Source organism: Bufo bufo, chromosome 6, assembly GCF_905171765.1.
Source record: "Bufo bufo chromosome 6, aBufBuf1.1, whole genome shotgun sequence".
In the NCBI taxonomy this organism is placed as follows: Eukaryota; Metazoa; Chordata; class Amphibia; order Anura; family Bufonidae; genus Bufo; species Bufo bufo.
In genome coordinates this window covers 309,928,546-310,000,634 of record NC_053394.1, presented here as the reverse complement: position 1 = coordinate 310,000,634, position 72,089 = coordinate 309,928,546, and the positions used below count along the sequence as shown (strand labels likewise).

The following is a 72,089-nucleotide window of genomic DNA, read 5'->3' as shown; positions in this document are numbered from 1 at the left end:
TCGGTAGCACCTGTGCCATCCCAAGGTACAACTCGCTCCCGGCCTCCACAACATTCACCCAGTGTGCCATCAGGGAAATGTAGCATCCCTGGCCACAAGCACTTGTCCATGTGTCAGTCGTTAAGTGGATCTTCCCAATAACTGGGCAAGGCATGGGTAATGTTACGAGATACATTCTGGTGTAAAGCGGGGATGACACACCAGAAAACATAGTGGTTCTGGGAACTGAGTATCGAGGGATCTCTGCTGCCATCAGGCTGCGGAAAGCATCAGTGTCCCAGTGTCCACAAGCCTAAATGGCAACATTTCCAGGGCCAGCAATTTGGAAAGGTGCGCATTTAGTGCTATGGCCTGTGGGTGGGTGGCTGGGTATTTGCGCTTTCGTTCAAAGGCCTGGGGTATGGACATCTGTACCCTGCGCTGGGACACAGAAGTGGATGTGCTAGCTGATGGTGCTTGCGAAGGTCCAGGTGCAGGACGGGAGGCATCTGGGCCTGTGTCTTGGACAGGGGATTGGCCAGCACATAACACAGGGATAGAGGAGGCAGTGGTGTGACCCTCAGACATTGATTGTGGACCCAGGCGGTCGGTTCACCTATTAGGGTGCTCTGATGCCATGTGGCGAATCATGCTGGTGATGGTGAGGTTGCCAGTGTTCACGCCCCTGCTCATTTTGGTACGGCACAGGTTGCAAATGATAATTCATTAATCGTCCGCACTTTCCTCAAAAAAGCACCAGACTGCGGAAAACCTAGCCCTTGGCAAGGGAGATTTCCGCAAGGGGGTGCTCCGGGGAACAGTTTCGGGCCTGTTTGGTTTGGCCCACCTTCTTCCTTTTGCCACCCCACTGCTTCTTGCAGCCTGTTGCGATGCTGCGGATCCCTCCCCCTGTGTACTGCTGTCCTCGCCCGGCTTGCCATCTTCCCAGGTTGGGTCAGGGATTTCATCGTCCACCACCTCCTCTTCCACTTCCTCAATCTGGTCATCCTCCTGACTCGTTGACCTAACAACAACCTCACTTATTGACAACTGTGTCTCATCCTCATCATCAACCTCTTGAGACACTAATTGCCGTTCCCCACCGTCATCTTCTTGTGACTGTGGATGCTCAAGAGTTTTTTAGCATCAGTGCACACGATCTCCTAATTTCCCTTCAAGTGGGCTTGGCGAGAGGCCCAAATCAAGGAATGGCGATGAAAAGAGCTCCTCGGAATATCCGAGTGTGGCATCACTTGTTTGCCAAGACTCTCCATGGTGGGAGGAAGGAGGATCAGGGTGAGGATTCTGTTGACCAGACTCTTGGCTACTGAGACTGGACTTTGTGGAAGACAGTCTGGTGCTTAACCGACTGAAAGCATTATCTGCTGCAATCCAACCGACCACCTGGTAGCACTGGTGTGGTTACCTGTGCCGCCCTGCAAACTGGGACATTAAGCTAGGTATCGTGGATGAATGTGTTTCTTGTGCTCTGGCAGCAGGCACAGTTTCACCGCGCCCAGGGCCACGGCCTCTGCGTGCTCCATCAGCAGCACGGCCACTTCCCTGTCCCTTACTGCTCGCCTTCTGCGTATTAAATGGTATATATGCTTGCAAGTATGTCACACGTACAGTAGCGCAGGTTTTGTAAGTGTATGCGCAAATAAATTAAACTGAAGGTCACTGATATTTAGGATGTGCAGACGTTATACAGGAGATGTAGCGCAGGTAATGTCGCTGTCACCAGGGGCTAATAAAAAATTACAAGGAATATTACTGATATTTATGATGCACAAACGTTAAATAGGAGATGTAGCGCAGGTAATGTCGCTGCCACCAGCAGCAAAAAAATTTGACTGAATGTCACTGATATTTAGGATGCGCAAACTTTGTACAGCAGATGTAGCGCAGGTAATGTCGCTGCTGTCACCAGCAGCTAATAAAAAATTACAGGGAATGTCACAGCTATTTGGGATGCGCAAACGTTATACAGGAGATGTAGCGCAGGTAATGTCGCTGACATCAGCAGAGAAAAAATTTGACTGAATGTCACAGATATTTATGATGCGCAAATGTTATACAGGAGATGTATCACGGTCGGCGTGGCTATCACATACGTGACACAGAGGGAGGGAACGAGGAAAGCCCTGCCCAAGTGAGAGGGAAGATGGTGACCCCTGACTCACCTGGCGGCTGGCACCTGGCTGCCCTGACGTCCCTAGACGGGTTCCTCACCCGTACGCCGATCACGTGCCTAAAGCCCTGGCTTTCCCTGAGCTGAGCCCTAGGTAGTGAACAGGGCAATGGGAACACTAGTCCGCACCACTAACTCTAAGGGAAAACACCAAGGGGAGGACAGACAACACAGACTCAACAAATATTCCCAGGTGGGCGACAACAGGGGACAACAATAAGCCCAACAGGGATCCGGAGGGTAGCACTCAGGAACGACAAGCAGGATTCACCACTCCAGTGGGTCAGTATAGATGTCCAGGCAGGAAGCTCTATAACTGGCAACTAGAGAAGTGTGAGGGGAGAATATAAGGAGGTAGGGAGTGGCAGACAAGAAACAGCTGAGGAGGAGAAGCTACGGATCCCTGAGAGAGACAAAAAGGATAGCAAGGCAAACACAGAAAACAATCACTAAAAAACAACGTGATCTTTAGATATAGAGCGCGCAGCCACCCGCTGCGACTTCCTGACCCCGGGTATAACGGAGTCAGACGTGGCTCTTGATACCCTCGTGACAAGATGTAGCACAGGTAATGTCGCTGTCACCAGCAGCTAATAAAAAATTACAGGGAATATCGCTGATATTTATGATGCGCAAATGTTATACAGGAGATGTAGCGCAGGTAATGTCACTGCCACCAGCAGTGAAAAAATTAGACTGAATGTCATTGATATTTAGGATGCGCAAACGTTATACAGGAGATGTAGTGCAGGTAATGAAACTGTCCGCCACAGACACCGTCTACGTAAAAAGTACACTGGATGTCACAGATATCTTTAGGCTGTGCACACGTTATACAGGAGATGTAGCGCAGGTAATGTCACTGTCTGCAGTGTCTATGGAAAAAGTACACTGGATGTCAGATATTTTTAGGATGCGCACACGTTACACAGGAGATGTAGCGCAGATAATGTCGCTGTCTGCAGCGGCCAAACAATTGCAAGCTATTTAGCGCAGGTTGTGCTAAAAATATATATTGCTGCCAGATACAACAATAGTCCTTAAAAGGACTTTTGGGTCTCTAATCGCACGCAATTTAGTGCAGGTTGCGCTAAAAATATATATTGCTGCCAGACACAACAATAGTCCTTGAAAGGACTTTTGGGTCTCTAACACCAACCCTGCCTAACCAAAAAATAAATAAATTTAATTCCCTACACTATCTGTCCCTTCTACAGCACAGCTTTCCCTGACTAAGACTGGCCGAACCACGTGTCATCGGGTGCTTTTTAGCACCCGATGATGCGTTCCGGCCAGCCAATCACTGTAATGCCAGTAACCAACATGGCTACGGAATTACATTGAGTGACAGTACTTACCTGCACATTTATTGGCTGTGTAGCAGCCAACAAATGAGCGGGGAGGAGACTCGAGCATCGCCCTCGAGCACTCTCGGTATTCGGCCGAACACCGTAATGTGCCCAGCATCGCGATGCTCGAGCCGAACTGGTATTCGGCCGAGCTTGCTTGATCATCACTATTTATAATGCTGTGTGTCCCTGCCATACCTGTATCTACTGAGTTACACTGATGAGATGACATAATGTCAGAATAATTCTCTAGAGTCAATGTCTGGCCCTTCTACAGCACAGCTTTCCCTGACTAAGACTGGCCGAACCACGTGTCATCGGGTGCTTTTTAGCACCCGATGATGCATTCCGGCCAGCCAATCACTGTAATGCCAGTAACCAACATGGCTACGGAATTACATTGAGTGGCAGTACTTACCTGCACGTTTATTGGCTGCATAGCAGCCAACAAATGTGCAGGGAGGAGACTCGAGCATGGCGCTCGAGCACTCTCGGTATTCGGCCGAACACCGTGATGTGCCCAGCGTCGCGATGCTCGAGCCGAACTGGTATTCGGCCGAGCTTGCTTGATCATCACTATTTATAATGCTGTGTGTCCCTGCCAGACCTGTATCTACTGAGTTACACTGATTACATAATGTCAGAATAATTCTCTAGAGTCAATGTCTGGCAGGGACACACAGCATTATAAATCATTATACTGCTATATGATGCTGTCAGAAGGTCAGAACAGAACTCACGCCTACACATGCATTGTGCTTCCCGATATGAACTCACTCGTCTGAAACTAGACTTATACTTTCTGTCCTTTTATGATTCACTCCCTATTTTGACTTCCAAAACTGCATGCAGAACCCTGACAGTGTGGCCGTACCCTCAGTGTTTCCTGCATTTATTGAGTAAGCCACTAGTTATATTTAAAGGGGTTTTTCCATCTCAGACAATCTCAGACAATATCGCTAGGATATGCCCCCATTGTCTGATAGGTGCGGGTCCCACCTCTGAGACCCACACCTACAATGAGAACGGAGTGGGGAAATGAATGGAGGGCGCACTGCGCATGCGCAGCCACCCTCCATTTATTTCTATGGGGCCGCCGAAAATAGCTGAGCGCTATTTCCGTCTGCCCCATAGAAATGAATGAGAGCAGGGGCCGCATGTCCGCGGTTCACTCCCATTCACTTCTATGGGAGCAGCACTTGGTATTGGACGGCCCCTGGGAAATCCGGGATCCTGCAGCCACAGTAATCCCCGCTCCTTTCTTATTGTAGGTGCGGGTCCCAGAGGTGGAACCCGCAACTATCAGACAATGGGGGCATATCCTAGCGATATGCCCCCATTGTCGGAGATGGGAATACCCCTTTAATGATCTTTTTGTTTTTTTCCATTTAGCATCTGATGTTTATTACAAAGCTTCTTGACTCGCTATACACACAAAGTTTGTTCACATTTTTTTCACCACTGAAGAAAAAACATTTTTTTTAGGCGTTTTTGACAGACTGTGTTTGACCATTAGCGTTTTCTCCATGTTTTTTTTCCCCTTTAGGGTACTTTCACACTAGCGGCAAGGAACTCCGGCAGGCTATCCTGGCGGGTGAACAGCCTGTCGGATCTGTGCTGCCGCTAGTGCACGCGTGCCCCCGGACTACCGCTCCGGCCCCATTGACTCTAACTTATATTATTATAGTCAATGGGGCCGGAGCGGTAGTCCGGGGGCACGCGTGCACTAGCGGCAGCACAGATCCGACAGGCTGTTCACCCGCCAGAACAGCCTGCTGGAGTTCCTTGCCGCTAGTGAGAAACTAGCCTTACTAAGACAATGTGAAAACACCTAAAAAATGCCAATTACTACAGCATGCTGCATTTTTGACAAGAAACCAGCAATACAAAAAAAGACATAAAGAAAAATGTCAGTGATAAAAAAAACTCGTGTGTCATAAGTTTCATATTTCCCATAGACCTTCAGCTAACATCTGGAGTTGGTATTTTTAGTGCAAAAAACACAGCAAAAAAGATGACTAGAAACTCTGAAGTGCAGAAAAACACCAGCAAGAAGTTATGTGTGAATGAAACATTGACTACAAAAATGAGGTTTGGCCATCTTGGTATCTCATATTTATGGCTCGATGACTTGAAATCCTCTGAAAGAAAATACTTATATCTTCTCTGATCAAAGCGACGGTCCCGCGTCTGCTGTGGTGAGAGTTGTTAGCGGTTACAGCACCTTCAATCTTTTTTTTCAATTACCAGTTACTGGTCAAAGTTTTATATATAGCGCACATATGAACAGGAAAATATGTCTGAGGATCACTTTTATCCACTGAATCCCCAGATTCTTTCCAGCAGAAAGTTCCGAATTCACACTGCCGATCTGTTTATTGCACAAATAATGAGTTAGGCAGGGACATATTTAACAAGTGGTAATCACATCTCATTGCTCAGGCACTTATAAAGGCTCCTGGTTTGCCTTGTGGGCCATGATGATGTCACACAAACCACTGTGTTGGATCAACGCCATCCTCTCAATGAGACACTACTTATTCATCCTGGGCAATTCAGCACACAGAGGAGTTATTGATTACAGTCGCCAGTGTCATACAAAATGTGCCATTTTCAAATATACTATTAGGGACTTCCAACTTAAAGAGAATATAGTATCAGAAAAATAACTATTGTTTAAACCAAGTTTTTAGGTTAAATATTCTATTTTGATGATTTTTTTATTTTCTGTGTCACTGTCTATACTTTAAGGAATACTAAAATTGCTGCAGTTTTTGCGTCGATCACTAAGCCAAATAAGAAGCTGACACTTCCTGTAAAGTACAGATCACTTTTTACCACTCATCGTATTATCATCAAAGGCAGGATTACAATGACAGATCATCTTTATACAGATATCACAGCATTTTGCGAAACGGAATTGCGGACCCATTCATTTCTATGGGGCAGCACGATGTGCTGCCTGGATCCGGAATTGCGCATCCGCACTTCCGGGTCCGCAATTCCTTTCCCGAGAAAAATAGAACATGTCCTATTCTTGTCCGTAATTGCGAACAAGAATAGGCATTTTCTATTAAGTGCCGGAGATGTCTGTGTTTTGCGGATCCACGGAGCACGCGGATCTGCAATGTTGCAGCAGGGGTATTAAACGCTTACTGCTAGTTTCATTTATCAAACTGGTGTAAAGTAGAAGTGGCTTAGTTGCCCCTAGCAACCAATCAGATTCCTCCCTTCATTTTGGACTGCTCCTTTTGAAAATGAAAGGAGGAATCTGATTGGTTACTATGGGCAACTAAGCCAGTTCTACTTTATACCAGTTTTATAAATATGCCCCAAAGATTTCAATAAACTGCAAAACCTTTCATGAAAACATAATGATGTAATATGTATACGCACAGCACTGTAATATGAGGCTGACTACACTTAGAAAGGGAACAATCACCACTGACCGTTCTTGTGCTTATAGGCCGCCAATCACTTTCGGACAAGTCTAGGACATTTGAGGCAGAGCTATATAGTATCTTGGGGTTGGGCAAAAAACACATCCGTCACTTGAGTGCTCCCCAACCCATGTAATGCTGCACTATGACCACTACTGATACCCCTTATGTAGGATTAATGCCCCCTATTTGCCCTCTAGACAGTAATAATGACCCTTTTGTATCCCCCTAGATAATGACTCCTGTGAATGCCCTAAAAAGTAATAGTGCCATCTTTTTCTTCATAGACACTAATAATGCCCAATGTATGTGCATTTGAAGGTAATAATGTACCATGAGTGTCCCCTAAAAAGTAATAATGCCCCCCTTAATGGCCACTTTAAAGTAATAATGCCCCCTTGAAGAGCTTAGGATTTTTTTCCCAGGAACCCCAGGCCTGCCACTATAAACATAAGATTCATACTTACCCGATCCTCAGTGCTGTCTCCCACATGTCCATATTCCAGTCTCCATGTGGTATTTACATCCACCACAGCATGGACATGGTCAGATGCTCCGTTGCAGCCAATGACAGATTTCAGTAGTGACATGGCCACAAGCAGCAGCTATTAGCTATGGTATCTCCATCAGTCCTATAAACTGGGATTGGCTGCAGTTGTGTAGTGAGGAGCAATGGAGGCTCAGGACCCTTGGTTTCATGATTGGTAATGGTTCAAGTGATGGTTAGGTAATAAATGTCAGTTATGGGGAAACTCCTTTTGAAAATATAAAAGAAAAAATATATGATATAGGGCTGGCTCAATTTGAGTAAGTGAACCAGAGTTTTCCTCAGGAATCTGTTGACTGTTTATGCTTCGCTCAGATAGGGCAGCATAAAACTGAGACATCCCAGAAGGCTGATAAGTTGGTAGCATCTGTATAAACAATTTCCATATTCTCTGTATTAGTATCACATATTGTCAGACAGGCCCTTTCTGGTCACACATGCTGTCTAAATTATTAATGGGCACTTTCCGGTTTCCCTGTTTGATATCACTGCTTTTCCAGAGGAGAAAGGGTTCAGATGGTTCACCATTAACCATGTCTTGGCTTCCTCTCTCCGTGGCTCTCACAGCAGCCACGTGGTTGGCTCTATCATTCATACATGCTAATGAGAAGTTCAGAACCACTGATAAAGCTAAACATGGTTCCCGCATGGTTAGGGAATATTATCTGATATTCTGACCCTATAAATTCAGATGTGATACCTAAGGAAAAACTCAAGCAGAGTGTGGTAATAGTGCAAGCAGAGTGTGGAATGCCTTTCATCAGCTCGACTTCTCTATATGATCCTCTTAAGACTGTGAGACCATGGGTTGAGAAGCTCGTCAGTTACGTTCACATATGCATTGTGAACTCCAAGTGTGTGTTTCAACAGAGGAACCGTATCTAGCATAGTTGAACGCTGCAGCGCACCACTGGATCCCCGTTGACTACAATGGGATCCAATGGGGACCCAACTGGTTTCCAGCATAAATGCGGTCTTTTAACTGGTCACAAAATACTGCATGCCGTATTTTTGTTTAGCCAAAAGCCAGTTAGTACAACGGCCTGTACCTGACACTGTCCTACCTTCTGGGGGGGGAGGGGAGTTCACAGCCGCTTTCTTACTCCTTGCAGGTGACTGCAAGGATAACACCCCAGGACTAGCCCAAAGTCAAAGCAATTGGTTGGCATCCACTGTCTGTACCACCAGCATTTATACCGAAAACCTGCAAGATCCTCGTCAGATTTCATTATAGACAATTTGGATCTGGTGGTGCATGGCAGCACCTGCTGGAACAGACTGCCAGAGTTCACATTGAATATGTTAACCTAGCCCAGTGGTGGGCAAACTTTTTTGTCAACTGAGCCAAATGTCGCCAAAACCACGATTTGAAATTTCTTTCGAGAGCCACATTTTTAAAACCTAAAATATTGCGTCAACAGTACCAGTGAGGACTATTAGGGCTCATGCATACGACCGTGTGCCCGCCGTTGCCATATTGCAGACCGCATACGGCGGGTCCGCAATACACAGGCACTGGCCGTGTGCAGCCCGCATCAAGGACCCATTCATTTAAATGGGTCCAGGATCCAGGATATGAGTGCTACAGAGTGCTTCCGTGGTGCTTCTGGCTGTGCCTCCGCACCGCTAAAAAGTAGCGCATGCACTACTTTTTTGCGGTGCGGAGGCACAGCGAGAAGCACCACGGAAGCACACTGTAGCACTCATATCCCGGATCCTGGACCCATTGAAGTGAATGGGTCCATGATGCGGGCTGCACACGGCCGTGTGCAGCCCGCATCATGGACCCATTCACTTCAGCATGCGCTACTTTTTTGCGGTGCGGGCAGTCGGATGCGGATCGCGAACCCCATTCAAGTGAATGCGTCCACGATCCTCATGCAGCTGCCCCATGGTCTGTGTCCGTGCATTGCGGACCGCTATTTGCAGTACGCAGCACAGGCACGGCGCCCTTACATTCGTGGGCATGAGCCCAGAATGTGTTTTTACATACTTTTATATGTACTTTCTTTTATTTGGATCTTGATTATTATTTCATTTTATCTTTATCATTTTTTACTTTTATTAAACTTGTCTGCAGATGTGGATGTAATGTGGATGAGGCACTTATGGGGGATATCTGTGGATGACGCACTTATGGGGGATATCTGTGGATGAGGCACTTATGGGGGATATCTGTGGATGAGGCACTTATGGGGGATATCTGTGGATGATGCACTTATGGGGGATATCTGTGGAAGACGCACTTATGGGGGATATCTGTGGATGACGCACTTATGGGGGATATCTGTGGATGACGCACTTATGGGGGTAATCTGTGGATGACACATATATAGCATAAGATGCTATATAAGTGCCCTCCACAGATATCCCCCATAAGTGCCCTCCACAGATATCCCCCATAAGTGCCCTCCACAGATATCCCCCATTAGTGCCCTCCACAGATATCCCCCATAAGTGCCTTCCAGTAAGTAAAGTAAGGTATTAGTGGGGGGAAGGGAGGAGGCAGGGACACTTGCGGCGGGGCCGGTGCAGTGCCCGGCGCTGTGCACACACCGGGGGCAGCTCCTACCTTTCTGCTGCAGGACATTTCGCTCCTCCTGGACCTGAGCGGCGGCCTCTTCACCACTCCTCACATGGCCGGTGTTCTGCTGAAAGTCCGCCGCTGCCCGCCCTTCTGCTGCTGTGCGCAGCGTGACATCTCACGCGCCTCCTGCCCCGCCTGCCTGCTTCATTCATAAAGTGGACGGAGCAGACAGACGGGGCAGGAGGTGCATGACGGACATTTTGCAAGCTTGAGCGGCGCAATATGGCTGCGTGGCCGCCAGCCCGCACCAAAGAGCCGCATTTAAGGATAAAAAGAGCCGCTTGTTGCTCGCGAGCCGCACTTTGCCGACCACTGACCTAGCCTTAGGGTACGGCCAAAAAGTCAAGTTTTCTGATGCACGTTTGGAAACCAAATAAGAGGAGAAGTCATATCTGTGCTCTATTCTTTCTCTCCTTTTATGATCCACTCCTCACTTTGGCTTCTAAAACTGCATCAGGAAACCTGAACATGTGGCCGTACCCTTAGATAAAATGTTTGCATGCTTCTGCAGCAGTTCAATAGATGAAAATTGCAAAGTACATATTTCTGAACATTTATGTTACAGTGTAGCTGACTATGAAATAACTTCTCTGTAACCCACAGTACGGGTGCTTTCCTTTTATTCCAAATTATATCTTATAGAATTTCCTACCTTGCATGAACAAGTTTCATCATTTGCTGCTAGGACAATCGATATATATACAGTACTTCTGCATTAAACAAGTGTCAGAATAATTTATATTCTATGGGCCATATGAAAAGGTATGTTGATGGAGTATGGAACTATAAATAAATGATATGACAAATTGTAGAAGAAGACATCTTTTGAAGAATCACAGTAAAACCTTAATCTGACAAGTTATGAGAAGCAGATGGCAGAGTGGAAACTGGACTGCGCACGCTCCAAGAGTGGTTCATTCGCCTGACAAGGAAGCAGAGGAATAAGGTAAAGAATCCTAAGTCATACTCGCAGGTCTCCAATCTCTATGCGTTTACACAATATGAGAAGATCTGGCCACATAAGCGTAAAGTTGGTCATTATAGCATCATCATGGCAACATTATATGAATTATTACAAGGAGGAGGGTTTCCATGGTTTGTTTACATGTAAGATTTTTCCCTCTTTTTAAATTGGATGTTCATGTGGGGGGCAGAAATACCATTGGTGAAGCCTGTGCAGCTGCACAAGTGTCCTTTAGTCATGGGGGGCTCATACCACAATTAATAATGGACACTGCGGTTCCCTTGCCTCAAAATACTGAAGAATTCTGATCCGTCAAATGATTGACCTGAGTCACAAGAGAAAGTAAGTAGCATTATGATGAGCCTAGTTGATAATCAATGGCAAAGGGCCCACATTGTATTCTTGCACGTGAGCCCACTACTGTCTATGTCCTTCCCTGAATAGATCCAGTGGAAGAAACTTTCTAATGTTAGCGGTATACATTAGATAGCTGTTGACTTCTACCTTTCAGAACATTCCCCTGAACATACACTCTCGGTTGGGCTAGGCATGCATGTTTCAATGGGAAGAGAAGAAAGCAATAGCTTACATCCCATGGGGACAAGGTGTTCATTGTGTTGAAATCCAACGTGTCTGGTTCTTCGTTCTTCCAAGACTAGAGATAAGCAAATTCGCCGATTCAGTCATCTGATTCGATTCGGGTTCAAATAAATTCAACTCAAGTTGCAAGTGCCCAAGTTGCCTGGACAAGTTTATCTCTGTCCCTCCCTCTCTGACAAAAAATTTGAATTCTATCGAACCCAAACTTTAAAAAAAAAAAAGAATCCAGGTCAATTCCCAAATTTTTGAATCGATTAACCCATCTCTATCCAACACCTGCAGATACATGCTACTTTGCCAGATTTGGCAGACCTTAATCTAATATGTATGACCAGAGGCTTTTAGCAATGCTTGGAATCACACCGTTAGGGCAAAAGCACATGGTGCAGCTGAACTTACACAACCAAGCCCCACCTACCTGTAATGGCCAACATCTGCCCAATAATATCTCTAAATCGTGTGGCCATTGTAGTCTTACTGGCCTAACAGTAGCACAACAGGTAGTTGTCCTCCTGTGTTGTCAGAGTAACAGCACAAGGGTTCTTTCGAGTTGTCCCACCACACTACATTTTCAAGCACTGCTACATGTAGTGGAGAAGCATGTGGTCCATAAGATTACTGCATCTCCAGAAATATATCTACATGTGGTGACCATTTTAGATCTGCAGCATGTCACTTCTTTCTGTGGATTTTCATACTTTGCAATGCATATGGTGAAATCCATTGCACATATTGTGGATTCTTCAAAATCCACAATGTTTTATTTTCCATCCTGAGTGGACATAGCAATAGTGTTGCCTAAGGGCACAGTCGCACAAACGTGGCTTGGTTCCGCATCAGAGCCACATTTTTTGTGTCTCGGATGCAGACCCATTCAGTTCAATGGGGCAGCTTGTCTGCATCCGTTGCTCCGTTCCGTGGCCCCGCAAAAATTATAGATCATGTCCTATTCTTGTCCGTTTTTGCATTTCTATAATGGGCCGGCCGTTCCGCAAATTGTGGAAGGCACACAGACGGCACCCGTGTTTTGGGAATCTGCAATTTGCGGACCGTTCATGTGAATGAGCCCTAAGGATAATGTGTGCAGCATTATGAGCTACTAATGGTCTGTTGCTGCATGAAAAGTCCAATTTCCACTAAATAAGAACTGCAAGTAAACATGCAACTATCAGTCCAATAGCACAACATGGGATGCAACCGATTCAGTCAAGACCACCATCAGTAGCAGTAAGTTCAGTAAGCATTGTGACAATAAGTAGCAGTAGTAAATTCAGATAATAGACACTTGGCTGTTAAAGACCAGCTGTTAGCAGGACCAACTCTATTAAAACCAGGCATACTGTATGGTAGGGTTGATCCTGCCAATTAAAATATAACCTGTCTTGTGAAAATTGGTTGCAGTGTTCCTGAGAAAAAATTGTAAAGATAGAAAAAATGCACCACGGCACTCAACGATCTTATAAATCTCATTTATTAGTCCAAAAGTGCACTGTACAGAATAGCAGATGGCGCTGGCCAGGATAGCAGATGCCACGGGCCAGCACCATCTGCTATCCTGTCCCAGATATACAGTGCACTTTTGGACTAATAAATGGGAAGATCGTGAGTACTGTGGTGCGTTTATTTTCTATTTATTTTCTCCATTGAGCACCACTGATTTTCCTCACTCATTTAGTCTGCATGTCCAAGAAACTTACTATGTAGTAGTGCGAGTAGCGCTCATGCACCCAGCCATAAGTGTTTTGCAATTCGCCGAATACGTGAAACTTTTTATTTTCACTTCTGTAGGAAAATCTTATCCTTGTTCGCAAAACAGACAAGAATAGAACATGTTCTATTTAATTTTTGCAGGACCACGGAATGGACATGCGGATGCGGACAGCACTTAGTGTGCTACCCGCATCTGTTGCGGCCTCATTGAAATGAATGGGTCGGCATCTGATCCGCAAAAATTGCCGATCAAATGCAGACCGAAACTACGGCCATGTGCATGAGCCCTTATTGTCTCTGAGTGATTGAAAAAAAAGGCTTTTGTTCTTTATGCAAATGAAGGGTTCAGTGCCCCAGGGGTGCCCTCAGCTCCTTCGCTTTCCAGTGCTGACCATGCCCCTTGGTGCACTGAAGTGGTCATTTGAATAAACAATAACCGTCTTTTTTTGGGGGGAACACAAAATTTCACAAGACAGATATCATTTTAATTAGCAGGATCGACCCCACCAGACAGTATGCCAGGGTTGATCCTGCTGATGGGCGTAGTAGCCAGCAGCTGTTACCTCTGTTACACCGACTGCATCAGGTACTGTTGGTGTATACAATCAATCAGCCCACAGATGTTGGTTATAGTTCAAAAATCTGTCAAACCTGACAATGATCATATAAATCTTAGCCACTTATGAAGTAATTTTTGTGTATGGTAAGGAACATTTAAGCCGACAGAAAAGTTTTTGAGCAAGTTTCCCAGAAAGTTTAGCATTCTCTTTGGTACCTGGAATGCAGAGTCCAGTGCACAAATGTCAGAAAGTTAGCACTGGCACTTAGTCCGAGATCACGGTGGAATTTTCCATTATCATTACCATTACTCACTGATGTCATCTTTTTCTGTACCAAGCACTGTAGCTTCTCACTACGTAGTTGTAGGCAAACCAGCAAATGACGGTGGTTTCTGGTGCCCAGATTCCACTTATGACTAAGATGATACAATGACGCCTAGATCCATTAAATTAGCAGTACAGACAGTGCACTGAAGGCTTTTAATAGGCTTCATTTATTTCATGTACTTTTACTTACAAGGCGTAATTCATCCTCAATAGTAACGGGACTATTTGGCAAATAAACGTACTACCAAGAGGTCATCACCGGGAGTAAAATAAGGATAATTGCTAATAATAGCTTGACAGATTTTTTTTTTTCATGGAATCTTGAAGGGTTTCTCCGGGAATTAAGAAAATAAAAATACTTAAATATTACTTTATTATAAATATATTCTAAAATACCTTTCATTATTTATAATGGCTCGTTTTGTCAGTGGAGCAATCATCAGGGGAAATAAAATGGCCGCTGTCCCATTAGTTCACACAAAACCTGTCCTGATCACACATGAGGACAAGTTACTTTACAACACTGAGGTAAATACAGGTGATAACTTTAGCGGAATCTCTGGGGAATTTAGTTCATGAGGAGACCTGAAGTACAGAGAGGACGGACAGAACAGACTGTGGTAATGTGGAGCTGTGGTAATAGAAGCTGCATACAAGTGCTGCTGCTCATTAGCCACACCTGACCCTCCTCTCATGTCCCCTCATCATCTCCATTCCCACATAGATTCACATGTATTCAGGATCATGATTCCTGACAAACAGAGCAGAGAGGAGGAGGAGGCAGCACCATGGCTCATTGTGGTGAAGTAACTTGTCCTCCTGTGTGATTAGGACAGGTTTTGTGTGTACTGATAGGACAGCGGCCATTTTATTTCTCCTAATGATTGCTCCCCAGACAAAACAAGCTATTCTAAGTAATGAAAGGTATTTGTGAATATATTTATTATAAAATAATATTTAAGTATTTTAATTTTTTTATTCCTGGAGAACCCCTTTAAGGCTACTTTCACACCTGCGTTCGGGTGTCCGCTCGTGAGCTCCGTTTGAAGGGGCTCACAAGCGGCCCGAACGCATCCGTCTGGCCCTAATGCATTCTCAGTGGACGCGGATCCGCTCAGAATGCATCAGTCTGCCAGCGTTCAGCCTCCGCTCCGCTCAGCGAGCGGACACCTGAACGCTGCTTGCAGCGTTCGGGTGTCCGCCTGGCCGTGCGGAGGCAAGCGGATCCGTCCCCATTGACTTCCATTGTAAGTCTGGACGGATCCGCTTGCCTCCGCACGGCCAGGCGGACACCCGAATGCTGCAAGCTTCAAACGGATCCGTCCCCCATTGACTTTCAATGTAAAGTCTGGACGGATCCGTTCAGGCTACTTTCACACTTAGTTTTTTTTCAAACTATAATGCAGACTGATCCGTTCTGAACGGATACAAACGTCTGCATTATAGGAGCGGATCCGTCTGAGCAGACATCAGACGGACCCGCTCTGAACGCTAGTGTGAAAGTAGCCTAACTTACCCAACATATCGTCATTTCTTCTAGCTTAGGCTTTTCCACAATCTAATCAGATTTCTTTATTTCCTTAATCTAAAGACCTGGAAATGTTGGCTTCAGAGTAGACAGTCTGTGCTGTTAACTGATGTACTCCTAATATTACACCATAGGAAACCTTCTCATAGCTTTCTACTGGGGTTGACCAGATTTAAAAAACAAATTTCATACACCCTATTACGGGGGTCCTCTGTTCAGCAGCCTCATCTCTTGGGCAGAATGTCTTGCCCTGGAGGACCAGTTCTAGCCTGCTTTATATAACTCAATGATTTTAATACACACTGTGCAATGCTTTATGAAACCTGTGGTGGCACTGCAGGGAAATTGAACACAATCCTAATGCCGATCAGGAGTATACAAAGAGATGGGAGAACCCATAGAAAATCATAAAACGAAAAAAGTACCATTAGGGCACTGCACGTTCTCCCCCATCAGCTTCATTCCCCATATTCTTGCTTCTTACATTACAGTATTTGATGTGTGGTCTTAGGATCTTTGCACAGGTTTATCAATTCCCATTGTTCCTTGGTCACACTGTATATTCTGGGTGACGACTTCCACCTATGTCCTGAAATTCAAGCAAGGTCAGGAACTATTGTCTTCCTTGCCTGCAACTAATAAGATCTGTCTTACTTTGATATAGATAGGAAAATGCAGAGGACATCATAAGTTACTTGTTGATGCTTAGTATCCGGTTCCTTGGACTCCTCAGAAGAAATTATATAATAGAACATATCTTAGTAAGGTCTATTAAGTTATTTGTGAATCAGCCTATAGCATATAGGCCCAGGTTAAAAGTGGTTGTCTTCTGCAGGACCTTCTGGCTTCATTATTGTGTCAGAGCCATTACTGTGTAACTCTGATGGTGGGCTTCCCTCGTAACCTGCAGCATTAGGGTATGGCCCTGCAGATACTGCAGACCCTGTATAGAGTAGCAGCAGAATCTGCACATAAATTCATGTACATTTTTGCTGCAGATTTTTCCCATGGACTTTACCATTAGCAATGCATGGATTTTGCCTTGCATCATTGGTTAAACTTGCTGCGTATTTTCCAATGGAAAATAAGCCCCTTGCGGCCATACCCTTATGTTGGTCATCAGAATAGGTAACACGAGGGCAGCATGTTATAGTGACAGGTCAGCTGAAATAATATACAAAATGGTACAAAAATATTTAAAAATATTAATAAAAGGAATATATATTAAGAAAAAATGCAGTAGATTCATCGTATTCCCCTGCCTCCTCAGGCAATGATATACAGCTGTGATTTACACAGACAGCTCCACCATGGTTAGATGCTGAGAAACTCTGTACTCATAAATACAAAAAACTCCTTTCTCCGTTGGGGCCTCCTGCCTGGTTGTAGGTGGGGGTGCCCTTGATGTCAGTGAGTTTTGAGGTGCAAGGCAGGGGTCCCTTGAGGTACTCTGAAGGAGCAATGTGGTGGTGCAGTTAGGCAATGCAAGGCAATGATGAAGCCAGTTTTGGGGTAACAAGTACCACTGTACCTTACTGAAGCAACCTGCTGATATGGCAGACGCAAGCAGTTCCAAAAGTAGGCTCGCTGTTTACAGGTTGCATGCACCATTTTCCCAAGGCCAATATGCAGTATAATGGAGCTCTCTGAGTCATTTTCCAGTAAATCTTACAATCTTCCTAAATCGGCTAAGGGGGTCAAATTCTCTCTCACAGTGATGCCCAACTGTGGGATGTAGTCTTTTAACAGATGGTCAGTCTGTCCCTTTAATATGGTATCGTACCTGAAGCTTATCACCCCAACCAAATCCAGTGATGTCCACAGCCAACATACATATGTTACCTTTTTTGTCTATGCACTGCTTCTCTTTGAGGCTGGCTTGTGTGTGAGTCACTTTTCCAGTTGCTCTTGACTTGCAGGGGCTGGTGTTTCCCTGTCTGTTACTTCTCTTTGCAATTCCACACACACACACAAACACACAGCAGGTCCTTACTCACCAGCTACCTCTCACAGACTTTCTACTCTGCTCCCAGATCAGAGTGGTGGGTCCAGCCCACGCCTAGTAACTGATTCTATGGCTGGTTAATTAACTTCCTCTCCTAAATACAGCTCTTGGGATCACAAATATGACAGTAAAAGTGTGTTAACCCCTTAGCAGTTTAAAGGAAAACATTTTGGAAAATCAGAATAGCCTAAAACTTTATATTTGCTATTACAGGGCTACCATGTTGAATTAAAGCACACGGTGCAATAACTTTTGTGAGGTTTACAAGAGGGACATAATGAAAAATGAAACAAGTTTTCGCTGATACACTACATGTGTACATGCTTTGCACCACATTTATTCTGTGTTTTAGGCATACCTTCCAACCATCCTGGATCTGGTGGGACAGTTCTGGATTTTCTCAGATGTCCCTGGATTCTGGGAGAGCTGAAGTATGTTATCTCAATGCTGAGCAGAGCAGATTCTGCTGCAGGTGAGGAAGAACAGTTGAGACACCCATCACCTAGATAACATCCGGGCCAGACCAACTTCAAGCCTAAATCCTTAAGTGCAGGTATTTAGCTGATAGTCAGAAGTGCAAGAGAGAGTTATTGCCAAGATAGCATATCGGAGGTGCCACTTTTCCAGCCACCATACCTCATCATCTGGGGACAGAAATTGCACTTTTTTCCCTCCTACTGCTGAAAGTACTACAAGTTATATTTTGCACTAAGTAAAGAGAGACTTTTATACTTTTACTTCTGGGCTGATTCTTTAAACCACCTTTCTACTGGACTGATCTCCAGGGAGCAACAGCCTTAGGGAGCACATTGTGACACAACATCTCATCAGGGCCACTACCACTCCCATGCTCTGCACTGGCTTTTCCAGGGCTCACTGCAAAACTAAGGGGGAATAACTACTGTGTAGGGGCACAAAGGGGACTGGGTGGAATGGGGCAGAGTTTTGTGACTTAGTGTAAAAAAAAAAAGCTTGCCACTATGTGAGTAGCTGTTGTGCCTCCTGGGGCTTTTCAAAAATTGGGAGGTATGGTTTTAGGCACTTTTTCTGCTTTGCTTTGTCTAGGAAGGGGACATAAGTGGATTAGAATAGACAGTGTAAAGGTACACTAGATTCATCATCCAGCAACTGCATATCCGCAATACACCCGGCCGGCACCCCCATAGAAATGCCTATTCTTGTCCGCAAGACACGCTGTATTTTCTTGCGGAGCTGCGGACTGGAAGATCAGGGCCGCGTTCCAGAAATGCGGATGCGGAGAGCACATAGTGTGCTCTCCGCATCTCTTCTGGCCCCATAGAGAATGAATGGGTCCGCACCCATTCCAGATAATTGCGGAACGGATGCCGACCCATTCTACGGACGTCTGAATGGAGCCTTAGACTGTCTAGTTTAAAGGCTGCCATACACATTCAATAGCTGTCAGCAGAATTATTGTTCAGCCATCAGCTATCTCTCCCAACGCCCCCACACACATACAGATTAAGCTTGGCTGAATGTGTATGTATATTCAATAGAAGAGGAGAAAGCCACTGTCGAGCACTTCTGGTGGCTTATCGCCTGGGAGAACAAAAGGATCGGGTGAAAATATTATCTTTGCCCTATCCTTTTCTCCCCCAACATAATCATCTGTTGGGGCTTTAAGTTTACAATGTGTACATTTTAGGATGAATAAATCTGCCCCATAATGTCAATGTAAGAGCACAATGGACAATATCTAAAACTGTACATACTGTATCAATAGGTGACAGTACTAGTATCCTGACTTCGCAATGTAACACCAGCATAGTGTTCCCCAGCAGGAAAACGCCTGTGCAACTGGACTGTGACAGCTTTAGTGCTAATCTGTGTTGTTCTTTAGGCTGGCTGCAGCAGTTCCAATTTCAAGATGGGAGGGGCCCCCTCTTTACCTCCCAGAATTAAAAACCTGCACCGTCCTCAGTGCTCTTCAAACCAAGGCTGGAAAAGAGAAGGTGGACAGACCATACAGTAAGGAACCCCTTATATTGCTGGCTGCAGCTTAGTAGGATGTGGTATGTCACAGATGCCTGGTGCTGGATGCAGGGATGCTGATGGCTTTAATTTGGGGACATTGCATGACTGACTGCTTTCACAATGACTTTTTATTGATCTAGCAATGACTTATTCCATAGCGCTGTACACAGGCTGCATTCATTCACAGAGGTGAAGACCTAGGTAGAGAATGACATTTTCATGTGTATCTTCCATGGGGCCAGGATTGTACCGTCTGCCCCAGCAGGATGCTACAACTAATTTCTCATTGCTCAAGGCGTAAGAAAGGCTCAGATAGGACGCATTTAAAGACATGTCCTCCTAGACGCTTTGGAAACATTAGTTCATTAAAGAGGCTTTGATCAGCCATTCTTGGCAGGCAGCATGAGATTATTAGCCACTGTTTTCCTGGTACTTCTAAGAACTTGTGAACCTGCTGCAATGTAGAATTGTTATAGGTCATCGCGCTAGGAATTTAAGGGGGCATTTATTATTTAGCTGATTCTTAAGCATGTCTTTGATTTGTGTGTCTGTGCAAAATGTATGAAATGGAGCAGCAATGTGGTTTACATCTATATGTGCAACAGTATACCAGGGGGTCACTTGGCACAGGTTACAACTTTTGTGCGACATTTGCAAAAGTCGCACATAGTAAATGTGCCATAATCCAGATTTGATCTCACTTTTGTCCCTCAAACATAGAGGAACAGCATTTGACCAAATTTTGGGGAAAAAAAGCAGCAATAGGCATAACTTGCAACATTTTTAAGCCAGAAAACTGACATATCTAATTTGATAAATTCCCCCCCGTAGAATCTAGAAATTCATGGAAACATAGATTCTTCTGTATAATGATGGACTATAACTCTCAGCAGATTCTAGTGCAGATATCACATTTTTGACTGTGGGGTTCCATTTTAGGACGACGAATGCCAGTAAATGCAATACCTAGCGATTCTGTCTCCTATATACAATTCATATATGTGATTGCAGAGTAAGTGACACATTGCATTCTATGGGTCGGAAGATTGGCTGTAGTAGATATGCGACATTTTTGATGCTTTGATAATGACTACCAATTTCCACAGACATTTTGCTGGACATATCACTCCGCCGAATGACTGCAATGTAATTTCCATGTTTCCTGTCTAATGCCATTGACTATTTCATCTTAAATGAAGGTATATTAAGAAATCAGAACCACTTGTAAGGAACACTAAGACACTGGAGACGTTGTGCAGCATAATAAATGAGCTCTCGTGCCTCTGTTTACTCCTGCCATTGTAATACAGCTTTAAGACATTATATAAACTAAAGCCTTGGGGTAATTACATGTGACAGATGACTTTCCATGATCTAGGAGGATATAAGAGAATATAAGTGTTTCCTCATGATGGGTATGTACAAGCTAAGCAGCTATTAGTAGTTATTGAATTTGCGTGAAAAAATTCAGCTCAGATACATAAAAAATAAAATAAAGATATAAATGTATATTTATTTCTATATTTATGGCATGTTTCTTTTCTTAAAGGGAAAGTTTAAATTCTGGCAAACCCTTACTATGTTCGGTATGTTGACCCCCTCAGCTGTCCCAGGCAGTTTTACAGACAGTTTTAACACCTCAGCTGTCTCCTTCTTAGGTATATAGACAGTTCATCCAAACAAGAGTGATTTATCTGCAAAGGCTTGAATGGGATCCATTATCAGCAGGCTTCTGTAAATAGCTGGCTGAAAGCACTTTGAAGAAAATATTTAAAAAGTGTTGTCAACATAGTAACCAAGAAGCAGTCATTTTGGTAAATTTTATACATACCGGTATGTGGTTTTATGATTGGTAGGAATGGTCATGACCATGAATCGTGGTCTGCAGTGGATTTTGGCTGACAACCCACCAATAGTTATCACCTTCATTAATAGATGGCAAAAATGTAAATAACACATCACCATGTCTATAGGTTGCCCATGCTAAATTTTACTTGCCTCTGTTATCTGGCAAAGGGAATTTTAAAGACATCTATAAAATGGCAGTAAATGGTCAAATTACTAGTATTACTACTAGAACTAGACTAGACTGTAGTTAAGAGTTTGGCATCCAACTGAAAAGGACAGTTCGGCTGTGAGTCTGTAAATCAGCCAATGAGCATCACTGGGTGTGTTCTCAACAATGCTGATAGGCTGAGAGCATTTGACAAACAGGGCTGTCCTCCCAATGCTCCTCCCAAATGTCTTTTTAAGGATGATAGGAACAGTTGGAAGAGTGCAGTAGACCAATCTCTTGTTCTGCTTGCTGGGTAGTGGGAGATATTACATTGAAAAGGTTTTACAGAAGAGGCTTCTGGCTTCATACAAGTGCTTTATAGATTGACAACCAATAATCAGACAATAACGTGTGCTCTGAGTGGTTGTCACTGCCCATTGACATCCATATATAAATAGACTGTGGGTGAGAAAAATCTGAACTTCACTGACCGTAGCTCAGACTACCACTGATGCCCAGAATAAAGGAGGCACAACTTCTGGGCCAGCTCTTTGTTAGAGATTTTAAAGTGGCACAGTAAACCTTTGATATGTCATAGGAACTGGGAGCTGAGACCCCCACAATCTCTAAAATAAGGAGAGAGAAAAGCTAGCTGGATGAGACAAGAGCAAGGCAGGCCAATAGACTTTCTTTTGAGTCCATCTCACTTCCTGTCCTGCAGTGAGGAATGAGATTGGTGAGGGTCTCACCGCTCAGACCCCCACTGATCTACACTTTTGATATGTCCCTATGACATATGAAACCTTTAGTGAAATGACAGTGCCACTTTAAGGTTTGAGAATCTCTAGACAGATTTGAAGTGGCCATGATACATTACTGAGCCCTACAGCCACTCCATGCCATGCATCAGATGGGTTCCCTGCTCATAGATCCCCCTACATTATCTTCAGACATATTTCATATATATTACAGAAGATTTATTCGAAAGTGGCCATCCCCTTTAAGTAGCAATATTATGATGATTCTGAAACATTTATATTGAGGATGGTGTTGTTGGTCCTTTTCCAGCATCAGTAGTAATTGCTTTTTCTGACCATGCAGGGGTAATGGTAGTATAGTATTGGATATATTTTTTTTTGCTGCGACAGTGGAGTGTTTTTTTTTTTAAGAAACAAACTATAGTTTTTGTTTATTTTTAACTGAAAGATACTGTAAGATGCCCTTAAAGGTGCTTTCTGGGAATTATTATCTACCTATGGCCCATAGCATTGATCACGATTCATAGTTTCCATCTCCCCCCCCTGCTGCAGTCCTGCACCCTTGGCCATTTTCTGCAATCTCCAGTGTGTTTACTTCCAGTATGGACATGGTTATGTTTGTCACTGCAGCCAATAGCTGGCCTCAGTGGTGACACGTCCCAAAGTTGCACATGACCCAGCAGTGATGTGACATTTGGGGACAAGTCATCACTGAATCCTGTCATTAGCATCCTGGCTGGAAGTAAACAAATTGGGGACTTGAATATGGCAGAACAGGACCTACGTACTGGACTGGAGTGGTGGGGAGCAATATGTGTCTTTCATTATGCGATCCATGTACCACTTACCTCAAGTATCACAGCAGCAAATGCAAGGTGTGAATGAGAATTTATGAATGAATGCAGCCTATATCAGATTTCAAATGAGGGGAAATCAGTAGCCATAGGTTTATTTTAAGCAACTAAAGCTAAAGGCAATGGAACTAACGGGATCTCACTTATTAGCGCTGTCTGTTTGCCCAGGAGTTTTCTTTCTAACGCAGTGAGATGCAGAGTTACGCTTTTTTGTTTAGGTTCTGTTTTTTTGCATTCAGTATACGCACCGTATACGGAACCATTCATTTCAATGGATCCACAAAAAAAGCAGAAGCTACTCCGTATGACTTCCGTTTCCGTATTTCCGTTTTTCCGTTCCGTTCAAAGATAGAACATGTCCTATTATTGTCTGCATAACGGACAAGGATAGTACTGTTCTATCTGGGGCCAGCTCTTCCGTTCCGCAAAAAATGGGATGCACATGGACGTCCTCCGTATTTTTTGCGGAACCGTTTTTTGCGCACCGCAAAATACTGAAAAAGACATATGGTCGTGTGCAAGAGGCCTTACGGAGCTGATTTTTTGCGTCAGCAGATCACCCAGTCCCCCCCTCTCCTTGCCTGTCAATCATGCTTATGTTACTCTTATTCCACTTCTGTGCCCTTTTGAGTAGGCTTAGTACACTAACTTATGACATCCCATGTGGACCTTGGAAACGTTCACCCTGATTTATCAAGACAGGCGTGTGCTACACCAATCTTGTTAGGGTATGTTCACAGTTGCGGTTCTGACAAAAAACGCTGAATGCAGTGGAATTTGTCCATCTGAAGCCTGGCATTTATACCAGAAAGCGGGCCAATCACCGCCAGACCCTATTATAATCAATGTCAATGTACCCTTAGGGAGGAGGCATGTAATTTATGAAAATTCGTTGTGGCCTTCTGGAGAAAAAATACTTTTGTCCTTTACTGAGAGAGTAGTGGATGCATGGAATAGCCTTCCTGCAGAAGTGGTAGCTGCAAATACAGTGAAGGAGTTTAAGCATGCATGGGATAGGCATAAGTCCATCCTTCATATAAGATAGGGCCAAGGGCTATTCATAGTATTCAGTATATTGGGCAGACTAGATGGGCCAAATGGTTCTTATCTGCCGAGTGCACTGAGGGGGTGGGGCCTAGCCCCTTGGTGCACCTCAGCTGGCCACGCCTCTCCAGCCACTGAATCCCTAATTTGCATAAAGAATACCAGTCTATTTTCTTGTCTACTCCACAAATGATTTTCACATCATTTTAATCAACAGGATCAACCTTACCAGCCAGTATGCCCAGTTTAATAAAGCGCTACTGCGAGCACTGGTACCTTCTCAAGCAGCTGATTGGTGGGATAGGATAAGTCATCAGTATTAAAGTCTCAGAAAACCCCTTTAAAGGGATGTGAACAATCAATTAACTAATAGATGGGAGTCCTAAACTGGGAAGACACCCCCTCCTCTATTACCTCAAAAGGGCCTAATAAAGTTTTTCAAATTGGCTCCCTAAACCAAACAACTCCAGGTCGCCTTGCATGTGCACTAATGACTTGTTGACTATAGAGTCTCACTATGGTTTATTGCACTTTTGCCCCATGTTAATACATAGTCTCCTATGTTTGACTAGTTGCTTGTCACCTTGCAAACATACATATAACACGCCACTCGTTACATTATGTACTATGTATAAGATGAATTGTTGTATATCCTATATATGACCATGATACTTATGATGAAGAGGATGATGATGGTAGTGACTGACCCCTAGAAACTGTGGAACTGTAAAACCTCACACAATGTATTAAAACAGAAAATATAGATAAGAAATCTTTTATAAATCAAGTCCTGGAAAAGACAAAGAGTGGCATTCAATCTATTTGTTCAGGTGTTTCTTCCATGGATCGAATTATTTTCTCATATGGAACAGGGGGAATTTTGTGAACAGTTGAATTTTATGGTCTGGGATAAAAATAACCCTCAGTGTTGCTGTGATTAGAAAGGACGATTGTTCGATAGGACTGGAATGTGGATTCTGTAGAGCCATTTGACTAGGGTAGAGAAGATGCTTGAATGCAGGTATTCAGGAGATGCCTGTGCTCTGGTAGGACCACAGAGCGTCCTCTGTTACATAACCTCCTATGATTTACCTTCGTAGAAGAATCATGACCTGTGGTCTGATTAATTATACTGTAGTTTCCCCTGCAGAATAATGTTAGCCTTGGGGCATCTGTAAAACATACTAGATATTTTGGGCCTATTACCTTATTATTGGAGGTCACCAGCCAAGGTGACAGACTCCAGACACAGCACAAGTCACTCCTATAGGAAATAGTAGTGCACTAGATGTGTAGTAGTAGTAGTGTAGTAGTGCACAGCAATGGCCACAGGACTGGAAAAGGTCAATTTACATCCCAATCCCAAAGAAGGGTGATGCCAAAGAATGTTCAAACTACCGAACAATTGCCCTCTTCTTACATGCTAGCAAGGTTATGCTAAAGATTCTGCAAGCTAGGCTTCAGCAATATGTGAACCGAGAACTACCGGAAGAACAAGTTGGTTTTCGAAGAGGCAGGGGAACCAGAGATCAAATTGCCAACCTTCACTGGATTAGAAAGCAAGAGAGTTCCAGAAAAACATCAACTTCTGCTTAATTGACTACACCAAATCTTTTGATTGTGTGGCTCACAATAAATTATGGCAAGTTCTTAAAGAGATGGGAGTACCGGATCACCTAACATGTCTCCTGAGGAACTTGTATGCAGGTCAAGAAGCAACTGTGAAAACTGTACATGGAACAACTGATTGGTTCAATAGGAGTATGACAAGGCTGTAAATTATCACCCTATTTTTTTTACTTATATGCAGAATATATCATGTGAAATGCTGGGCTGGATAAAGCAAAAGCTGTAATTAGAATTGCTGGAAGAGATATCAACAACCTCAGATATGCAGATGATACAACTCTTATGGCAGAAAGCGAAGAAGAATTAAGGAGCCTCTTGATGAGGGTGGAAGAGGAGAGTGCAAAAGTTGGCCTAAGTCTCAACATTAAAAAAAACTAAGATCATGGCATCAGGATCTATCTCCTCCTGGCAAATAGAGGGGGAAGAAATGGAAGCAGTATTAGATTTTGTTTTGTTGGGCTCAAAGATCACTGCAGATGTTGACTGCAGCCATGAAATTAAAAGACGTTTGCTTCTTGGAAGGAGACCAATGACAAACTTGGACAGTGTAATTAAAAGCAGAGATGTTACCTTGCCAACAAAAGTTCATATGGGCAAAGACATGGTTTTTCCTGTAGTAATGTATGGTTGTTAGAGCTGGACCATAAGGAAAGCTGAGAGTAAAAGAATCAACGCCTTCGAACTGTGGTGCTGGAGAAGACTTCTGAGAGTTCCATGGACTGCAAGAAGATCCAATCAATCAATCCTTGAAGAAATTGACCCTGATTGTTTATTGGAAGGAGCAATACTGAAGCTGAAATACTTTGGACACATAATGAGAAGACAGAAGTCATTAGAGAAGACCCTGATGCTGGGAAAGATCGAAGGCAAAAGCAGAAGAGACGGCAGAGAATGAGATGGCTGGACAGTATCATGTAAGCAACAAACATGAGCTTAGGCAAGCTTCGAGAGACAGTGGAAGATAGAGGGGCCTGGCGTGTTGTGGTACATGGGGTCGCAAAGAGTCGAGCACGACTAAATTGCGACTGAACAACAAAGATGTTTTGAATTTTGGTTCCATTCTTCAAGCAAGGCTGTACTGTCTAACAAAATCAAATGCTGGTATTTCTTAAAGGTGTAATGCCACAAACTACTTTTCACTCTAAAGTTTGTTTTCATCAATTATTTTAGCTCCATTCTTACTTCAGTTGTGTTTTCTTGTGTTTTTTTACAATTCCAATTTTTGTTTTCAATTTACCTCATTAGCAATTTTCTCTTATCCCCCATGCTTGAATCCTACTTCCTGGTTTGTCCTATGACTGCTGTCCCATCATGTTTGAGATGTTTCCTGACAACAAGGACATTTGACACTAACCAGTTGATTTTCTACCTCCACATATTCAAAACTCTGTGTAACATGATTTGTAACGAACAAGACTTGCACAAATGTCCACCATTTGTTAGAGCAAACTTCATCCTTATGTTTCCATGTCTGCCTCTGTCTATTATCTATCATCCTATCTATCTATCCATCCAGTCATCCATCCAACCATTTATAACTGACATGTAACTAAAACTGAACATAGAGGAGTGGTTAGTGAAGGGAAGGAAAAGAGCATGTGCGTCCTGTATTACAAGGCTCTACGACAGGACGTAACCAACAGCAACTGAAATTGAAACTGATTCTCCACAGGACACATTGGTAGGATAATACCTTTAGAATATGTCAGTTTTCATAAATTGTGGTATTTGGGGGAAGCAATATAACAGCGATATCTGTTGGGAGGAATACATTTATATTAGTAGCACAATCCATTTAATTATTTTTTGGTCAAGCACTGATGGAGAGTCTATGGATCTGACATTTTCTTCTAAAATCTATACTTATGGAAATTTCTCCTAAGCATACGTCTCCCTATGTAATATGTCCCACTTCCATTGTTTGTGGCATCAGTAGGGTTCCTGGCCTCTAGTACTCAGGGCCGGTGCAAGGATTTTTGTCAACACAAGCAAATCTATATTTTGGCCCCCCTCCTGGGATTCGAACTCACGACCTTACACATCAGAGGCAAGGCATTTACCCACACAGCTATGAGAACTGTATAGCCAGTTACTTAAAAAAAAAAATATAAGACTTCTACTGTAGATAACTTTGATACCTAGTGTACATCCATACACATGACAGCTGCCCCAGTACACTGTGTATGGATGTAGCAGAGCTGGGTGTGTTGGGGCAGCTGTCATGTGTATGGATGTACACTAGGTATCAAAGTTACCTACAGTAGAAGTCTTTTTTTTTTTTTGTAAGCTATACAGCTATATAAGCTATACAGCTATCATAGCTGTGTGGGTAAATGCCTTGCCTCTGATGTGTAAAGGTCGTGAGTTCAAATCCCAGGAGAAACTTTTCTGAAAGACATGCTAAATGAGATTTAAATACACTAGTTTCTCCTGGGAAACAGCTGCGTGCCGTTCGCTCTGTTACTGAGGGGGGTTAGGGCTGTGGTGCAAGTTAATTGTTTGCCGCCCCCCTTCTCTGCACCCTCAAGCAGCCGCTTGGGCTGCCTTATGATAGAGCCGGCCCTGCTAGTACTCGCCAATGTTGTTTTCTGATATGTCTTTGTGAGGTTGTACAATCTCTTTTTCTGATAAAGGGTTCACCAATGATACGTTTATAACCCACTGCTGAGACCCTGTGGATCAGCTATAAACTTTAGAGAAACTTGAGCAGCAAATATTTAAGCATCTTAGTTTCCTGGTGGAAGGTGATGCCATTGGCGCATGCGCATTATACATCCTAGCATTGGGGAAACCAAAACAAGATGTACTGCGCATGATCCGATAATAGAAGCAATGGCATAAGAGAAGGATTACAGAGTCAGACAACAGCACAATACGGATGCCTGGTCCTGTCACTCAAAGGAAGGAAGTCTTGAAAGCAGAGAAGCTGTGGTGCTCTCAATGGATTGGGCCTGCCCTTTGGGGAACTAAAGGCATAATTTGCATATGAATTTTAACTAACATATCTCTGGAATGCCTAATTGGATTTTCTTTGTAAGGGTATTGTTTTATGCAGCAGGATCAGCCCTACCAGGCAATATGTTTGGTTTGAAAGGGTTGAAACTGCTGGCAGGTCCTGTTTAAATTATGGCACTCCTCCATAAGTCCAAAATACCCTAATAGGATATTTGAAAATGAGTTTTCCAAAAAGTCAACCAGCTTTAGGCAGAAAACATATTGCCCCCTTACTGACACAAGCATTACATTGTCATCTCGATCGTACAGAACTCCAGCCTGCCATCCTGCTTCCTACACGTTCCCACAAACGTCCCAGAGAACAGAGCTTATCGCCTTCAGAAATGCTCTCAGCTCATTCACTACCAGTAAACCTTAGCATGTCTTTGTAGACACCGTCTTCCTTTCGAAGAATCGACTCTTTGTTTTGATGTCAGGAACAGAGATTCCTTTTGAGTGTCATGTAACATTTTTCATCATTGTCCCGCGCTAAATTCCACCACATAGAACTTCACAGATCTTTACTCCACAGGGTTTCTTGCCTTCGGATTATCACACATCCACAGCATAGGGTTTAGAAGTGTGCACTATAGTAAAGGATTGTATGCAGCAGACAGGAAGCCAGGGTTGTAAAGAAATGTATGCCTAGTGAGGTGTGACTTCTAAAATGTGTTTCTTTCTCCGTGAAATATAACAAGAAAATACAAAGCAGCAATTTACTACTCAACTCGCCCACAGATCCCTGACTGTTGCCTTATTTGTGGTGTTTAATGGCCTGTGACTATACTGGTTTTGTTAGCAACAAGCCACTGGAAATAAGAGGGTAGAAGTAATTTTCGTGAATTGTAGTGAAGCCAAAGTCTATAGTTTTGATACCTACACGTCATTACTCTGCCTCGTTTGTATGGAGTCTACTGTCTGCAGCATACATATTAAACGGAGCCTAGGCCCCTATTATAACGAAAGAGGCCAAGAGTGTTCATATGGGCCCAGTTCAGTAGTATCCTCCGGGGTTTCCTTTTTAATATTGCCTGAAACAGCACAGCAGACAGGGGCATACAGATCCAATACACATTTTTAACATGGGTGCCTATGGGTGAAGAATACCACGCAGTGGTATCCTTGTAATATATGTGCAGTGGCAGTGTATGGGGTTTCCCCAGCATTATGCTGGGTCACCCAGACACCTTCGAGGTGTCATCACATGTTGTTGCTCTCCAGAAGAGACGCTAAGGCATGGTGCAGACCAATGGGAAATAAGTCCACAGAGCCAGGGTTTGCACTAATATCCATCTTTATCTACACCTACTATTATTATGAGGACTATCTAGCAGGTGACTGTTACAATTATTATGTGTTCCTATCCAGCAAGTATTTGACTTTTCAAATACATTACATTATCTTATGTATGCTGTAATTCAGCCTATGATCTACAACTACACCTACGATACATTTGGAGATTCTTCAGACCCTTTCACTTTTCTCACATTTTAATATGTTCTGGCCGTGTGCTAAAATAAAAACGTAGGCTAGTTTCACACTAGAGCTAAAATCTTCATCTGCATAGCTGTATTCTACCTTTCCTTACTTTTTTAAAGTGTTTTTTCTCTCCCATCCTGTGTCCTGTTCTAAAATGTTTTGGCAAAAGTAATTATATTCTGGTCACTGATACCAAGGTTGTCCCAAACAAGTTGTCACATTGTTCACTTCTCCACCTACTACCCCTTCTAGAGTTTTCCCCTCAGCAAGGAAACCTCCTTTCATTCAGGTATAACTTGTCTGCTCTAGAAACTCAACACCTTTCCCTTACACTGAGAGTTACATTGACACTAACCTTTAAACAAACTTTATACATGAATAGTACAGGTGAATATAAAAAAAAACTATGTAATATATGTTATCATAGAAAAGTGTCTCTTTCTTCCTCTAGCAGCTCATTCCTCCCATCCCTTTTCCATAGCCTTCTATGGGCAGCATGTAATCTCATATCTTAGTTAGTGTTGAGCGCGAATATTCGAATAGCGAATTTTAATCGCGAATATCGGCACTTCGAGAATTCGTGAATATTTACAATATTGCGCTATATATTCGTAAAATCTAATATTTTTTATTTTTTTTTAACACAGTACACATCGGGTGATCATCCCTCCCTTCTTCTAGCTTGTGGGCCAATGAGAAGGTTTTGTCACAGCTAGCAACCAATAGAAAACTGCCTACCCCTTACTATGGCCAAAAATTCGCAAGCGCAAATATATTAGAGCACTCTATATGCATATAAAGCTATTCTAATGTTCTGCTGTGCCAACCATTTTCTCCAGTCTCAGGAAACTTATACCAGCTTGAAAAATGTAGCATAAGTGACCCACGCCTGTATTTTGTGCGCATTCCGCGAATATTACATTGCCGATTTTCGCAATCAAGAATATAATCTCGAATTCTTGAATTCGCAAATATATGACGAATATTCTACAAAATATTCGCGAAATATCGAGAATTCGAATATTGCCCCTGCTGCTCATCACTAATCTTAGTAATCTGACAGTTTCATGTCTTGATATGGATTCAGTGTGCAGTGTATTAGTTTAGGTAGAGAAAGTGGGGAGTAAGAGGCACTTTATCCTAAATATGTTACAGACAATGGTTGTGAAACCTCTGTGGCAACTAATCAGTTTAACATTGGGCTAGAACTAAGGGCATTATCCGGGCAGTCCCCTGGTATTCAACCTTTAACCCCTATACAACCTGGGGTTAATTTGCCTTCAAGTACTAAAAATCACTTTATTGATAATATTCATTGAAACAGAGCAAATAAATTAGCTTGCCCACAAATCTCATCCATTCAGGCAAGGAAGAGGGTCACTGAGTATCAGGGTTTCAGTGTGTATATATTTATTATGTCCCTACCCCAGTGTTATTAGGCATATAACTGCTATATTGTCTGTGTCAATGGGCGTCTGTGTGTCTACATATTTATGATTGCTGTTAAGGCGCTCGGATCGGTTACTATTTTCACCTTAATATGGCAATGCACTGTGAGGCAATCTTCTGTGAGTATAGTGCAGTCCCATATCCTACATTCAGTGTGCTCCTAAGAATCCCTCTCTTGTCTCTATTGGGGATCACCTACCCTTGTCTGCACACAACTAACAGCACATTAGACCGTGAGCATCTCACACACACTACGCCTAAAGGCTGCACACACTGTGGTCTCTCTCGCTAGCAATAGCTAGTGATTGCTGCAGGATCATATCTCTGTGTGCCCTGCAGGGCCGCTGATAGAAATCATGGGGCCCCGTACAGCATACATGACGGGGCCCCCTTCAGCTCCACCCCCTGATCCCTCCTTCAGCCACACCCCTGGCCCCGCCCTTGGCCCCTCCCCAGACGCCGCCTTGAAACAACATGCAGATTTGTCTACAAGTGATATTTATGGCGCTGGGGGGGTCGTCTGTGAATGGCGCTGTTATGGAGGGGATCTGTGGATGGCACTGTTATGGAGGGGATCTGTGGATGGCACTGTTATGGAGGGGATCTGTGGATGGCACTGTTATGGAGGGGATCTGTGGATGGCACTGTTATGGAGGGGATCTGTGGATGGCACTGTTATGGAGGGGATCTGTGGATGGCACTGTTATGGAGAGGATCTGTGGATGGCACTGTTATGGAGGGGATCTGTGGATGGCACTGTTATGGGGGGATCTGTGGATGGCACTGTTATGGGGGGATCTGTGGATGGCACTGTTATAGAGGGGGATCTGTGGATGACACATACCGTATATAGCATCTTATGTTATGTGTCATCCACAGATACCCCTCCATAACAGTGCCATTCACAGATACCCTCCATAACAGTGCCATCCACAGATCCCCCCCATAACAGTCATCCACAGATCCCCCCATAACAGTGTCATCCACAGATCCCCCCCATAACAGTGTCATCCACAGATCCCCCTCCATAATGGTGCCATCCACAGATCCCCCCCATAAGTGTCATCCACAGACCCCCCGGCCCCCCCCATAAGTGTCATCCACATGACAGACCCCCCCCCCCCCCATAACAGTGCCATCCACGGATCCCCCGCCCTCCCTATAACAGTGCCGTCATGACGTCATCCATATAGATCCCCCCCCGCCACTCACAGTAGTATACATTAATAAATCGGTGCAGCCGTGCAGGCTGCAGACAGTAACTTTAATTTTAGCACAGGCACAGCGCTCATCTCTTTACTAAAATACTACCTTACATTCAGCTCCTGCCTCCTCCCTCCACCCTCCAGCCTCCAGTAACAAGTGCGGGCGGCAGCGCTCACTCACTGACGTCACGCGCCTGCGCCGCCTAGTGGGAGGAGCAGGTGTGTGACGTCAGTGAGTGAGCGCCGCCCCCACACTGCCTGCTGTTACTGGAGCCAGCCCACTGACAGCAAAAAAATTAAAATGGCTCGGGAGTCGGCAGCCCGGGCCCCCCTGCCAGCCGGGCCCGGTACAACTGGGCCAGCTGTACTGGCCTATCAGCGGCCCTGGTGCCCTGCATTATCTCTCCACCTCTAGGCTAAGTATCAACATTGCATTTCTACTTCTCGACGTATTTCCGCAATGTTTCATCAGGAGGTTTAGGTTAGCATTAGATTCTGATTGCTCCTGATGCTGAGCAGTCAGACTAGCATAGCCTCCGTCAGTAATGCTATACAGAGATCTAGACTTCACTGCAGGGGAGCAAGCAGGCCTCTACCTCCTGGAATTGTCCTGGTGTGGTTGGCTGCTGACCAAGGGAACCAGAGACACTGGTGCATAGCACAGGCGGAAGAAGCACTACACGTAGTAAATAACAGGCCGAGGTCGGGGCAAGCAGAGTTAATTCAAATCCATGAAACAATCCAAAGGTTAACATAGGCTTCACAGGATCATGAATGATACGATTACCCAGTAAACGAGTGTTTCGCTTATTCATCAGTTAATTGGCTGCACTTTTACACAGCCAGATAATTGCTAACGAGTATTCATAGCGATTAGTTGCGGGATTCTCAGCCCATGTAAAAGACCCTTCAGATGCCTTTCACTTAACGGCAAGGCCACATGACAAGTAGGGTTAAGCGAACCCGAACTGCAAAGTTCAGATTCGTACCGAACTTTGCGAGTTTGGGTACCCAGACCCGAACCCGGACTTTTCCACTGAAGTTCGGTTTGGGTTTAGTGTTCGGGTGATTTAATTATTTTCTGTTATAACACTTCAAAAGTACCGAATGGCCATCTAATGTCTGTTGGGCGCCTCCCAACTTTCCGCTGTTGTATTTTAACATGCCATTTCACAGAGAGATAAGCTACAGTCAGAGGAGTCTGGCAGTGGCTTTCCCCTATGTCCACTTTCAGAAAACACACATGCTCATTCGAGCCAGTCGGCCATGTGTGTGGATGGATTGGGAGAGATACCTGTTTGCCAAACCAGTGTTCATCCAACATGTATCTCATGAGAATGTCCAATTTTATATGATTTCTCTATAGGTGGGGTGTAGGCCTTCAGAATAGTTTCCTCTTGGTGGGGAAAGGATCTGGGTCTGACACAGAAGAGGTCAGCCTGTATATTGGGCTTCCCAACAAGAACTTGAAAGGAGGCAAGCTGTTGTCTCTTAATTTATAGACGGCACTTTTTGGAATAGCATATACTGAATCTAGAGTGGTTGAGGTAAAAATGAAATAGAAAGGAGATTTGTGTATTTGGTTGTCCTTCTGTAGCTTGAGATTTTTTGGTTGTTTTTGTTTCTGAGAGGAAATATGATATACACCATTACAGTTATATTGTTTGTGTATACCCTGCTCACTATAATGTTCTCTGTGATCCCATAAACCTATATTGGAGGATTTAATTTTAATTCACTTTACATAAACCAAGTGAGCTGGAAATATGTTCTTTTATTTCCTTTTGAAGAACTCTAATTACTTTCTTGCAGTGTTTAGTCTCTGGCGCAAGTTATCCTTAACACAGCTCTTTCAGATGTGTGAGATTACCAAAAGCCATGTTGCACAACAGCCAATTGTCTTTCTAAAAGAACCCTGTATTTAGTTACCTGTGCTAAAGACACAGGAAACCAAGTAATTGTATCTTCTTAGTCCTTTATAAATGCTGTATCTTGTCCTTAAAAAATGCAGTAACTAAAATTATTTTTAATAAATATAATGACATCTGCACCACAAGTTCTCATCCTTGGGCCAGAGTCGTAACTTGAAGCTCTAGGACACCAATGCAAAATCAATAACAGGCCCCTACCTATCACATGCCATTTATAATACTGGAGTCTTATGGCAGAGAAACCTGGCACCAGGGCCCGAGTGCAACTGCAACCTCTATACTAAGGCTACGTGGCAGACTAAACACTGTGATGAATGGAGACATTTTGTATTACTTTTATAAGAGCTGGATCGATGGATGACTGGCCATAGAATGTACCTTCTAACTTTTGTACTCAACTTGCTATATGTTTGGAGCACTGTTAGCTATTGCAAATCGGACACATAGGAAATAATGGAATAACTATATTATAATGCTTTTAGTGAAGCAAATGTTGCCTAAAATCCCAACAAACATACTAGGAACTCTGCTATGTGTTCCTCACCTAATAGGTCTATGTACAGTACTTTAGGAAGGGATACATACCAATGCCCCAAAGCCATAAGCATGCCAGACACATTAAATACATTTGCCTAAGGCCTCATGCACACGACAGTATTATTTTTTTGCGGTCCGCAAAAAGCTGTTCCGTTGTTCCGTGATCCGTTTTTGTTTCCATGTGTCTTCCTTGATTTTTGGAGGATCACCAGACATGAAAAGTGAAAAAAAAATCTAAGTCAAGTTTGCCTTGCAAATGATAGGAAAAAAACGGACGCGGACGCGCGGACGCGGATGACAATCTTGTGTGCCTCCGTGTTTTTTCACGGACCCATTGACTTGAATGGGTCCGCGAACCATTGTCCGTGAAAAAAATAGGACAGGTCATATTTTTTTGATGGACTGGAAACACGGATCACGGACACGGATGACAAACAGTGCATTATCCGAGTTTTCAACGGACCCTTTGAAAGTCAATGGGTCCACAGAAAATCACGGAAAACGGAACAACAGACACGGAACACAACAACGGTCGTGTGCATGAGGCCTAAACCTGTTGATTTCATCAGGTCCTGTTAACCTTCTAAGGCAGGGATCCCTAACCTGTCCTACCTTGAGAGCCACATTCAGTGCTGAGAGATTGTCGTGAGCCACCCTTGACAATAGGAAATAGGTGGAAACAGTTCTAAATAACAATGAATGAGTTCAGTGTGACACCTGGTGCTGCAAGTTTTCATTTTTTTAAATCTGGATTATAGTTAGTGACAGCTGTACACATCCAGTCACCCAGGTGGGCCTCAGTCTGTCAAGCTATAGTCTTCAATATTTTCATGGTTCAAAATCCAGATTCCCTCTGTAGTGCCCACAGTTATTATCCCCTATAATGCTCCCACTATTTATAATACCCCTTCTAGTACCACCAGAAGATATATTGTCCCCTATAGTTCCACTAGTAGCTATGATGCCCCAATAGTGACATAGCAGTTATAATGACCACTGTAGTGCCCCCAGTAGTTATAATGGCCCCCTGTAGTGCCCTTAGTAAGTATAATGCCCTCTGTAGTGCCACCAGTAGGTATAATGCCCCTCTGGTGCACCAGGAACCATAGCCACTGGGTGCCTGCTGTTTTAAACAGCAGGTACCCAGGACTAATGCATCTGATCAACGATAACGTCGGATGCACACATTTAACCCCTCAGATGGCGTGGTCAAATGTGACCACGGCATCTGGGAGAATCAACACTGCGAGCACACACTTCCAGCCATGCTCCGTCTCACCCCGGTGAGGATAGAGGGAGTTGGAATGTGTGTGCAGCAGCCCCTGTCCAGAGGCTGCCGCACACAGGTTTTTTATAGAGAGCCTGCCTTGTGGCGGGACTCCATAGGAACTAAGTATAATTCTGATAGTCTGATAGACTCCACTGCTAATGCATTGGAGTCTATGAAAAAAGAAAACTAATGATTGCTTGTTATAGTTCCCTAGGGGAACGATAAAAAAGTGTGAAAAAAAAGAAAAAAGTTTTTAAAAATGTATACAAAAAAAAAAAAATCTAATCGCCCCCCTTTCCCCAAAATTAAAATAAAAGTACATAAACAAAAAAATAAACATTATGGGTATCGCTGCATGCGAAAACAGTGGAAGTAAAAAACAAAAATGCCCAGGTACTTTAGGGGTTAATGCCCCTCTGAAGTGCCCCCAGTATTTTTAATGCCCCACTAAAGTGCTCTAAGTAGGTATAAAGCCCCTCTGAAGTGCCTCCAGTAGGTATAACTACCCTCTGAAGTGCTCCTAGTACGTATAATGCTCCCTTGTAATAGCCCTACTACCTATCGTGCCCTCTGTATATTTAGAACCCCACCAGTAGTTAGAATACTCCCACACCATAATGCCCCTAGGCCATCTTCCCTTCAAAGTGAGCTTTAAAAAAACACAATACTCACCTGACTCCCTGCAATTGTCTGCAATGCAGGCCCCAGGCCTATCCTGACCTGTGGCTTGTGTGGCCTATGAGAGCAAACGGTGGGGCAGGGAGTCATAGGCTTCTGTGTCGTGCTGCAGTAGACTGTCCTGCAGGAGGATGCAGGCCAGGAGGCACGTCAGAGGCTTGAAAGCCACAGGTTGGGCATCACTGATCTATTGTGTATAGGGGTCTTCCAGCTCTAAACCCAGACAGATCTGTAGAGATAAGGGTTGGGTAGTTTGATTTCAACTTCCCGATCCTTTTGTTGTAGGAGAGATATGACACTGCTAGAGGTAAAGGGCAGCAGCTTTCCTACTTCTGCTTAGGCACAATATATTCATCATCTGCAAAGCCCAGCAGGCATGTGTATGATAGGATCAGGACGAACGAACATTCAGCAAACAGATATCACATGTGTATGGCTAGCCTTAAAAGGGTTGTCCGGGCTCTCCTACAGTGATGACCTATCCTCAGGATGGGTCATCAATATCAGATCGGTGAGGGTCAGATACATGGCACCCCCGCTGATCAGCTGTACCAGGAGACAGTGCACACAGTGTGAACATGCCATCTCCCTTCTGTCTTCCTGCTCACCGCTGCTGTCTATGGAAAGTAGCAGCGAACAGGAAGAGAGACTGCGTCTCCTCATACAGCTGATAGGCGGGAGTGCCAGGTGTCGGACCCCTGCCGATCTGATGTTGATGACCTTTCCTGAGGATAGGTCATCAATATTTAAAGCCTGGAGAACCCCTTTAAATGATGCAGGAAATGTGTGATTGCCATTATACAGGTACCCCCCCCCCCCCCCCTCCCTCACACACATCTCAATTGTTCTTCCTTTTTGATAAATTTGACTTTTAGACTTCTAGTTGCTGGTAATTTCACACATACTGGTATGGATAATTGAACCGCCGACTTATCATATTCTGGTATATATGACTTCAGTGTTTTTATATATAACTTTATTTGTGTTGTGTATGTCAACCATTTCCTTGTGATTAATAATGATATATGAGAGGGAATCGTTCCGTATACTGGCCGTTTTTTTTAATTCCGTTCCATCCATTTCAATGGTTCCACAAAAAAAACGGAATGTACTCCGTATGCATTCCGTTTCTGTATTTTGATTTTTCCATTGCGTTCAAAGATAGAACATGTCCTATTATTGAAACAAAAAACTGAAAAACGGATCCGTTAAAAACAGCCTGCAAAACACTGAAAAAGCCATACAATCATGTGAACAGGCCCTTACAGGTAAAGTATGTCTGAGTCCACAATGAAGCTTCTGTGTCAGTAAATTAAATTATTCTTCGTATATGTAAGACGTATATTCACTGGAACTTGGCCAGTCAAAATGGAAAGCTGATGATGCAGAGAGATCATGCCCAAAAAAATTGGACTTAAGTCAAAACACTATTCATTGTGCTCAATGATGAAACTCTATTGCATAATATAATTTTGGAAGAATTTAACCACTTCCACCTCATGCATTTTGCACCTTTCATTTTTTGATCTATAAGTTTTTTATTTTTCCATCAATGTAGCCATATGAGGGCTTGATTTTTACAGGAAAAGTTGTAGTTTTTAATGGCACCATTTTGGGGTACACATAATATATGATTAACTTTTATTATCAGAGCTGAACCTGGACATACCCACATTTTCACCCCTCCGGCCGCCCTAATGTTTCTTTTTTCTTCAGTTTTTTTCAGTTTTTTTTTTTTTTATGGGGCATACTGTGCGGAATAAATTACGCATTAATTGTATAGTTTGGGTTGGGTCATTGGGTCATTACGAATGCGGTGATATCAAATATGTGGAGGCCATTTATTTTACTTTTTTTTCCTTTAAAAAGCTTTGTTTTTTATGGAAAAAGTTATGTGTGTGTGTTTGTATGTGTTTTTAACTTGTGTGTGTTTTTATTTAATAAATAAAACTTTATTAAATTAATTATTTTACAATTCATTTGTCCTGAAAGGGGTCTTTGACATGCAATCCTCTGATCGCTTCCATAATGCACTGCACTACTTATGTAGTGCAGTGTATTATTCTGTTGGTAAGAAACTGTGTATCCTTGTGTGATAGGATATATTTTCAGATTTATAAGGGCTTGAAGTATTGATAAACAGCAGCTTTCATGAAGACCAACTCATGTTGTGTCTTACATTTGTTACAGGTCTGAATTAATCTAGTTGACTCTCCTAACTACTACAAATGGAGGTTGGGGGTCTTATAAGATATCCATACCATATTTCACACTTGATGCTTATTAGTTTCATTTTAATGATAGTTTTTTACTTGTTTCCTGCAGTAAATCATAATCTTATCTCCAAACTGCAAGATGAAGCTGTTGTATTTATCAACACTACTTTTCGTCCTCTGGACACAACTGGAAGCAAGGCCAAAAGCTGAAGGTAAGAAGTTTTCTCAAAGGGTTCAGATGATAAAATACAAGTTTCATTATTTGTATTATGAAAATGACCAAGTAGGATTAATAATATTCATCAGTGAGGTCTGTTCAATAATCAAGAGTTTTCCAAAAGCAAAACAAAAATATAAGGCATTTGTTCTGAACAGTTATCTAGTACAACCCTACACTGCCTCCATATTGCCACCAAGCCAACTAGAGAACAGATCGGATTCAGTCACATTACTTTGCTGACTTCTGACTATCTTTTGCATATCTTGACAATATATTTCAGGAAGCAATTTTGCTGGAAATTAAACACAATTTTTTGCCGTAACATAGTCAGAATACTAGTTAAGGCATTGCCAAAAGTTCATTACAGTAATGATATGTGTTGACTCCTTGATCACTTTAGCTAAAATAATTATTCACAAAGTTCCTATTCCGTAATGATTTTGTAACAGAATAGAATCATCTGCGCGTAGACCATGGCACAGAGCCTGGATGTTACCACGCTGGTCTGGGTACAGAGACAAAAATAGAATGGGTTGCACATAGTTTTATTATATTCTAATTGCAGCCTCTTGGGAACAATTTCTTTATAGTATAGGATACCTTTGATATGTAGGTCTTGGATTGTTTTTTTCTCTTTATACATATACAGTGTCATTTCTTTGTGGTGACCACCCAAAATGTTAGTGAAATCTCTCCACTGAAAAAGTTGGCCTGACCACACAGTACTCTTGGCAGACCAATGCAAAGTTACCAATAAGTCTGATCCATTCTACTTATATACTGTAAGAGCCCTATTAGACCAAATATTTTTGGGCCAATTATCGGGAACAAGCTTTCATAGGAATGCTTGATCAAATTGGCCAATATAATTGTGCCACTGATTAGGCATTGAATGAGCAAACGCTTGTTTGTTGGCTGATTGGCAGCTATCATCAAGATGAAGAAGGCACAAGTATCGGCAGCACATGTCCCTGTCTAATCTGCCTGCTCTGCCGATAATAAATAGGACCGATTGAGAAAGGAATAACTGCAGTAGTCACCACTCCTCCCATATTTCAGGCCACTACGAATGAGCGCCAATGGTTGTGTTATCATCCATCAATGCTTACACTGCCCGAACATTGGGCAGTGCAATCCAGCCTCAACTTGACAGTTTTGTAGCTACTGTATGATAGTTTTTCCTTCAACGATATGACTCAGATATATTAAAATAAAGAGGCCATTATGTGGCAGCAAATGAATGCCTGTTGATCCAGCATAGGTGGTGGTCTCAGCAGAGCATCTGATAGATCTATCAAGTCTCAGGAGATATCATTCACTGGACTGTGAGAGACACTGCTGGGAAAGGCCTGGAGCCTCAAACAGCTTATTGATAGAGAAGGTTTTTGTTCATAATATCCACACTTGAGCTAAAAGTAAACATTGGACCAGGCCAACTTTATGTCAATAAGACACATTCAACTTCCTTCCCCAATGCGGTTACATTTTGATGTCCAAACTAAGCTTAGTTACCCTGAACTGTTCCACAGGGAAGAAAAAAAGAATGTGTATATTATAAGAAAAAAAGTGAGACTTCTTCAATCAATAGCCTATTAATGTAGCAGTGCCTTTAATGCATTATTACTACAAGTATTGTACTGTACAGTGGACAAATGTGGGCAGTCTGGATGTTTGAAGGATATGTATGATATTTCCTGAATTATTTATATAAAATTTACCTGTAGTTTACATAAACCTTTTTTTAGATAATTTCAGCTTCTTTACGTAAAAGGAAAAACCTGCTCTTTATAAAAAGCTGTCGTATAGGACAGGATAGCAGTCAAGACAAGGCAATATATACCCCAACAATTGAGCATGTCTCTAATGACTTCTCTAGGAAATGACATATTCTGCAATGTAGGTACTTCTGCACATAGGAGAGCTCTACTCGGATGACATAACTAAGATGTGCTATCCTGCATCTGGACCACTGCTCCCATGATTTAAGCAGGGAGGCAAAGCCAAAATGCAACCCTTCCTAATTATTGCTTGTAGTTCATGTTTTTATAAAGGTGTTGTCACCAATATGTCTGTTTTCAATGTGTTCATAAACTAGAGACACCCAACTGTAGTCAGCACTGTTTTAGGGTTATTGCCCCTCATGAGTACAGAGTAGGGTTCTCCAAAACAGTTCATTTGCATACTTTTCCCAATGGAGCAGTGCCTGAAAATTAAGTCCCCCTAGACTATTGTGTTTCTTCAACGAGAAACAGAACCACCCTGAGATGATGAAGTTCAGGAATTCAAAAACAGTGCTTTCTACGTGTGGTTGACTTTTCAGTGTGTTGATAATGGTAATTATTTTTCTTTGTTTTGTTTCAGAGCCACAGTGTAAAGCTGGACCTATGGATTTGGTCTTCATTATTGACAGCTCACGAAGTGTTCGACCAACTGAGTTTGAAAGCATGAGAAAGTTTATGATTGATATGATCAATTCACTTGAGATTGGACCTACTCACACAAGGGTCGGCGTTGTCCAATACTCTAGCCAAGTACAAAACGTGTTCTCTCTCAAGTCATACTTCACAAAGGCTGATATGCACAAGGCCATCAATGATATTATCCCTCTAGCACAAGGGACCATGACTGGTCTGGCAATACAGTATGCCATGAATGTTGCATTTACTGTTGAAGAAGGAGCTCGACCACTGTCCAAAAGGATTCCTAGGGTCGCCGTTATTGTGACAGATGGTAGACCTCAGGACCGTGTTACAGAAGTGGCTGCACAAGCCCGAGAAGCTCAAATTGAAATTTATGCTGTTGGTGTACAGAGAGCAGATGTTAACTCTCTCCGAGCAATGGCATCACCTCCAATTGACGACCATGTGTTTTATGTAGAATCATTTGATCTAATTGAGCACTTTGCAATCCAGTTCCAAGATAAGCTGTGTGGTGAGTGACACTACATATAACTTTTTACTGGATTGACTGCATTTAATATACAATGTCAGATATCTGTGCCACTAAAACTTTCTATACATACAAGACAAAAGATGAAATTTTTTACACAAATAATGATAATAGCTGGTGATCGATGAGTGCCAAAATTGGTCCAAAATGTTGGCATGTGTATGGAGTTCTCCTAGAATACTAGATATGCTCTGCTTTTATAATAAACCCTCTATTAATATTTATAATGAATGTACTGTTTATAGCTTACAATCATAAAGAATGAACAAATGCTGACTGGCACTATAGTCGCTCTCTCTGAAATCTGCAGTTGGGCATTGCATCTGCCAAAATTCCTTAAATTTTTCCTTAACCTTTGCTTTTGGCAGAGGCAACTCCTTAAAAAATGTACTTCTCACCTCACACAAAACCTACATAAGCACCTGATATTGGGTAATGTAAAATACAAATGCAGTGCTACCAATATTTATGTCTTTAGACACAAGAAGTCCATTAAAACATCCTGAACATTTCCTTCTTATATAATGGAGATAACTTCCTTTCATTTCAGGTGTGGACATGTGCACAGAAATGGACCATGGATGTCAACATGCCTGTGTTAGCGTCCCCGGCTCCTACTATTGTGAATGTAACCCCAACTACAAACTTAATGAAGATGGAAAGACATGTTCTAGTAGGTGCATTCACCACATAATCTTTATTAATAGTTTATTATTTGCTGGAACATACTAGGAACATGTTCATTACAGTTTTTAACCAAGATGTGTGGTTTTCCGGAGTCTGTAGCTTTTATTTGTAAGCTGCCTGAGACAATATCTGATAATTATTTATTCGGCTAAATACTCACTCAGGATAAAATTTTCTAATGTAATATATTCATACCAGATTACCTTTTCTCAAATCTCAAAGCTCTTTCTAAATCTACTTTACAGAATAAGGTGAGACAGCCAAAAAAATTCAGATATGAGCAGATTTGTTTTGGGTATGATTCGATTTGGGTATGATTCGATTTGGGTAGGAATAAATTCAAATCGAAATAAAAAATGCCCCGATTGCACTGAAAAGTTGTACATGACACTCTGAGGTCTCCTGGGACTGAATCCAACCCCTTTCAAGTGCATTAACACCAATAAAGCTTTAGTAATGTCAAAGTGACAGTGACATATATGGCTATGGGTAAATAGATGGCAGCCAGTGGTAACAAGCAGCCTGTTTAATACCACACTGCACTGTCGGATTCGGAAACATGGTCCACAAGTTACCCCTTTTTTGGTGCCACATGTAGGGATAAGCGGACCCGTGGATGTTCGGGTTCGCCGGGTTCGGCCGAACTTCGGGTCAAAGTTCAGGTACGGGACCCGAACTTTGCTGCACTAAAATGGCTGTCAAATAGTCATAGTAAGGGCTAAAGGACTGCAAAAAGAAGCAAAATGGGGGTAAGAGCAACAAACAAATATGGATAGGGAAATGACTTAAAGTAACAGAATAGAAAAAAATAAAAAATAAAAAATCTTGAACCAGGAGGCGGAGGTCAAAGTGGAGTAGGGGGTTGAGGAGGCGGTAGACGTGGCGGTGGAGGTGGAAGGGGCGGTGGAGGAGGAGATGATAGCCAAGACTGTTTTTTTAATTTTTATTTCCTTTATTAATTTTTTGTAAATTTGGGAAGGCCCCAAAACATTGGGAAATAGAAAAGAGAGCGCAAAGAGAAAGTGCACTGGAGTATAACAATGGCTGGGTGTGGCTGGTATACTTGTCTATTCAGCACAAGGTATGGAGAAGTCCTGAGGGATCCATGCCTGGTTCATTTTAATGACCGTGAGCTTGTCAACGTTGGCTGTGGGCAGGTGGCTGCGCTTGTCTGTGATCACCCCCTGCCATGCTAAACACACGTTAGGACAATACACTGGCCGCAGGGTAGGCCAGCACTTCCAAGGCGTAAAGGGCAAGCTCAGGCCATGTGCCCAATTTGGAGACCCAGAAGTTGAATGGGGCAGACCCATCATTCAGTACGTGTAGGCGTGTGCACAATTACTGTTCCACCATGTTGCTGAAATGCTCCCTCCTGCTAAGACATTTCGTATCAGCTGGTGGTGCTGGTTGTTGTGGTGTGCTGACAAAGCTTTTCCACATTTTGGCCATGCTAACCCTCCCTTCTGAGGTGCTGGCGGTGCCGCAGCTTCATTGGTGACTTCTATCTCCTCCTCTGCCTTCGCCTTGTGCTTCCACTGAGCCCCCGCTGCAGTTGAAACTCCACTATCGCCTGCTGCTGCTCGCACAGTCTCTCCAGCATGTGCAAGGTGGAGTTCCACCTTGTGGGCACGTCGCATATGAGGTGGTGAGCGGGAAGGCCGAAGTTACGCTGCAACGCTGACAGGCGAGCAGCAGCAGGGTGAGAACACTGAAAGTGCGCACAGACGGCCCGCACTTTCTACAGCAGCTCTGACATATCAGGGTCATTTTTCAGGAACCTTTGCACCACCAAATTCAGCACATGAGCCAGGCAAGGGATGTGCGTCAAAACGGCTAGGCCCAGAGCTGCTACGAGATTTCGCCCGTTATCGCACACCACCAGGCCGGGCTTGAGGCTCAATGGCACCAACTACTCATTGGTCTGTTGTTCTATGCCCATCCACAGCTTCTGCGCGGTGTGGGGTTTGTCCCCCAAACAGATGAGTTTCAAAACAGCCTGCAGTCATTTCCCCTGGCTGTGCTGAAGTTGGTGGTGCAGGTGTTACGCTGACCAGATGAGGAGGCGGTAGAGGAGGAAGCGGAGTAGGAGGAGAAGGCAACAGGAGGCAATGATAAACGTTCTGCAATCCTCGGTGGCGGAAGGACATGCGTAAACTGATATCCGCCTCAGGCCCAACCGCCACTGAATTTACCCAGTGTGCTGTTAGGGAGATATAACGTCCCTGCCCGTGCTTACTGGTCCACCTATCGGTGGTTATGTGGACCTTGCCACAGATGGCGTTGCGCAGTGCACACCTGATTTTGTCCGCCACTTGGTTGTGCAGGGCAGGGATGGTTTGCCTAGAAAAGTAGTGGCAGCTGGAAACCACGTACTGTGGGACAGCCATAGCCATAAGGTTTTAAAAAGTATTTGTCTCCACCAGACGGAATGACAGAGTTTCAAAGGCCAGGAATTTTGAAATGCTGGCATTCAGGGCCAGGGATCGCTGGTGGGTAGGAGGGTACTTCCTCTTTCTCTCCAGTGTTTGGGGGATGGCCATCTGAACGCTTCCATGGGACAGTGTGGAGATGCTTGGTGACGGTGACTGTGGTGGAGGTGGTGGTGTTGCTGCCACATCCTCTGTTTGCAGGGTGGCAGGTGCCACTGTCACTCCAGAGGGGGAGGAAGAGGCCGAGACCGCAGCAGAAGAGGGAACAGGAGGAGCCTAAGATCTTTTGTGGTTTTTGAGGTGTCTACTCCACTGCAGCTCGTGCTTTGCATTTAGATGCCTGGTTATGCAGGTGGTGGTCAGGTTTAGAACATTTATGCCTCGCTTCAGGCTCCAATTGCACAGCGTACATACCCCTAGCGTCTTGTCTTCAACACATTGTCTGAAGAACTTCCACACCAGGGAACTCCTTGAAGCTGGCTTTGGTGTGCTCAGTCCCTGAGTGCGGTGGGCAGTAGCAGGCATACTGGCTAGGGGACGACCACTCTGCTTTTGCACCCTGCTCCCTCTTTTGCTGTGCGGCTGGCGCTGTGTGTCACCACGTCTTCCTCCAAACTGCACCTGTCACTCGTATGACCTTGATTCCATGGGGTCTAGGACCTCATCATCCTCCACATCATCTTCCACCCACACTTCACCCCTGCCCTCCTTGCCAGTCTGCACACTGCAGAAAGCCGCAGCAGTTGGCACCTGTGTTTCGTCATCATCAGAGACGTGCTGCGGTGGTCCTTCCATGTCCACATCCTGAAACATAAGTGGTTGGGCATCAGTGCACTTAATCTCTTCCACTTCTGGGGCAGGGCTAGGTGGATGGCCCACAGAAACCTCGCCAGCAGAGTCATCAAAAAGCATAAGAGACTACTGCATGACTTGGGGCTCAGACTGCTTGTCTGATTTGCAAGCAGATGAGGTGAAAGACAGATGCCGATGGGCTGTAGGTGACAACTCTACGCTTTCAGCAGGGGACCGGGTGGGAGACAATGTGAAGGAACTGGAGGCACTGTCAGCTGCCCAATCTACTACCACCTCTACTTGCTCTGGCCTCACCATTCGTACACCAGTATTCGGGCCTACAAAATAACGCTGAACGTTCTGTTGCCTACATGCACCTGAGGAAGGTGTTTCATTTGGGCGTGTAGCTGCACAGATCGACCACATCCTCTCCCTGCAACAGGAGCTCCACCAACACCAGCAGCACCACGACCAGCGCCACATCCCTTATTTGACGCTCTCCTCATTCTTTGAGATCACCCACTAAACTCACAGACTGATTAACTATATTCATTTCCCTGTCACGTATGCAGTGCATGTGTACCTCACACCAAAAATGCATATCTGTTACCCACCGATCTAACAGACGGATTAACTATATTAATTTCCCTGTCATGGATGCAGTGCAGGTGTACCTCACACAAAATATGGTTATGTCACCCACTGAACTAACAGACAGATTAACTACATTAATTTCCCTGTCACATATGCAGTGCAGGCGTACCTCACACCAAAAATGTGAATATGTCACCCACCGAACTAACAGACGGATTAACTATATTAATTTCCCTGTCACGGATGCAGTGGAGGTGTACCTCACACCAAAAATGGGTATATGTCACCCACCGAACTAACAGATGGATTAACCATATTAATTTCCCTGTCACGGATGCAGTGCATGTGTACCTCACACCAAAAATGCATATCTGTTACCCACCGATCTAACAGACGGATTAACTATATTAATTTCCCTGTCATGGATGCAGTGCAGGTGTACCTCACACAAAATATGGTTATGTCACCCACTGAACTAACAGACAGATTAACTACATTAATTTCCCTGTCACATATGCAGTGCAGGCGTACCTCACACCAAAAATGTGAATATGTCACCCACCGAACTAACAGACGGATTAACTATATTAATTTCCCTGTCACGGATGCAGTGGAGGTGTACCTCACACCAAAAATGGGTATATGTCACCCACCGAACTAACAGATGGATTAACCATATTAATTTCCCTCTCACGGATGCAGTGCAGGTGTACCTCACACCAAAAATGGGTTTATGTCACACACCGAACTAACAGACAGATTAACTATATTAATGTTCCTGTCATGTATGCAATGCAGGTGTACCTCACACCAAAAATGGGTATCTGTCAAATACCAATCTAACAGACGGATTAACTATATTAATTTCCCTGTCACGGATGCAGTGCAGGTGTACCTCACACCAAAAATGGGTATATGTCACCCACCGAACTAACAGACGGATTAACTATATTAATTTCCCTGTCATGGATGCAGTGCACGTGTACCTCACATCAAAAATGGGTATATGTCACTTAGAGGAACTAACGGACAGATTAGCTATTATATTTTTGTTTCAGGGCGGGGTACAAAGATGATGCATTGCACTCACAAAAAAATCGCTATAGGTCACCTACAGAATTAACAGCCAGATTAATTATTATATTTCAGGGGTGCAAAGCTGGTGTATTGCACCCACAAAAAAAGCAGTATAGGTCACCCACAGAATAAATAGCCAGATGAGATTCCTAACACTCTCCCTCACTTCAGCTGTCTGCTTCCTGTCTCTGCACTACTCAGAGCTGATGGGCAGTGCTACATGTGATCTAGCTTGTATAGAGGCTGGGTCACATGATGCACCGCCAATCACAGCCATGCCATTACTAGGCATGGCTATGATGGCTTCTAAGTGCCCACAGCTTAAAAACTTGTTGATTGGCTGCCCTTCAGCCTTTCAACAAGGTTTATTAAATGCCCGAACACCGAACTTAAACCCAAACTTTTGCTGCAAAGTTCGGGTTCGTGTCCGGGTTCCCGAACTCGCAAAGTTCGGTATGGACCCGAACTTTGCAGTTCGGGTTCACTCAACACTAGCCACATGCCTTTTTCTCTGTCTCCTCACCTGTAAAATAGTGGCCGCCATTATGAGAGATTTGTCAAAAACTAATTGGAATCAGAATTTTGGGGAAATTCAAAACAAATTTGATTAGTTTAGAATCGATTCGCTCATCTCAAGGTAAAATTCTATTGGAATGAATGGGGTCCACTGATTATTCTGTATGAACAGATTCTATGACAGATATTACCTTATTCTGGCCTACAATATTACTGTATATCCAAAGCAAATATTTACTAAGAAAATAATTAAAAAAACAACTTTTTGCAGTGATAGACTTGTGTGCCCAGGGAAATCATGGCTGTGAGCAGCTCTGCGTCAGTTCACCTGGATCCTATTCCTGTGCCTGCCGAGCAGGTTACAAGCTGAACAATGATAAGAAGACTTGCTCAGGTAAGATAGGGCCTAATGATCACATCCAGGATGTGTGGTTTTGTGTAAAACAGGGCCAGTTTAATGAAAAATGACTCCAAGACATTGTTGAATTTTTTTTCATGGAATTTCAGCCAATTTAATACAGTATAATAGTGCTAATACTATACTGTATTAACATATAGTGCTAATATGCCATATGTTACCCATATAATGTGCAGTATCCAAACAATAGTCCTTTAAATAGCCTACTTAAAACTGGCATATAGGGGGTTAATTATGAAGCTGAAATACACCTATATTAGGCATCTTTCAGGTGCAATGGTTACACCAGGTCTAAAATTGTGGGCGTGGCGTGGGCAGGGAAGGGGGACTCTCATTTACCATTTTCTATGCCTGTTTCAGGTGTAGAAAATGGTCTAAATGTAAGACAGCAAGGAAGCCGTCTTACATTAAGAACTGGCGCTGGATGCGCAGAAGTTATGTAGAGGCCGGCACCTATTCATAACTTTGGCGGAACCACTGCCAGCTTAGGGATTTATTAAGACCGGCATCTAAAACGTCCATCTCAATAAATGTGCCCCATACAGTAGTTCCTACATAATACTGCAATTCAATTCCCAAGTTATACCACTATACTCTCCTCAATATTGGTGGATGGATTTAGTTTGATAATATGACCACAAAATGGCATAACACAGACAAATCCATTATATCAGTAAGCTCGTAACCCTAATCTTGGGTCTTGTATAAACCTTAAAGGCCCGTGTGCCCATACACATTAGTGTATTTTTTGACTAATCCACTGAGAATAGGGGGTTCAGCCAACAGTCTAATATGTATGGGGAGCTCCCAACAGATGATGTTGGAGGAGGAAAGGACAGATGGAAGCGTCTGGCAGTACTTTTCCTCTCTCCCTATTGACAAGGCATACATGTTCTTCCAAAATGAATGTGTATGTGTATGGGGTAGTTGGGAGGCAGTCGGGAGAGATAGCTGTCGCTCAGCCATTTGTTCAGTAGACAGCTATTGAATATGTATGGCCAGATTAAATCTCACCACCTATGATGTTAGAGACATGTCCACTTTATGAATTAACCATTTGGCAATAATCTAACCCAGTATACAGATGTAGAACTTGATGTTCATGAGCCCCAGTGTAGGATCTGTAACAGGACCCTCCACTGACCATGTGCCATATATAATAGCAGTGGAAGATCATCATTTGGCCGTTCAGGCTCCATGATCTGGGTGTTACTGCTACCTCTTCACCCCCTAAAGTTACACCCCTGCCAGTATACTAGGCAACACAAAGAGCATAACAACATAAATATCTAAAACGCAACAACTATAATCTACATCATTATCATACAATATTATTATTAATTTAGAAATGCGTTTATTTTCCAGCAATCAACCTGTGCGCTCTGGGGAATCATGGCTGCGAGCATATCTGTGTCAGCTCCCCTGGATCCTACTCATGTGCCTGTCGTGCAGGTTACAGACTGAACAATGACAAGAAGACTTGTTCAAGTAAGACAACATGCTCATATTCATATTGTACTAAAACATGATGTTATCTAGTATGTAAAGGGGTATATGGTACAGCTCAGGATCCTTATGTAGTGAGAGTGGAGAGCCACTACACAGAGTATGTCTCTTTGTGAAGGACCAGGCATGTCCATGTTTTTACACTGATAACTTAATGATTTCAGTGTGTAATGCTTCATATGATCTGTGGTGGCGCCGCAGGGGAACTGAACACTTGCTGCCAGGTTCCTGCCCAGATCACAGCTGATTGCTGGGAGTCCCAGCAGCAGAACACCAACTGCAGAGTTTCCAACACCGGATACAATTGCATAGGTGGCCATGCATAAAAGGGTAAGACTTATTCAGATGTTAGTGAATCACGGACATGTGTCTTCCATGTTCTACACGGATAGCACACTTACCCATTGATTTGAATGTGTGAATTTACAAATCCGTGATTTACCACGGTCCAGGGGTCCGGAGTTATACCACGGAAGCATACCATTGGAAATGTTGAATTTCAGTTCCCAATGCTCACTGTATGTTCTCAAGGGAAATAGGCTGCCACCAGAGGTGTCTGGCAGCAGCTTACGCCCCTGTCCTTATTGAGAACACATGCACATTTGGCCAAGCTGAGTGTGTATATGTGCAGGGTAGTGACAAAAAATAGCTTTCGGGTGAAGAAGCCTTTGGCTAACAGCTATTGAAGGTGTATGTGCAAAGCAGTTATTAGAAGCATTAGGTCTATAGAGGTCTTTTACCAGTTAAAGGGTTTCTACCACCTCATTTTGACCTAATTAGCTCTCAGACACAAGCGATCTGCTAGTGCCTGATCTACCTAACAATGCTATTCTCAGACCTGTGTGTGGATCCGTTTCACTAAAAAACAAACTTTTATTAATATGCTAATGAGCCTCTAGGTCCAATGGGGGCATCTTTTCAGCACCTAGAGGCCCGTTCTACTCACATTGTATGCCGCCCCGCTCGTCCGTTAAGCCCGCCCATCTCCTCTTGAATGCCATCTTCCATCTGAGCCAGCGGACGAATTCTCGCGACTGCGCCGTGCGCGTCTGTATTCGGCGCAGGCACAGTGAATGTCTGACATTCACTGCGCCTGCACGGAATACAGACGCGCACGGTGCAGGCGCGAGAATTCGTCCACTGGCTCAGATGGAGGATGGCATTCAAGAGGAGATGGGCGGGCTTAACGAACGAGCGGGGCGGCATACAATGTGAGTAGACTGAGCCTCTAGGTGCTGAAAAGACGCCCCCATAGCACCTAGAGGCTCATTAGCATATTAATAAAAGTTCGTTTTTTTGTGAAACGGATCCACACACAGGTCTGAGAATAGCATGGTTAGGTAGATCAGGCACTAGCAGATCGCTTGTGTCTGAGAGCTAATTAGGTCAAAATGAGGTGGTAGAAACCCTTTAATGTAAATGAGAATGATCCATTTGCTAATAAGTACTGATGAGCGGCAGGGGCAATATTCGAATTCGCGATATTTCGCGAATATTTGGGCGAATTTTCGTCATAAATTATTTTCTTGATTGCGAAAATCGGCAATGTAATATTCACGTAATGCGCGTGCAATACAGGCGTGGGTCACTTTTGTTGAATTTTTTTAAGCTGCTAGAAGTTTCCTGAGACTGGAGAAAATGGTTGGCACGGCAGAACATTACAATATCTTTATACACTGCTCAAAAAAATAAAGGGAACACAAAAATAACACATCCTAGATCTGAGTTAATTAAATATTCTTCTGAAATACTTTGTTCTTTACATAGTTGAATGTGCTGACAACAAAATCACACAAAAATAAAAAAATGGAAATCAAATTTTTCAACCCATGGAGGTCTGGATTTGGAGTCACACTCAAAATTAAAGTGGAAAAACACACTATAGGCTGATCCAACTTTGATGTAATGTCCTTAAAACAAGTCAAAATGAGGCTCAGTAGTGTGTGTGGCCTCCACGTGCCTGTATGACCTCCCTACAACGCCTGTGCATGCTCCTGATGAGGTGGCACACGGTCTCCTGAGGGATCTCCTCCCAGACCTGGACTAAAGCATCTGCCAACTCCTGGACAGTCTGTGGTGCAACGTGATGTTGGTGGATAGAGCGAGACATGATGTCCCAGATGTGCTCAATTGGATTCAGGTCTGGGGAACGGGCGGGCCAGTCCATAGCATCAATGCCTTCATCTTGCAGGAACTGCTGACACACTCAAGCCACATGAGGTCTACCATTGTCTTGCATTAGGAGGAACCCAGGGCCAACCGCACCAGCATATGGTCTCACAAGGGGTCTGAGGATCTCATCTCGGTAGCTAATGGCAGTCAGGCTACCTCTGGCGAGCACATGGAGGGCTGTGCGGCCCTCCAAAGAAATGCCACCCCAAACCATTACTGACCCAATGCCAAACCGGTCATGCTGGAAGATGTTGCAGGCAGCAGAACGTTCTCCACGGCGTCTACAGACTCTGTCACGTCTGTCACATGTGCTCAGTGAGCCTGCTTTCATCTGTGAAGAGCACAGGGCGCCAGTGGCGAATTTGCCAATCTTGGTGTTCTCTGGCAAATGCCAAACGTCCTGCACGGTGTTGGGCTGTAAGCACAACCCCCACCTGTGGACGTCGGGCCCTCATATCACCCTCATGGAGTCTGTTTCTGACCGTTTGAGCAGACACATGCACATTTGTGGCCTGCTGGAGGTCATTTTGAAGGGCTCTGGCAGTGCTCCTCCTGTTCCTCCTTGCACAAAGGCGGAGGTAGCGGTCCTGCTGCTGGGTTGTTGCCCTCCTACGGCCTCCTCCACGTCTCCTCATGTCCTGGCCTGTCTCCTGGTAGCGCCTCCATGCTCTGGACACTACGCTGACAGATACAGCAAACCTTCTTGCCACAGCTCGCATTGATGTGCCATCCTGGATAAGCCGCACTACCTAAGCCACTTGTGTGGGTTGTAGACTCCGTCTCATGCTACCACTAGAGTGAAAGCACCGCCAGCATTCAAAAGTGACCAAAACATCAGCCAGGAAGCATAGGAACTGAGAAGTGTTCTGTGGTCACCACCTGCAGAACCACTCCTTTATTGGGGGTGTCTTGCTAATTGCCTATAATTTCCACCTGTTGTCTATCCCATTTGCACAACAGCATGTGAAATTGATTGTCACTCAGTGTTGCTTCCTAAGTGGACAGTTTGATTTCACAGAAGTGTGATTTACTTGGAGTTACATTGTGTTGTTTAAGTGTTCCCTTTATTTTTTTGAGCAGTGTATACAGAGATAGTGCTCCAATATATTCGCGATTGCGCTAATCGGCAATTAATGATGCACATATTTTTGCGCAATACGTGCAACTTCGCATTTTAGCAGGTCTGACTACATATTACTGATTGGTGCACTAAGTATTGTTGTGAACTTGTGACATCACAGCTCTATGTCTGTAGTATGTATGTATGTATGGACCGCAGAACCTATCACACTACCTAACACCCTGCACTGGAACCTATCAGCTACACTATATCAGGATATAACCTACACTGACTATCTCCCACTAACTATCTGTATTATATACAGTATATGAGCTAACTATCTAATGTAATTACACAGCAAAGTATAGAGCACAGCAATGACACGAATGATACGAATATATAGCACTATATTCTACATCTTTGCGAATTCTCAAAGTGGCGATTTTCGCTATTAAAATGTAAGATTCAAATATTCGCGATCAACACTACTAATAAGCAGAGATCTTTAAAATGATGAGGAACTTATTCATAGGAGATTTATTATCTCCTTATACCTGTTTTCTGTTATAAACAAGTTTCAAAACACTGGTTTAATCTATGCACAAGTGGCTTTTCTTTACCAGTTTACTGGTATAAATAATGGCTAAAATCTACCGCAGCTATAAGCTGGCATATATTTCAGTGTAGGCACCGGGACTGTCAGAGGATGTGCTTAACTTAGTGGCACAGGGGTTATCAAGCACATGCCGATCTTGATAAATCCCCACCATCATGTTTATTCGAATGTTGCAGAACTATGATGAAAAACATAGTGGAAAAATACTCTAAATCCTGCATGTATGAACATACCTTTCTAGTGTCCACCAATGTGGGTTGAGTTTTCAACATTCCTTTGCAGTTCTATTGTGATCCAAAAACCCAGTATCATCTTTTTCCATTGTGACTCCTCTGTACTTGACATTTGCTTTTAGGGAGCGTCAGGAGCCCAACAGACACATTAAATAAGGCATTAGACTTTAATTTGTAATAATCTCTTCTTAGTGATAGACCTGTGTGCTCAAGGCAATCATGGCTGCGAACAGCTCTGTGTCAGCTCCCTTGGCTCATATTCCTGTGCCTGCCGTACCGGCTTCCAGCTAAACAATGACAAAAAGACATGCACAAGTAAGTATGCCAATAAATATTTTATGTGTATAAAGAAAATTTGTGCCATGCATTGACTTCTCTTTCCAAGTTGACTTCCTATAGTGAATGGGACAATTTGCACTCTACCACTAGTTGCTACATATTTTCCCTTACCCTACAACTGTGCTTTCGAAGTAGTGAGCTTCTGGAGTAAAGTATTGCAAAGTTTGTTATTTTAAAATTAATTTAACCTGGAAACAGGGTGCCAATGTGTACACATATAAATATATATTAGAAAATTAATCCCTATGTGGCACATAGCATGGAGAGCATTGACAGCATGGTCATACACATTTACGTTGATAGACATCATCATACAACCATGGAGTTAATTTTTAGATGAAGTAGCATAGATCTTGATCTGAGAGGATAGTATCACGATTGATTCCATTGCTGGCTAAAATATGTAATAAAATAGTACATCCATCAATACAGGTGGCATTAAAAACAGTTTATGCTTCTGAAAAGATGGGCATGTGAAATTTTTTGCCCAAATTTAAGTAAATTTAGCATTCACTATCAAACATAGTCAAGTGTAGATAGTCTATCTGAGGTCACATTTCAAGCAGGCTATACACATACATGAGCTATCTGCAAAATGTTCTTTTGGCTATCTCCCTTAACCCCCTCATAAAAATTTACATTCGGCTTGACACAATGGGGAGAGGGAGACAAGATGCTGCCTGGCACTACTGAGGACAGTCGGGATGCCCCTACACACATTAGATGGATGTCGATTTATTTTATATTTCCTTACGGGAGTTTTTTGTAAACTCTAATTTTTGTAAGTTGGCTACTTACATGGAGGAGCAAGTCAATAAATAACCCTGTCTGCAGAACCAGCCTTCGTGTGTCCACCAAAATGCTTCCACTTAAACAAGTCATAACTGAGTGCCTAGCCACAAATAACGTCTGATTCTTCTCTCGATCCACTTTTATGTTGTGCTTTTGATTTGAAAAGGGACGTTATAGTCAAGCGACTCTTTATAGACAACATTTCTCTAGACTAACAATGATCTTGATTAAGTGTCTGAAGAAATCCCATAAAGACAACAAGGGGCTTTTATTTCAATCCAGCATGAAAGATCTGTCTGAACTAGATACCAGCGCTTGAGTCATTAAATCAATAATGAAATAAACTTTTTGATGTTGCTCCAACTAGAGCTAAAACTACCTTATTTTCCTGACCTTTCTCCACAAAGATTCCTTTCTGAAACATCAAATAATCCAAAATGTCTTCGATTCCCAAAGATACTATGAAGACATTATTACAAAGAATTTAATTGGATTTGATGGATCCAAGTCACATAACTGTGTAATATTAATATCTGTCTTCTGGATTGTAGTGATTGACTTCTGTTCATATCGGAATCACAGCTGTCAGCATGAGTGTGTGGGTATCCTGAATGGTTATTACTGCCGCTGTAATGAGGGCTACACTCTTCAGAGCGATGGGAAGACATGTCTGTGTAAGTGTAATGACAAGTTCCCTCACATTATGGGTGTTCCCAAATGGATCACCTTTGTTGGTTCCATATGTGTCTTTGATTAATTGCTTAAAAAATAATTACCAAACTTGGTGGGATAGATATGTAGTAGATAAAACAGCAGCACTCTTCCTTCAATCACTTGGTATATTTATTGACTGAACATGGAGACGTTTCTACTATGCAGAAATCTTTATCAAGACTTTAGCAAAAAACTGTTAAATCCTAAACTTTAATTCAAAAAGTGCCAAATGACTTCTTCTGTTCATGCCAGTTACAGCGTGTATCCTCATTATGACAAATTAAGTTGGTTGAAGTCCATAGTACTAGTGGAGTCACAGACACATAGAACATGGGGGTCTCTAAGAGAGAAGGACTGCATGGTATTCATCTGCTTCCACAGAAGACACGAGTCCACAAAAATGACTCATTTTATGATGAACATGTATCTAATATCATTTGTACTTGCCTCATACTCACCTAACACTTTTATTATTCCAGGAGAAAAAATTATGCCATATGGACTGACAGCAAATATTTTCACATCTTATTCAAATTAAGGTTCAAGTGACTTATAGGATTCAGGAGAACATTTTCTTCATTGAGTCTCTCTTCATTTTAGAATTGAAGAAGATTTAGTGGTTCATTTAAAGGTCCAGTTGAACAGCTTTATGTTCAATAACTTAAGTGGTGAATAAATAGTTGTAGTCATGACTTTTTTATAGCTGAAAGCATTTATCATGAACACCTTCGTACATGTGATTAGTTTACCGTACTCATATATCACTGGCAATGTCCATCAGTCCTTTATTTAAATGGGTCAGTTTCTTCCATTTTCCTTATTTCCATGACTAACAGTCCCTTGATACAATATTCAAGCTTGTAATTGACCCATAAATTCAATGAAGGCGTTTTCCATCTATAGTCCTTAACCTGATCACTGAGAGTGTTCCTCAGAAGACAGAAGCAAGAGTATGGATTGTGTAGATGTGCGGGTTCCTCATGATGAGAAAATTCCCATGAGAAGAAAATGTTAGACAGAGGTTATTTGGTAGTAAAAAGTTTGCCAATTACTGCTCTATACTCTTGTAGTGATCTGTGCTGTGTATAGAAATATTTCTTTGACTCCTCCCTAATCCTCACTTTATTTAAGATCCTTATTCAATTATATATTAACGTTGTTTCTTATTTGCATAATCCAAGTACAGAAAGCCAATGTCATAGTAATATAACTATATCAAAGCAAATAGGTGTTTAGTTTACAAGGTACATTGGACATTATTAAAGGTCACGGCAAGTGGAGATGACATTTCCCATGACCATGACCTGAGATAGCAATCTATAAAATGTCCTTAATAGTGATAAATCTGCCTCTTACAACACCCTTCCTGTCAATCGATATTAGGATTACCATTATCCATCATATGTTTAGATAGAATTTCCCATACCGTTTCTTTATATGCCATTCCACTTATGAGCCCCTATGGCTTTGATGAGTGCTTGTTAAAATTTCTCTTGGCGGTTTTTGTAGTTTAGACAGAGTATAGAGCCCTCGGATGCAGAGAAGTACAGGAATGGTAGTTAAAGTCCTGTATTTAATTTCAGACTGGAGACGGTTCAGAAGTTAAAGCAGTCCATGAATGGAATAGTTTCCTCCAATGAGGAAAAAATCTAATGCAAAGAATGTGAAATAATTGTTTTAGCCTCTGTTTTCATTTCTCTAGTTTATGAATATCATCCTTCACATTCATGGTCTGCAAGCCTGGTATTTCCTGTTTAGTCAATTCTGAAAGAGAAGTAACCACTTCTGTAGACATCTTAGCCAACTTTCCTTAATGGTAACTGACACACTGCAATACCAATGCAATGAGAATTATTTAGCCTGGTATAAAGAATTTGAAGGCAAAAGCTTCTCTTCCCCCATAAAAATCACCTTATGTTGAAATATGAAAAGGACAAGAAGCCCAAACTACTATAAAAGGCTCTGTTCACTTTACAATATGCACCAGTGCCCATAGGTTGTTATACACCAAACATACACCAAGAGAGTGCCCTGTTGGCAAACACATGTCCCGTATATGTCAGTAAAATACAATAGCAGACACATGTGACTGTATAGACATTTGTGGCATATGTTTAGATGTACTTTTTAAATATACATAACAATTGTAAATCCCAAATATAGTGTTACCAGAGCCTTGCTATAATACTGTAATGTGCCTGGTGATATTGAACAGCAACATTGACTACCATGCATAATTATTATATGGTTTTGATTCTCAGAAAAGGCAAGAGTCAAAAAAGCAATATTGCTTGCTTACAATATAATATAAACTTCTGCATGGATATTACATATGTATTGTATCTTCTAATATATACAGCTAATGACATGTGCAACATTGTGGACCATGGATGTGAATTTAAGTGCGTCAGCACACCTGGATCATACCACTGCATTTGCCCAGAAGGACAAGAATTGCAAACAGATGGAAAAACCTGCAATAGTGAGTATTTATGTGCCAGGTGTATATTGTCTGTAATGATATAACTCACAAAGAAAGAATAAGTCAAAGTGACACCATTAGCAGGAACAAATGTATAGCTAACTGTTTATCTACCAAAGACAGTAATTTAGCTGACATCTTGGTAGAAAATCCCATTTCATGGAATTTATGATTGTGTTAGATAGATTTTTACCAATAGTCTGGTGTAAAAATATTGAGAAATATGGTGCTCAGAATGAGTGCCATATTCATGAAGCACCTATCCCACTTTTTCCAACATAGAATTTGGATAAAGTGGGAAGACCAGGTGTGACTTTTTTATTACATTTTTTTAATTAAAATTTCTTACACTTAATTTAAAAGAAAGTGAACTCATCAAAAATCTATGGTATTGTGCTGTGCGTTGCCTGGACGCATACTGGGAAACTGGGTGGGGCAGCGGGACCACACTAAGTTTTACTATGAGGCCCAATGAGACCTATATATGCCCCTGAAGAGGATTAACCATTGCCCCCCAATAAAATCTTTACATGTATAATAAGTTCATTTTAAATCTATAAGGGTCTCCATAAAACAATTTTATATTTGAATGTTCAATAGGCCAAAAAAGCCTTTCTTATTATCTTACAGAACAAATAGCGGAATTTGTTAATTTAATTTTCTCTCTAAAACAGTATCATACTGGTATATCTCAGACTTCCTGCTCAGTCCTCCTCTAGCTTTTCAGGGGTAAACGTGGGCATCTTAAAAGTAGGGTTCTCAGTGCATTACTGAACACAACAACCATAGACAGATCTTTCTCTCTCCACAACCAATTATAGTCCCTTTGACAACTGCCTTTGTGTACTACATTACATAGGGTGAAAGAGGGGTTAGTATCTCTAGTGAACTAGGTGATTTCTGTTCATTATTTATGGTGGTCTAGGAGGGTTATAGGGTAATATCTAATATCCCTGGAGGTTTGGGGTTAAGTGACTATCTAGAAGGTTTGGGGTTGTTAAGTGACAGTTGAATAAAGTTGCTGACATAAGTAATTTCTTTCATTTTAAATCACTTTGTCATTAAAATAATGATATTTTTTTCTGATTCCTAGAATGCTCCACTGGATACATTGATTTAGTATTTGTGATTGATGGCTCTAAAAGTGTCCGACCCCAAAACTTTGAGCTCGTAAAGCAGTTTGTGATTAAGATCGTAGACTCCTTGGATGTCTCTGCCCATGGCACACATGTTGGCCTTGTTCAATACTCTAGCCGTGTGCGCACTGAGTTCTCCCTGAATCAGTTTAAAACTGCAAAGGATATCAGTAATGCCGTAAAGAACATAGACTACATGGAGAAAGGCACCATGACCGGGCTGGCTTTGAAGCATATGGTTGAACACAGTTTCTCTCAACAAGAAGGTGCCAGGCCAAATGTTCCTAAAATAGGTTTGGTATTCACTGATGGTCGTTCCCAAGATGACATTTCTGAATGGGCCAAAAGAGCAAAGGAAGCAGGTGAGAGAACTCAACACATTGTCTCAATATATTTTATAGAAATATATATGGTACAGCTTCCTATATGCAACTCCTTCTGTCAAAAACAGGTCAGCATGGACATCTCAAAGTGGAGATGGCCACATCACTTTATAATCAGATGGTACACGTACGAACAAAATCAGATATTACATAGTAACAAACAATTAGCAATTTAAACAATAGGAGTGAGGGCCCTTCTCTCACAAGCTTACAATCAATGAAGCCACAGAGGTGACACAAAAGGTAGAGGAGCTTGTTTTGTTCCAGCCATCATATACAGTATTATTCCCCAAACTGTTTTTCTCCAGCTGCTGCAAAACTACAAAAAGACATCCTGCGGCTCTCAGGGGATGATGGGAGTTGTTATTTTACAACAGTTGGAGAGCCACAGGTAATAGATCACAGCTATACAGTATAGGGTAGTTAACATAAAGCATCATCTGTGTATCTCAGGTATGAAGTGCATGGAGTACAGGAGAAACAGCTGAATGAACAGATCAAGAATAATGTAAACAAGTTGGGTCAGACTTTAGGAATATGATAAGCCTGCCTTAAAATATGTGTTTTTTGGGCATGCTTTAAACTGTGGACACTTGATTGTTCAGGAAAGCGCATTCCAGAGAACTGCTGCAGCACAAGAAAAGTCTTGAAACATGGGAGTGGGAAACTCAGACAATGGAGGATGTTAGTCTTAAATTGTTGGCATAATGTACAGCCCAGATTGGGTTATAGAAAGAGATGAGGAAAGGGATAAAGGGAAGTGCAACACTGTGAAGAGCTTTGTGGGTAAGAATCTCACCAGGATCAACCCTATTAAACCAGATATACTGCCTGGTAGAGCTCATCATGCTGATTAAAACAATACCTTTCTTTTCTCTGTATGCTAAACAGCTGCAGAAAAAAAATCTGACTTGTTATTCATATGCAAATGAGAGGTTTGAGCACCAGGAGGCGGGGCTGAATACTTTGAGCACTGTTTTGTAACACCCCATGTGCTCTGCACACGCCTCTCCCCTTGATTTACAGGGGCTAGACATCAGCATACTGAGAGCAGAGCTAGCATCTACATATCATATACTCTATGTACTATAGCTTCACCACACAGAGATCTTCTCAGAAAGCTAATATACATATTACTGCTTTATTCACGAGCACAATATATGATTATAAATACACCAGTAATATGTGTTAGCTTATAAGCATAGAAAAAAACTACTTCTCTGTCTGGTAATCCTATAGCTTGGTTTTGCATGTAGAGGTCCCAGGGTTTAATCTTGGGAGAGACTTCCAGGTTTTTTCTGCATAATAAAAGTCTATATCCGTATCATATTGAGAATAAAGTTTTTAGGTTTAAAAAGCTAATAAATATTGCTGGTTTCTTTATAATCATATAGTTATGTCTGTGAAATAACCAATAATAGTTTTCAGGTTTCTAAGCAAAAAAAACAAAAACTAAAAAAAAACACACAATTCTTAATGTAGTAAGGCCTTTTATTGTTATTATATGATTATATATTATGTATTGTAGTATAGCCTTTTATTAAGGGTTAAATGAGAGAGAAAAATTAACTTATGTAAGTTTCTCCCAGGATTCAAACCTGGGATCTCTATATGCAAAACCAAGCACTTTCTAGAAAGCTATAGCGTTACCACATAGAGATGCATGTTTTTTCTATGCTTATAAGATAACATATATTATTGTTGTCTTTATAATCATATATTGTGCTTGTGAATAAAGCAGTAATATGCATATTAGCTTTCATAAGCTAAAGTGTGGTGAAGCTATAGTACATAGTGTATATGATATGTAGATACTAGGACACAGCTCAGGCCTCAGCATGTCTAACCCTGTCAATCAAGGGGAGGGGGAGTGTTCGGAGCACAGGGGGTGTTACAAAGCAGAATTCAAAGGATTCAGCTCCGCCTCCTGGTGCTCAAACTTCTTATTTGCATATCAATAAAACACATATTTCTCAGCAGCTGTTTATCGTACAGACAAAAGAAAGCTATTGTTTTAATCAGCATGACAAGCCAGTATGTCAGGCTTAATAGGGTTCATCCTGGTGACAGAGACGCTTTAAATTGAATTCTAGAGTGAATGGGTAACCAGTGCATTGATCGGCACAGGGTGAAAGCATCGGTGTAGCCATTGACCAAAAAGATAAGCCCAGCTGCGGCATACAGAATAGACTGGATACAGCAGAGTTTGGGGAGAGGAAGACTGATTAGTAATGAGTTAAAGAACTGAAGCCAAGAATTAATCAGAGCCCTAATTTCCACAGTGAGAAACGGGTGAGTTCTAGAGATGTTATTGAGGTGTAGGTGACATGATCATGCAAGTCATTCAATATGTGGAGTAAAGGAATTGAAACATAATCCCTAAACTGGCAGTTAACACCAGGAAAGATAGGTTAGTAGAAGGTTTTTGAAAGATTCAGTTTCAGATAGAGGACATGATGTTAGAGACAGTGGACAGACAATCACTGTCGGCTGAGGATACCTTGGCTCTCAGCAGAGAAGATTTCACTCACACTAAATCAATCAAGACTGGATCACAGGGATTTGCAAAATTTCACATGGAGCAGGGATGGAGCTCCTGTAGGTGTTTGCTCATTTTTTACATTCTGTGCTGCAGGAATTACTATGTACGCTGTGGGTGTTGGGAAAGCAGTTGAAGATGAACTCAATGAAATTGCATCAGACCCTGTGAACAAGCATTCCTTCTACACAGCTGATTTTACCACAGTGAATTTAATTGCTGAAGACTTAAAACTTAACATTTGCCCAGGTAGGTGCCCTGATTGCCGAAGGTTTGTCTTCTGATAGCTGTTATAATGTAAACTGTGCTTGATGAACAACAGCTTTCATCTTCCAATAAAAGCACCCTTTATACTAGTCCATGCACAGATAATTATCAGGAACGAATGTTTACACACAGCACAATCTGGTACCCAGAAATTATGATTTTAGTGTCCACATCAACAAAGTTTTCACCCAATGAACAAGTGGTGTTCATCGGGTGATCAGTAGTATCTTTACACTGGGCAATTATTGGGAATGAGCATTTGTATGAACTTTAATTCCCAATGATTAGCTCAGTGGGATGTGGCTTACATGTGATGCCGTGTGCAAACAATGTGCCAACATTTAGGTGCATTTTTGGAAAAAAAACTAAGCCAACAAACAGGTAGTTTAAACAAAGAGGATAATATCTCATTTGAGCTGTGCCAGAAAACTGGAGTGAATTTGCCTGTTTTGTTGGTGGAACAGGCATTTTTTGGGCATTTATGACATTTTTATTTATGGTTTGCACCAGTACCAGGAGTTTACATTTACATCTGTCATTACGTTTACATCTGTCTGCAGACGCAATTGCGGAGGGCGGCCCCAATTTTGGGTCCGCAGCTCCGCAAAAAGATAGAGCATGTCCTATTCTTGTCCGCAGCTTGCGGACAAGAATAGGCATTTCAATGGGGGTGCCAGGCTGGTGGGTTGCGGACCCGCAATTTGCGGGTCCGCAACACACCACGGACGTGTGAATGGAGCCTAAGGCAGAGGGGCCTGGGTATAACTGATTTAGAGTGATTCATGAAAAATTAATTTGTAACATATGAAATTTCTTGGCTAACTTTGGCAAAGTTGCAGAATCGAATTTTTCAAAACTTTGCTTATCTCTAATCAGGGGTTCAAGGCATTGAAATTATTTAACACAAATAGCCTGTCACTATGAAAGTCCTATTAAGAACCCTTCATCCACCATAGTAAGACTCAACTGTTATTAACACATCTTAGGCTACTTTCACACTTGCATTTACATTTCTTCGGTATTGAGATCCGTCATAGGATCTCAATACCAGAGTAAAACGCTTCAGTTTTGACCACATTCATTGTCAATGGGGACAAAACAGAACTGAACAGAACGGAATGCTCCCAAATGCATTCCGTTCCATTTGATTGCATTCCGATACTGGAGAGCAAACCGCAGGAAGCATGGGATGCGGAACAAAACGGATCCGTCATGACCCACAATGCAAGTCAATGGGAACGGATCAGTTTTCTCAGACACTATAGAAAACAGATCCGTCCCCCATTGACTTTCAATGGTGTTCATGAATCCTTCATTGCTATGTTAAAGATAATACAACCGGATCCGTTCATAACGAATGCAGATGGTTGTATTATCAGTAACGTAAGCGTTTTTGCTAATCCCTGCTGGATCATTCAAAAACACAAGTGTGAAAGTAGCCTAAAATGACTGTATATAAACCTATTAAAGCACTCAGTCCTACCCTTGCATTCTGTTCAAGAAAATGTGTTCAAAGAAATGTGGTTTCCTTTTCCCCAGTGAAAGTAAACCCCCATAGGCTCAGATTATAATTAATAGTGTAAAGATGGAGAATTGCTCCCCTACTGGAGAATTTCTCTCACGGGGTTTACTTCCCTAGACTCCACTGCCTGTACGTCTATAGATTTGCACCACTAGCTATTTATCGGTTAACCTACCTCAGGTCATTACATTCTAAAGCAAAAGGTTAAGATTAGGTTTAAAACTCATAGACAAAGCTCCCCTGACATGTTTCATTGAACCATTAGTGTCATCTGGGTAGCAGAATGCCAGAAAGCAACTTTACTAAGAATTATTCCCTGAGGGAAGAATGAACTGAATATTTACAGAAGGTTGAGGGCCAATATAAGGCTGTGCTAGACTGAGACAGTAAACACAAGTTTATGGCAATAGACTTTGCTGTCTATGATCTCGATTTATTGCTTATGGCACCTGCCACACTTCTGAGACAGATTGGCCATCTGATCTAGGACTGCACCCTGCAATTGGGAACTACAGAAAGTTTATTAAGGGTTTGCATGCCTGTGGCTATTTAGGAATATGCAAAGTGTATATAGGAAGAGACTCAGGGAGCACTACCACTGCCATTGCCACCATTTATATACAGCCTTTGGGAAAAGCCTACTCTGAAAAGCTTCAAGACTGGGCCTGCTGCATGTATTTATACTGACTCCTATCATCTAGTCAATAAAAGACAGACAATTTTTTCTAATCAAATGGGCCTGGTCATAGCCTCCATTATGCACCAGCCCCCAAAGTTGCTTTTCACCCTAATGATCATCCATCTAACACCAAGGGCACCCTAGCCACCACTAGGCAGGAATCCCCAAAGCCCAGGATGTGGTCCAAGGTAAAAAGGATTGCAGCCATGCCATCACTGCGCAACTCGGGGAGCACCAGGGTAAGGACTGCTATGGTGAATACTACTACTCCCATCCTCGCCACAATCACTCCCATCCTACCTGCTCTCGCCTTCCCTGTGGACTCAGTGTTCACCTGAAGAGCATCCACTTAGTTGTAATGTGGCCTACAAGACAAGATCAAATTATACAGGAACATTTGTCATAGGGTTCCCTGTAAAAAAAACACAGCGTTCTCTTTAGTAGCTGAGAAACAATTATCTGGATGCAATTTATTTTCCGAATAAGGATTTATAGTAAAAAAATAATCATTTGTATTTGCAGAAGAGATAAAAGGAGAGACAGAGTTTAAGAATCCCTGTGACTGCGAGCACCTGATCAGTTTCCAGACAAACACCCTCACAACGCTAGGAAACCTGGCAGAAAAACATATCCTTTGCATGTCCTGGTATAGTATTATTCACAATATGTATAAGTCAAGGTAGAAATATGGGAAACTAAACTGGATGGAATTATTCAGGGCCGTCTTTGACATGGGGCAAAAGGGGCAGCTGCCCCGGCCCCAGTCGCTCCTGGGGGGCCCAAGGCAGCTGCATCTTGAGCCCCGCTGGCCAGTGGCGCAGCGTGGGGGGAGCCGGGGACAGGAGTTTCCCCGGGCGCAAAATTCCAGGGAGCGCTAGCAGGGCCGCACCACTAATTAGGCAAAATGAGGCGATGGCCCCAGGCGGCGCGACCCTGGTGACAAGTGGGGGGCGACAGCAGGGCACAGGGAGATGAGCGCTTCCATTGTGGAAGCGCTCATCTCCATAGTCATCTGTATCGCCGTTCTCAGGACAGCGATACAGATAGATGTGCTGCGGTGGGGCAGGGGTGGGAGAGGTGTCTCCCTTCCCCATTCCTCTGATAGGCTGCAGGCACTAGGCACTGTGGTCATCGCGCTGCCTGAGCCATACAGCGCGGGACACAGGCCGAAAGAGGCCTGCATCGCATTGCTGCCAGCCTGATGGAGGTAAGTATAAGTATTTTTTTTTTTTATATGGTACTACTTACTGGTACATGATTGGGGGACATCTATGGGGGCACCTGTTACTGGCACATGATTGGGGGGCATCTATGGGGGCAACTGTTACTGGCACATGATTGGGGGGCATCTATGGGGGCACTTGTTACTGGCACATGATTGGGGGGCATCTATGGGGGAACTTGTTACTGGCACATGATTGGGGGGCATCTATGGGGGCACCTGTTACTGGCACATGATTGGGGGGCATCTATGGGGCCACTTGTTACTAGCACATGATGGGGGGCATCTATGGGGGCACTTGTTACTGGCACATGATTGGGGATCATCTATGGGGGCACTTGTTACTGGCACATGATTGGGGGGCATCTATGGGGGCACTTGTTACTGGCACATGACTGGGGGGGTCTCTATGGGGGCACTTGTTATTGGCACATGATTGGGGGGCATCTATGGGGGGTATTTGTTTCTGGCACATGATTCGGGGCATCTATGGGGGTACTTGATACTGGCACATGATTGGGGGCATCTATGGGGGCACTTGTTACTGGCACATGATTGGGGGCATCTATGGGGTACTTGTTACTGGTACATGATTGGGGGCATCTATGGGGGTACTTGATACTGGCACATGATTGGGGGCATCTATGGGGGCACTTGTTACTGGCACATGATTGGGGGCATCTATGGGGTACTTGTTACTGACACATGATTGGGGGTCATCCATGGGGGCACTTGTTACTGGCACATTTTTGGGGGCATCTATGGGGGTACATCTTACTGACACATTATTGGGGGGCATCTATGGGGGCACTTCTTACTGGCACATTATTGGTGGCACTTTTTACTGGAACATTATTGGGTGGCACTATGGGGGCCCTTTGTACTTTCACATTATTGGGGCACTATGGGGGCTTCTACTGAGGCCACAAAGAAGGGGTATTTTATATGGGGCGCTCTGTATAGGGGCATTTTATACTGGGGCACATTATGGTGGGTACTATGGGGAAGGGGAGAGAGACGTACTATGGGCTAATCTATGGGGGCACTAAGAGGGGGTATTTTATACTTGCAAATTATGAGGGACACTGAGGGCATCTACTGGGGCACTATATATGGGGCATTTTATACTGGTACATTATGGGGGTCACTAGGAAGAAGGGAGGAGGGTTGCACTATGGGGGCATTTACTGGGGGCACTATATAGGGGTATTTTATACTGGCACATTATGGGGGCACTATGGGGACATTAGCTCAACTGGGGGCATTAAAAGGGGGTATTTTTTGCACTGGCACATAATAAGGAGAATTATTACTAATGGGGGGCATTATGAAGGGCTTTATTACTACTGGGGGTCTATGGGGAACATGATTACTAGTATGGGCACTATGGGAGCATTATTACTTCTGGGGCACAGTGGGGACATGTTGGGGGCACTGTAGGAGCACTATTACTACCATGTGTGCTCTAGCAGAGAAGTATTCCTATTGGTGGGACTTTTGGGAGTACTATTACTGTGGGGGCACCTTGGCACAGTATCAGCTTACCACAATTATTTTTGGGGGACGTTATGTTTACACTATTAGTGTCAGGGGCACTATTTGCTGGGCGCAGTTATTTTAGGGCACTGTGTGCCAATAATTATTGAAGGGCACTACCTGTATGGTACTAGTATTATCAGGGGGTTTATCTGTTTCTGCAGTATAGTATTGGGGAGCACAGCGGCACAGTATTGGGGGTGGTAGGATGATTTGTCCAGAAGATGGGAGAATGATGGAAAAGTAGTAAACTAAGATTTTGTTTGTCAAACTGCAGAGACAAGAAATGGCTGAAAAATGGTGGTCTGGTCTGAAGGTCTGAAAGGAGACGATGAGGAAAGAGAACATCTACATCAAAGAGACGTCATTGGATGTAAGAGGTATGGGGCGCTGTATTACCCTGTATGTAGGGGTGGATGGAGGGGTTAGTAGTACAGTACTATCTGCACATTGTAAAATAAAAAAATAAAAAAATTTTTTTTTGAATAATGATACAGCCATTTTATTTGATACTTTTGTGCTGATTCTTTTTTTTTGCTCTATATTAAGGGACACTATAGTCACCAGAACCACAACAGTTAAACTTAGTAGTTCTGGTGTCTATAGCATGGCTCTGCAAGCTTTTTAATGTAAACACTGCCTTTTCAGAAAAAAAGCCAGTACATTACTGCCAAGGAACACCTCTAGAGGCCACTCATCATTATTAAAGTTTACTACTCTACGAGGTGTGTGGAGTTTTTTGTGTGTGTGTTATGGTGGAGGGCATGATTGCATGCTAGGGTGTGGGAAGGTGGGATGCAGGGGGCACAAGTAAATTCTTGCCCAGGGTCCAATCAATATTAAAGACGGCCCTGGGATTATTAAAAAGTACCATTTGTTGTCTCTGTTGAAAAGAATAGAGGCACAGAAAATTCAGGATAGGTCATCAATATCAGATCACCTAGCACCCCCGCCAATTAGTTAAAAAGGCTACGAAACTCCAATAACCACCACAGCCTCTTCCTAGGCCAGTGACGTCCCTTTCATTGGTCACATGGCCTAGACACAGCTCAGTCCCATTCAAGTGAATGGGGCTGAGCTGCAATATCAAGCACAGCTGCTATCCAATGGACGGAGCTGTGCTCGGTAAGGCTACTTTCACACTTGTGTTTGGTGCGGATCCGTCATGGATCTGCACAGACGGATCCGTTCAGATAATACAAACGTCTGCATCCATTCAGAACGTTTGTATTATCTTTAACATAGCCAAGACGGATCTGTCTTGAACACCATTGAAAGTCAATGGAGGACTGATCCGTTTTCTATTGTGCCAGATTGTGTCAGTGAAAACTTACATTGTGTGTCAGAACGGATCCGTTTGGCTCAGTTTCATCAGACGGACACCAAAACGTTGCAAGCAGCGTTTTGGTGTCCGCCTCCACAGCGGAATGGAGACTGATCGGAGGCAAACTGATGCATTCTGAGCGGATCCTTTTCCATTCAGAATGCATTAGAATGCAAACTGATCCGTTTTGGACCGCTTGTGAGAACCCTGAACGGATCTCACAAACGGAAAGCCAAAACGCCAGTGTGAAAGTAGCCTAAGCTGCAAGGAGGTAGCCACAGCCTCCTCAAACAGCTGTTTGGCAGGGGTCCGAGTGTCAGATGGACCCTCGCTGATTTGATATTGATTGACCTATCCCGAGGACAGGTCATTAATATCAGAAAACTCCTTTAACTGGTATGACTTCACATCGCTTTTCTCCTTTCCTTTTTTAATGGAAGCCACAAAGCTCTGCTGAATTCATTACATGATGGACACCAGCACCTATTGACTAATAGTGAATGTCCATTAGGTTCCTGTGGTCAGTGTTGGACTGGGGTTGCTAGGGTGCACCAGAGGAAAATTATTCTCGATGCCCAACCCCTATACCCTCAATAAAGTCTCAAAAGTTTTGAATCAGAATAGTCTATAGTGGCAAGTGACTGGCTCCAAATGTTTTTTTTTCTCCTGGACCTTTGGGGACCACTATGGTATCAGAGCCTAGGGCCACCGAAGGTTCCTCTGGTACTCTGGTGGGCCAGTCCAACCCTGCCTGTGGTGTCTAGTTTTGGCAGGAAAAATATTAGGGCATGCAGAGCCATCAAATAGGACAAAATCTTCAACAATGGCACCGAGGCAGATGTGAACAGAGCATAACACCCAACTAATAGTCCGTTCTCCTAATAACTTCCCTTAACAATATTTACTATCTCAGCTGACGGCAAGACTTGAAACCCTGGAAAATCAGCTGGCTGATAAGAAATGAAGATCCCTCTTGTAATAAAAACCTGAAGAAGCTATGAAGAAATCTATGTGACTGGTGTCACGTGGTATTATTTTGTAACCCCTTTCCGGAGGCATTGACGTGCCACACAGAGCTGTAAAGCTATCTATATTATAAATAAATGTGAATAGATTGGTTTTTATTATTATAAGAATTTTACTGTTTTCTTCGCAAGGAATTGCAAACCATGTTAGTGATCTACAGTGTACGGAGAGATTTTTTTATTTAATTTTTGTTTAACTTTTTAATAAAACTTAACAAAAAAATTATTTTCCTGGGAAAAGTGCTTTATTTTAACATGTGCTTGAGTGCCAAAAGATCCTGCAGAATATGTTGGTTTGATTAAATATCATGGAACTTACATATAGCATATAGAGGATATAGCATAATACTGCAAGTTATTACTAATTTACAACATTGACGGCAATAGGATAGAAACGTCACAAAAAAAAGCACTACCAAAAATATATAGGAAAATCAACACATATATACCATTAAAATATAGTCTTTATTTAAAAAAAAAAAAAAAAGAAAAATACTATAAAAACATTACATAAAAATGGAGTGGTCACTACGGACATTAGCGGAGATTTATCATCTCCCATGCACCCAAAAAGTGACGTTAAAAAGTTGCAAACTGTGTTTGTGACTTTTTAACTGCAACTTTTTAAAAACTTGTCTCATCTCCCAGGTTTTACACCTCCCTCGCCACTTTTCAGAAAAGGGACATGGCCAGCAGCCGCGACAAGTTTATCTTCATTTACACCAATTTTCTGGCACAAATGAAGCCAGAAATCTGCACCAGCCCAGAGCCTTCATAGATTTCTGTTAAGGTGCACGGACTGCTACAGGATGCTCCTAATTTATGACAAGGCCTGAGCCTCTCCGCCTTTATGTATGGAGGCTTTCTCTATGTAACCACCTCCGCTCCATTTTGATCACATAACCACTCCATTTTTATGTAATGTTTTTAATGATGTTTTTTTTTATAAAGATTATTAATTAATTATATATGTATGTGTGGTGATCATAGATCCAAAGTCGCTTCGCTCCAAACTTCGTTTTAATGCTGTACAGA

The 72,089-nt window shown here is 42.9% G+C and overlaps 1 protein-coding gene across 1 annotated transcript; it reads left to right on the top strand.

Moving 5' to 3' along the window:
• The first annotated feature begins 39,961 nt into the window (after positions 1–39,961).
• On the top strand, positions 39,962–70,993 carry MATN4 (matrilin 4). The gene is made up of 12 exons (XM_040437831.1): positions 39,962–40,054; positions 42,412–42,970; positions 43,542–43,664; positions 49,361–49,483; positions 50,873–50,995; positions 55,287–55,409; positions 56,777–56,899; positions 59,299–59,421; positions 60,515–60,919; positions 63,576–63,728; positions 66,470–66,574; positions 70,935–70,993. The coding sequence occupies exons 1-12, from the start codon at positions 39,962–39,964 to the stop codon at positions 70,991–70,993; spliced, it is 2,112 nt and encodes a 703-aa protein (XP_040293765.1).
• The last annotated feature ends 1,096 nt before the right edge of the window (positions 70,994–72,089 follow it).

Bases quoted from the DNA above. Each gene is read 5' to 3' on its own strand.
- MATN4 (XM_040437831.1), top strand. From the start codon at position 39,962: ATGAAGCTGTTGTATTTATCAACACTACTTTTCGTCCTCTGGACACAA. The intron at 42,971-43,541 runs GTGGTGAGTGAC...CTTTCATTTCAG, and splicing joins CCAGTTCCAAGATAAGCTGT to GTGTGGACATGTGCACAGAA. The intron at 49,484-50,872 runs GTAAGATAGGGC...TTTATTTTCCAG, and splicing joins TGATAAGAAGACTTGCTCAG to CAATCAACCTGTGCGCTCTG.